The 72,089-nt window shown below is 37.9% G+C and overlaps 1 protein-coding gene and 1 non-coding gene across 2 annotated transcripts; one reads left to right on the plus strand and one right to left on the minus strand.

Moving 5' to 3' along the window:
• Nucleotides 1–3,218: 3,218 nt before the first annotated feature.
• On the minus strand, nt 3,219–46,197 carry LOC121432006. Its single transcript, XM_041629816.1, has 21 exons — nt 45,971–46,197; nt 40,472–40,767; nt 39,489–39,617; nt 39,076–39,239; nt 38,155–38,454; nt 37,244–37,452; nt 34,163–34,502; nt 24,733–24,879; nt 19,521–19,737; nt 18,060–18,427; nt 16,884–17,124; nt 16,044–16,217; nt 14,263–14,564; nt 13,644–13,818; nt 10,733–11,988; nt 9,789–10,295; nt 9,008–9,164; nt 7,295–8,031; nt 5,458–6,319; nt 4,432–4,656; nt 3,219–3,537 (listed from the first exon to the last, which is right to left on the minus strand). The coding sequence occupies exons 2-21, from the start codon at nt 40,737–40,739 to the stop codon at nt 3,401–3,403; spliced, it is 6,915 nt and encodes a 2,304-aa protein (XP_041485750.1). The 5' UTR covers nt 40,740–40,767; nt 45,971–46,197; the 3' UTR covers nt 3,219–3,400.
• A 9,366-nt stretch (nt 46,198–55,563) lies between these two features.
• TRNAK-UUU lies at nt 55,564–55,636 on the plus strand. Its single transcript has one exon. It is a non-coding gene; the product is annotated as a tRNA-Lys (tRNA).
• Nucleotides 55,637–72,089: the final 16,453 nt, after the last annotated feature.

Raw genomic sequence — 72,089 nt, forward strand, 5'->3', positions numbered from 1 at the left:
ATGTAAAAAAAATTACACCAATTATTTCAACTTAGGCTTAGTACTGTTGAATCTCTACACAAAATATGAAAAATACAATATTTTCTTCTATACTGGCACAGTAATACTAAATAATAATAAAAAATAATAAAGATGATGAAAATGACGATGATTATAAAAAATAGACTTCTATTTCAGTAGATACCTATGTAAATCAACACAATATTTTCTTACTGGATTATTAGAAAAAAAATAACCCCATATCACTTCTACAATTAATTTTTTTCCAAACTGAACATAAAAAAAAATAACTTCAAATCTTACATCAATAATAGAATGTACAACACACATTGTTTAGGCCTATTGCTTCTACCAAAGTCTGGAAATATGAATAACACTTTTCAAATTTCCTGGAATTTCTTGAATTAGAAATATAAGGCTGTGGGTGTAGCTAGCCCACTTCTTTCAATATTCACTTATTTCAACAAGAATATGGATATGATGATATACCCTGCTATCTGGGGGTGGGGGTTGGTCACTTCCATTGACAAGTGGATATCATCCGTCCATGCGTGACCATGGGGTTTTGAAAAGCACCCTAAACAAGTATTTTACATGTTCTGAAAATGCACCCCTTGACAAGTATGAGTGTGTGAAACCCATGCAACCCTAACAAGTACATGTACAACAATATCTTAATTACTACATCAAGGACGTCAGCTTTACTTTCACTGGGTTTAGTAACACCCCTCACATCTTGCTCAAATCAAGCCCTATACACGTAGTGTTAGGGCAAGAAGTACATCCTTTATAAAGTATTTTAGTCTTTTTATACCCTCGCAAATTGGACCGTAAACGCTTAGTTACCCCATTTTTAATTATTTTAGTGTTTTTGACACCTTATTACGTTACGTACGTAACATGTCCTATCTTGAAAAAGAGATTGTTTTTACATGTTTTTTGGTCACGCATGGTATCCACTTGTCAATGGACGTTACGAAAATTTCCCGTTTGATTCTCGACCTCACTTTGGACTGCAAATTGTGGTCGTATACCCCGTTTTTGGTTTGGGAAATCTCAAACAACATTTCCAACCCCGATAAACCCATCTTGGCCAGGTAATCCCCTTGTCTCGATTTCACCACCACGGGCCAGCTAAACGAGCGTTGAGCCAAGGACGAAATGATAAACAACAGCTGTGCTATTACGTAAGACTTGTCTGCCTGTAGAAGGATCTTCCGGGAATGAAATTATTGTATTCGATATTAATCACGTTTTCAAAGGCATATTACATTCAGACATCCAATACTAGTCCATTTTCAATTTCGAACGAAGAAAATCGACCTCGAAATAAGGAAAGTATGCGGAATAAAAATTACGGTATGCTTAGCATGCAAGGACCGCGATGCATCCCATCTAGTTTCTGTCCGTACAGCACTCGCGCAACGATACAGTCTTAACGAAAGAAAGGAAGGAAGGAAGGGAGAGAGAAAGAAAGAAAGAAAGAAAGAAAAAGAAAGAAAGGAAGAAAAAAGTTTCTATCAACACGTGTATACATGGAACTCCATGCACTCACCAGAACACACATTGCAATCCATCGTGTGTGGCCCCCTGCTGTGACCGTTGATGCTGGGGTGTATTATCTTCGGACCGAGGTCAAGAAACAGGTGTTTCTATACTTAAATTTCATGCTTGAGGGCAATAGGGTTTTGAGAAGAGATTTGATAAGGGAAACTTGGGGTATACTGCTCTTAAAAGCAAGATTTTCGTCATGAGTGCCCCCCCCCCCGAGTTTGCTATGAAATATTGTACAACAGGAATATACTTATAAACTATATATTACAAGATAAAATGACCCTGAATTTCCATGTAGAATGCCCTAACTGACTTGCTCACTTCTTTCTGACTTGAAATTTGTCAAATAGCACTACAAGGAGCAACGATTAAAGGAGAATGAAACCTTCGGAACAAGACAGCTTGTGTGAAAACAGAAAAATTAAAGAAACAGATCAACGAAAGTTTGATAAAAATCAGACAAATAATGAGAAAGTTATGAGCATTTGAATATTGCAATCACTAATACTATGGACATCCTCAAATTGGCAATGCGACAAAGATGTGTGATGTCACTTGTGAACAACTCTCCCCATTACTTTAGTATATATTTTACTTAAACTGCCTCTTTTATCACATCTATCAGTTGATCACGTGTTCTTTCTATAGGAGGCATGTAATACAGATTTTTAAAGAATACATCATGGATAAAGAGTTTGTATCATAATGAGAAAAACAAAGAGACATTTTGAGGGTATTTTATAGTCCATCAAAGGTAAAGTTGTTCACAGGTGACATCACACATCCTTGTCGCATTGCCAATGGGAGGATCTCCATAGCATTAGTGATTGCAATATTCAAATGACCATAACTTTCTCACTATTTTTCCGATTTTTCTCAAACTTTCTTTGTTCCTGTTCTTTGATTTTTCTGTTTCGACATAAGCCTACTTGTTCCAAAGGTTTCATTCCCCTTTAATAGAAAATAACCAATGTTTATGAAGGTGATGGTACAAACTATCCCTTTTGATGCAATATGGATGGATACATGTACATCTTCCCAAGGTCACCAAAGAAAGATGGCACATAATATTCATATCACCTCTGGGCCCTGTTGCATCAAGTAACCATTATGGTGTCTTTGTCATCCAATGTTGGTAACCTGTATGGAATCCTTTTATTTGATTGGCTGTTGATCATCGTTGCCATGGTTAGTCACCATTGGATTGCAAAGTTACCATAGTAACAGGGCCCTGAAGTGGAGATCAGTACTACTTGTGTGGCGAAGGCAAAACGTGATTATTTGCTTTATATTCCAAATCTGAAAACAAAAAGTGTATATCTGCAAGAAAAAAAGGCTCACTTTCACCTAGCATAAATCTCTCCTTGCATTTACCCTGTGAATAATAAGGAATAATTTTTTTTATCTTAGCTTTTAAGCATGAGTATTGGTACACATTGATACATGGAAAAAATCCATTCTCAAAAGTATTGACAAAAACTTAAATAGTTATGCATATCCAGATAATGTTATACATTTATCAGGATAATAGAAATATACATCTTGATCATTTGTCTTCGATGTTATAATAAAAAAACATCAGAATACATACATTTGAAAAGGAAAGAGAAAGACAGAAGGAAGGAAGAAAGGAAGAAAAAAAAAATAAATAAATAAACAAACAAAGAAAAAGGAAAGAAAGAAACAATGATCAGTGATCAATTGCAAATGTATCTGTTCCCAAAGTCTATAATAACTTTTGCAATTAATTGAATATATAGGATTGATTACTGATCTCATCTATTGTAAAGTTGCAACATATATCTTGTGAATATTTTCATGCATATCACCTCAACCCCCCCCCCCCTCAGAGACGAGCGAGGTCCATGGATTTATCCGGAAGAGTGCTTTCAAACGCTGGGTTGTCATGCATGTTATTAACAGGAACCTCGTATTCATTGTCGGCGCTGGCAGCAGAGGGGTAATTCTCAATCCCATCAAAATCTGCAAAGAAAGCACCAATATATCGAAATCAAAGTTTGAAACATTGAACAGATGTGTGATTTTTTTGTTACTCAATTCACCTTTTTGTACGTCCAACCCCCATTTTTCTCAAGTCATGGTCAATTAGAGAACATTATAGACTGTCGAAAATACAAAAATCAGAGACAAAAATGCAGGTCCCACATATAGGGGGTCGGACGTACATATTTTATGGCATTGCCCAATTGTAATATTGTTCCGGAGTGTTTCATAAAACAAAATGTCTGTGAGATTTGTTGACAAATTTGCTCAGAGCCAATCAGAAGCAAGGATTTCAATAGCTTATAACAACAGACAGTGATAATCATTGCCTATTTGGTTCATGAAATGCTCCCAAGATGAGGCTGAATTATCCTTATTCAAAAAAACATCTACATCAGTGGCTGCACAGCACATTACATATATCTTTTTTTTTCAAATCATATAATTAATCATTCCAAAAGCAGTTTACTGGTTACATATCAATATAACTTATTCTCCACTAAATTTTTACGACAAAACTATAGGCTTTGATATTCATAGAGCAGAATAAACATGAACATGGAATGAGTATGGAGTGCAACAAATTAACAAAATGTGAATCAGTATGTATTATAATAGCCCTAACACAATGAACATTTGAAAATAAGCATCAAGAACAAAAAAAAGATGGATTTTGAACTATTTATGCACTGTCGGAAATTATGCCTTTGCTATGGTCATATCTGGCAACTTGTTAATAGTCCTGGGGGCATTTCACAAAGATCTAAGTATGTAATTGATTTTGTGCAGAAAATGTGTGCGGTCTCAGGAACATGTTTCAGAGGAAATTGGGGTGGTTAACAAGATTTAAAAAATAATAATAATAATAATTACCTCCCGATTGTCTATGATTTCCACCATACTCGCTGGACGTGACACTGGCCGATTCCCAGAACTCGTCGTGTTTCCCCGTACACAGGAGTTTGGCTTTGGGGAGGACCAGGATGAATAGGAGAACGAAGGCCTGGACCATGGCGTTGATGCTGGACACCAGAGAGCCGTAGATGGGATCGACCACGACAGCAGCAATGATCCATGCAACCATCACGCACAGGCAAACTTGATCAAGAACAACAAGCAATTCAGGGTTGATATTGCTGCCTATTGCATATTTTGCAAAAGTATGTTTTCTCAAGAATCACGGACCAAACTGCCGTTTTTATTCACCAAATTTCGACAAAGACCTGTTTGATGTTCTTTGTCATGACAATTATTTGACAATTCATTTTATCCTCCATACGTTGGTGAGCAAAAAGTCTGTGCTACTTGTGCTTTAGTAATTTCCTTCATACTCTGCTTGACTTTGGAGCAATTTACATGACTACGAAGAGGTATGTACATGTTTTGCATGATCTGGGGCCCGTAACACAAAGCTTAGCAATGATCGTAGAACATTTTTCTACGACTGATTGCATAGACTACAATGTACAATCAAGCGTACGATCAATCGCTAACCTTTGTGCTACGGGACCCTGGTCTGACTTGAGCAGAGTATAGTGTAAGAGTGATTACTAATTAGTGGTAACTTTGCCAACAAACCTACTGTACTATATAGTAACAAAATTTTTTAGAGAAGAGACAAAATTTATGACAATTTTTGTGACAAAAGGTATGACATCCACTAGAATACTGATTTTGTCATATCTCTGAGAAAAGATAATATAAGGAGAAAAGACATTCAGAATACCGCCCCAGGGTAATATAGATCCATAAGTGCTTAGATGAATACAATGTATGTCTTAAGTGCCAAATAAATAACCAATTTATTATTGTCTTTTTTTAAGTCTACTCATACTACTACACAATGCTCAAGATTCCTTAACATTTACGCAACAAGACCAGACTGGTACTTATACTCACGTGCAATGGTCGCAATGAAAACAGAAAACTCTTTGGTGAAAATGACCTTGATGGAGCACCATGCCTGTATGGCGATGACCAGGGATATAACCATCAAGAGATAGATATACAGAAGACTCAGAACAGTATCCTTTGACGTGTGTCCACAGTAGGCTGTAACAGTCTCTCCACCTGCCATTGTAGAGTAGACGAACTCCGTAGGCGGTTGCTGAACCAACCACTGCACCAGGAACACCACCTCGATCGAGATGAAAACAAGGAAAATCAACGCCTGGCTCCCGTTGTTTATGAAAGTCGCCCTCTTGCCGGCGATGCGACGCTCTCGGACGCCGATCCGGTAGAGCCTGACGATCAGCAGGAAGATGGAGACGTGGCAGAATCCGAAGGCCAGACCGGTGATGACCCGCTGGAGGGCGCAGATGGAAGCGGATACGGGAGAGGTGTTGATCGGGACCAAGATGAAGAGGAGTAGGATACCAAGAAGGAGTGTGAGATGAAGGAAGGAAGAGATACCGCGAGCCGCAGGGTTCCTCCATCTTGATATCACAACGATGATCATGACAGCAGCAATGAACGCTCCTACGGCTGCAATGGCAACCAGGATGTAGAACTGAACACTACCGATCGTCGAGAAGGGTATAGCATTGCTGCGGTCGGGTGTTGTCGGGGATTGGGTCGGTCGTGAAGGAGGAGGCGGTCCGCGTGTAATTGGGGGCGGTGTGGTGGGTGGAACCGAGCAGGTGTCTTCACAAGACAAACCAGGACTACACTCTGACTGTGCGGTACCTGGAGCTGAGTTGGCGTCAAAGAGCTGCACATCATCCGTGTTCATCATCAATCCAATTCGATTCCAGCTACCAACCTGAAAGATGATTTAGAAGAAGAAGTGTTAGTAATTTAAAAAGATCAAAGTATTCATCATAAAAATAATGATCACAAATTGAGAATATAGTCGATGTTACTGCTACTGGTGAACGTTTAAAATGGTTAAATGATGAAACCATTTTGGCATTCTCACATTCCCTGTATGGAATAAAAAATTATACATGTCATGTGAGGGAGAACTTAACAGTAACTAGAAAGACTGTATATGATGGCCAAGTTCCCTGTTTCTATTTTTTCATTTTAAGCAAATTTATTGCTTAGTCGATCAAAATGTCAACATATTAATGCAGTGAATAAACTTAGGGTACCTCCAGTGTTTCCGGAAAGGCACAAGGTGTACAGAAAACACAGAATATCAAAGATACAAGAATGATACATACAAGAATGATTCCTCAAAGGATTTATTCCAAAAAGGTAAGTACTGGAAGTAAGAGGATAAAACACAGAGAAAAAAAAAACATCCAGGAAAAAATTAGAATGACTGTGACTATCATAAACCTTCTCCCCCATTGAACAACACTCAATGTACTAGATGTAATGCTGGTAAAGGTTTGTAAACAGTAAAGAATCTTTAATTGTGGCAAATTGACAGTGACCATAGAGGAAGCCAAATGAATAAATATTTTTTTTAGAATAAAAAAAATATTGATTACTAAAAGAAAAAAAATAGTCAGCATCATCCAACAAAATTGTCAGGGACTGAATCAGAATTCATATATTCTTTTCCATTAAAATACATCAAAATATGTACATTCATGATATAAACGGCTGAAATATACATGTATGTACAAGAGAAATAAATCAAATACATAAACATTAGCAAATTAAAATCACAAGTAAATTTTTTTTAATAAATTGGAATGAAGCTGCAGATCACTCTAGGCTCATCTGAATCTATTTTTGGTCAAAGAAAGGGGAAAACTTATATGTGATATATACAAATTATACTGACCTTACTGAAACTGGTAATTTGACCATTCTGCTGACCATTCCAGACATCAAACTGACCAGCTCTCACTCCTCCATTCAGAGTGACCACTTGACCATTGACTCCAGTGAAAGACAAATTGGCAATAGCATCCTGCAAGGTGCGAGGATTTGCAATTGCCTCAAGGAAGCTGACACATAAACCATTGTAGTCATCACCGCAGAACTGCCTCAGGAGATTATGTGTCCCTTGCGCTACTGCCCTGACAGCATCAATGACATCCGATGAAGTGCTTCCGTACTCTATGACATCGTCAGGAGACGCGCTGATGGTTCCAGGGCATGGGTTGATGTAATTCCCGTTGTCATCGACATCACACTTGTACTTGTCTTCCAGGTATTCTACAAACCAAGGACTGATGCCCTCATCGCTTGCATCAAGGGAGGTGAAGTACTGCTGGAACGCTGCCGGAGGTGACGGCGTAAACAAGGCCAAGGAACCCGCAAAGCTCTCTGTGATATCCTCAGCCAGGTATTCTTGGGGGAACGCCAGTATGAAGGTGAGCCGTCTTCCACTTAGAGCTTGCTTTCTCTCAAGAAGATCTTTAGCTTGAGGAGCACTTGCAAAGACCACTATAACATTGAGGTTTGCATTAGCTTCAATCTCTTGAAGAATAGACGGTTGGTTGTTAGCAGTCATTGCTGCAGAATGGCCTACGCAGATGTCAACACCATACGACACTTCAAGGAATGTATTAAACACTGCAAGAACAAATGAACAAAACACAAAACAAAAATACACCATGATGCAGTTCTAGTGACACTGGCGATAACTATAATATCCAAATCTTCCACAGAGTGCAAGAACATACCTTTACCAGTAATGCTATATCTATCTGTACTAAGCTGTAACCCCTCTGCTTTTTTTAAGGAGTTTGAACCACCTAAAGCTCTACAACTGCAGTGTTTTGCGGAGCACGAAAAGAGTTAATGTCACCAAATTAAATTCTCAAAGGAGTGCAGCATTTTTGCCTGCTCTCTTTTGGGTCTCTGTATAGTGATCTACATTTTCAACACATATATGATGTACATTTTCATATGCAAATTGGTAACTGAAAGAAATATTCCTTGAAATTCTGAAGAGCCTTATTGCCATTTCAGGCCATGCGACCCGATTTCGGAATAAAATGTAGTAGACTCTGATACTAATACTGGGACATGGAATACCTTACTGTGTTCTGTTCTAACCTCACTGTTCTAATACCTATGTCCAAATCTGTAACCATGCTATCAAACTGATTAGGATAAAAGCTAATTTAATATCTAGAAGTAATGACGCCATAGCAATCGTACCATTGGCTACAATTTGAAATTAATTTGGTCTTTGCTCCAAAATAAAGTTTGCAATCATCCAAAAATTCTTATAGAAGTATTCTTACAATTAATTTGCACCTCAATTAAAAAAGATACTTTCCAGTCCCATTTTCAGAAAATGAGCAAAATGTAATTTGTTCCAAAAAATCGCATTGTAGATCAGTTGTAAGGTGGTCAGTGGCCTTTAGGCATAAGTAGGAATTATAAATTTGTGGAGTGCAAGGAAAGGCCCACCCACTAATATCAAGGTTATTATTACAGTATTTTTTTGTCACAGTGCAATTTTGCATCTAAGTACACACAACATTAAAACAAAGTGTCTTATTGAATGACAACAGTACAGCAGCGAGGCCTGATGACTTACGTGCACGCTGTTGCCTGTCCTGGCCGTCAAAGAGGGCGCCAACATAGCTCCACGAGTGATACGTTAGAAGACTGACAAGAGCATTCGCTTTGTCGCTGTAGCTTGGCGTTATACTAATCTGATTGGAAGATGGGGTGTTCACAGAGGAATAGGATACCTGTAAAATGAAGAGGTGGAAGATTCATTGGACATAAATGTTCCCAGACTCAAAAAGTCTCTTTTGTCATATCTACTATCTGGAAGGTGTAGTACTCCAGCTCTAAGACCCTTCAGGATGAAAGAGTCTCTTTAGTTTATATTTGGTACCTGAAAGACAAAGTTATGGATAGTTTTATTGGATGAGTGTTCGCGGATCAAAAAAGTCTATTGCTTACAGTTGATATCTGAAAAGTTAAATTTAATTTCATTTGATATGCCATACCAACAATTAACCTGTTGACAACTGAATTCTGTGATTCCAATCGGCTTTGGACATGGACCAGTCGATTTCAGTGGAGCAAGGGAAATTATTATTTAGGTCTTTATTGTAATTATCCAGTTATCCATGTACGTTGTGGACGTAAATATTCAAAACATTTTCACTCATGGTTATAATGCCAAGGATATTGTCTTAAAAGTTCATTCTGGAAAAAACGTGGCTGATTAACTCCACAGACCTACATAAAAAAATATTTTTGCCTATCACCTGCACTGCACACATTCATATCATGGTCAAAAGTTGTACATTTGGCTCTTGGAAATGTCCATTTTGGCCATTCTATTTAGCCAAGTTATCTCATACCTGAGTATATCGATATTCCTGCGAGACCATTGCTGTATTGGACACCAGGTCTGGTCTACCTCCACTCACTACTGCAGCAATCTGGAACCATGGCTGATGAGACTCGGTCAACGCACCACTCAAGAATGAGGAGAGTTCACTAACACCACGACTGGCACTTTGGCAGGTGTCAAACGTGGTCGTACCGAGGGTGACACCGGGTAGAATACTGTCATCCAAGTTAATCTCGTTGATGGCATACAGCATAGCTTCGGCATCGACAACACCGTCAATTCGCAGAGAGCCACACTCTGTACTGATATCCTGCGGCTGATTGTGCGCAGCAAACAGAGCTGCGATCTGGAGCTCGCCGCCTCGCTGGATGACCGTTGGTCGAGGAGCCGAGGCTTGGGAGCATTCTGCACAACGACCTGTGCAGTTGCTCTGGACACTGTCAAGTACAGCTGCATCATTGTAGAACTGAACATCCTGCGATATCACTAGGTTACCGGACTCCCAAGTTCCAACCTGGATTTTTAAAAACGAAGTTAACAACTTTATTAAGTCTTTTTTCACTCAAATCACTCTTTTTATTGTAGGATTTCATATGTTTTTAATCCTTTCTTAAACTTTACATGACATTTTGTAGAAACTTCTTAGACATCTTTAATTTGTTGTTGTTGCTAAAAGAAAATAGAAGACCAAAGACAATATGGACAGATTTGGTAAATGCAGAAACATTGGTCTTAATCTGGATGATTCTCAAGACAGAAAGAAGCAGGAGAAAGTGTCAATTTGGTGCATGAGTCAGGAACCATTCACAAAGAGGAAAAAATGCTGACTGAAATAAATGATGACGAAAGACTAAATCAACTTAACAGATACAGTATGGTGAAGAATGAAAGCAGAGATTGGTATGAATGAGGACACTCTAGAGAAATACATATAATATGTAGAATGAATACCTTATTGAAGCTGAGACTGCCATCAAGGTTGATGATATCATACCGAGGTTGACCATCTCCTTGTTCTGTAAACATGAACTGGCTCCCATCTGCACCTATGAAGCTGGCCCTTCTTATGCGATCATAAACGAGCTGAGGATTGCTGAAGATGTCATCGCAAGTTTCATACTCTTCCAAATCAGGACACAGGTTCTTAATGGCCTCATCCAGTCCTACTGCAAAAGCCAAGACAGCGTTGATGATATATTCCACTTCCGGTGCCTGTGTAAACTTGTTGCTGAAATCCAGCTGGACCGGACAGGGGGTATCAAACTGGTATGGTTTCCCACTGATCTGACATTGGAAGGTCTCCATTACATAGTCCTGCCACCAAGGGTTGCGGTGGTTGCTGTAACTGGAGTGAGAATCAAAGTACGTTTCGAATGCCGGTACTGCAGTATCTTGCAGGTCCACAATAAGCGTTCCTCGAGCAACCCTGTTGGCATTTGCAGTGATATCCTGGCGATTGCCCCAGGTGTCACCACCAATCCACTGCAAGTCAAAGGCTTCTGCATCTTCTGCAGCTTCCAAGACACCTTTGGTATGGCCAGCTGAAGTCAAAAGGACAACCACCTTCGACTGAGGATTAGACATCAAGGATGAGACGATGCTGGGGTAGTTTACCACCCCTATTGCAGGAACACCAAGAGCCATAGCGATACAGATTCCTCCATTCCTTGCATGCTCTCTGAATTCTGAATAAATGTCATTCCCATAAGCATTGTCAGAGTACACCACGGACACGTAAAACCAGCCAAACCTTGAAATCAGATCCACCAGGGCACTCGCTAGATAGGTGTCAGAAGCTAGCGTGCGTAGGAAATATGGATATTCTTGATCGTTGCTCAGTTCTGTGGAGGAGGCTCCATAGCTGATCTGGTTGACCATGAGACTATTCAGCACCTCTGCAATCGCCAATGACGTATCGCTAGTCTGCCCACCTACTATCCCGGCAACGCTAGCTTTGGTTGGGAAATAACCATTCCTGTACTCAACGGTTCCGCCCACATAGTTGGACACCTCTCTGCGTGCTTTCTCGTCACTCCCGCAGGTATCGAACCCAACCGCACCCAGCCGGAAGTTCGGGAGAATGGTGTTATCGTCGTTGATCAAATCTACTGTGTACAGGAAAGCCTCAAGAAGTTGCATGTTGTATGTATTTACATGACCTGTGCAAGTATACTGGTCATCGGCAAGCTCAGAAATACCAAAGAAACCTGAAAATAATAAAAATTAGACGATAAATAAACGATAACAAACTTCACTTTCTTAAACATTTCTCACAATGGCCCTTATCCCCTTATTGGCTCAAGATGCAAGACCATAAAAAATATTCTTTGCGCATACAATTTGAGTTCATAATCTCACAAGAATAAAAGATAATCATTTTGATTTAAAAGCAAAACTTGCAATATTTTCAACAAAAGTCAGCAGGTTAACCTATTGCCCCTGGGCGATCCTTGTACATATAGGGACAGTGATTTTCCGTTTCTAAAAATTGCCTTTTCCGTTTCAGAAAATCTCAAATTCCGTTTCAGCATGTCTGGACTTTGTGTACAAGAAAAATTGACAATTCCGTTTACGTAGAAAACCAATGCGCAACGAGTAGCGATGTCAAAATGCTAGCGCTGCTCAAAATTTGCATCTACCAATGTACTAACATCGCTTTAAAATCCATTTTAATCGAAGAGATTCGAGCTAAAAAAGAAATTAGGGAAACATAATCAACATTAATATATTCTCACCTTTCATATTATTAGCATTATTTTATTGTCAAATGGGATTTTATCGCTGATTCGGGGACTTTTCGGACATCATTTTGAGCAGTCGACGACTTCCGAATATCCGCCATTTTGGATTTGATGAATCACCGTGATCATTATATTATGACCGAACGCAGAGGGCAGCAACACACGGTCGGATTCTGCCTTCTATGCGGACGTAAGTGTAAACTAATTTGGATACGATCGAGTGATGGAGAGGCTCGAGTGTAGTTACGATGTGTTGATTGTCATGATTGTTGTTGCAAAGTGAGATCGTGTTTTTTCAGTTGATATTAGTATTTTGTTGAGGATTTGGGATTAATTTCTGTTGCTTTTTTGTGCATTTTGAGAAAAAACGTGTTTTCCGTGATTTTCCGTTTGAAAAGTCACTTTCCGTTTCAAACAGCCGATTCCGTGAATTCCGTCCGTTTTCCGCGGAAAATCACTGTCCCTATACATAGCCTATGGGAAACAAAGAATTCAGCAGTCATCGGATTCTGCCTACTGGAACCTTATATATGAGAATTCAGTTGTCACCCGGTTTATAAACTCATTGCAAATTGGAACTGGATGATCCCTATACAAAGCCTATGAGTGTCACAGAATTCAGTAGTGAACAGGTTAGCCCATGGCCTGCTGAAACTGAATGACTCCTGTACAAAGCATTTGGGAATCACAGAACTCGGCAACATCGGTTTAATAACCTATTGAGAATTGGAACCAGGTGATCCCTACAGAAAGCCTACAGGAATCAGAGAATTCAGAAGTCAACAGCTTAACCCATTGCCCGCCAGAATTGGGTGATCCATGGACAAAGCCTGAATGAATGAATTACAGGGGAGCATTTCATCAATATATTCATCCGACAAGTTGTCAGATCTGACATCTTTCCATGATTTTGATTGGCTGAGAGGCACTGTTCCTATGGTAACTGTCGGATAAAATGGGACTTGTCGGATAAAACATCTGACAAGTCCTTTCATGAAACGCCCCCAGAATTCAGTAGTCACCGGGTTAACCCATTGCCCGCTAGAATTACGTGACCTATGTAGAAAGCCTTTGGAAATCACAGAAATCAGTAGTCAACAGATTAAGTGTGTCTATCTTACCTCCTATCCAGATGTCTCCTTGTATATAAGCCGTCAGACCTCTATCGATCCTGTTACATTCATCACATACCCCTGTGCACTGTGTCGTTGGGTCGGTGATGGGCTGCCCATTCTCATTATACACGATGAAACTCTCTTCTGTACTGATGAAGGCATAAGAAAGATACGTGGCAATCTAAAAGAAGACGGAAAACAAGAGAGTTGATTTAATGGCATACTCAAGAGCAGTTTTCTTCGACTTTGATCCTTTTCAGAAGTGATGTAAAATAATGACAAATTTACAACAAATTGTCAACTAATTTATAACATATTCAATACCAATTTCATACCCTTAATTCCTCCCATAAGTGATTTAAAAGAGTTTGATATATTCATGAACAATTTTCATATCATTAGTTACTTTCTAAAAGTGATTTGAGCTTATGATATATTCAGGACCAATTTTCATATCCTTTATGGCTTCTCAGATGTGATTTGAGCTTATGAAATCTCAAGACAAATTTTCATATCCTTTGTAAAAGTGGTGAGAGTTTATCACATATCAAGACCAATTTTCATATCCCTCTCTAAAAGTGATTGGAGTTTAAAACAGATTCGAAATCAATTTTCATATCCATACTTGAACAGGATCCAGAGTCGACCCGGACACCTGGTAGTTGTAGATATAGAAGTTGGTCACTACGTCTCCGATGGAATTGAAACGGATAAGCTCTTGGCCGAACGAACTCGTAAACGTCTGCTGGGTGATCTTCCCGAACAGCTCGCTGCCCTCACTGGCGACAAGATCCGCACAGATCTGGTCGGAGGAAGGGCACTTCTCTTGCTGGAGATCATGAAGAGATCTGGCCATGGTGTACGTTGCATCCACCACGTCAGCAACGGTCGGATCGTAGAGGTCCTCAATGGAGAGTGCTTCATTACCTAGGATTACAAGAAAGAATTCAAGGGGAAATCATTTTTTACCAAAATTGAATTTGGACTAGAGTCAGGATTAAAGATTCATACTGGACAGGATAAGTGTGGGACGCTGTGGTCTAATGGTTACGACTCTTGTCTTACAATCAGAGGGACGTGGGTTCGAATTCCAGCCTTGGCATATTTTTCTTCAGCGAGAAATTTGCCCACGTTTTTATATGCTGCACTCAACCCAGGTGAGGTGAATGGGTACCCAGCAGGATTAATTCCTTGAATACACTGTGCGCTGGAAGGCAGCTTGAGCTAAAGCCGGGATAACAATAATAATAAAAAAAACAATGTGCCTCGGAATAAGATTTTTTTCTAGATTGATGGCACTATATGAATGCCTATTGTTATTATTATAATCATTTCTATTTTTATTATTATAGGACTCCAGTATCTTTGATTACAAAAACAACATTAAGGGAAGTTTCACAAAGACTTCAGTAAGACTTAAGATACGCTACGTCCTCATAGGATAGGACCTCAATGCCTGTGATTACAATGAGTTTAGTGGATTTTTAACAGTCAAATTGGACTTAAAGTGCCACTTCAGTTTTTTTTCACATCTAGCAGCAGCGGCCTTGTCGACTTAAAATCTTAACCAAGGTTAAGTTTTTGAAATATGATGCAAACTTCTAATGTAAACAAACCTATTCCATGAAACTTGGACATAAGGGTAATCAGCTATCATTGATCATTTGGAATGAGTTTCAGGTCACATGACCAAAGTCAAAGGTCATTTAGGGTCTCTGAACTTTGACAATGTTTAAATATCAACATTAAAAATAGAATTTGAATTGTCATATTTTTTTTTCAAACTCAACCCTGCTCCTAAATTGGTATGTGTAATGCAAGCGAGACTATCAGAGGAATTCCTCTTGTTACCAATCACTAGGTGGTTTCAAACCGCCTCGATCACAAGAATCCCCGTTAAATTACGAGAACTTTTTAAGGCTAAAAAATACCCGTTAATTATTCCTGCATTCACACCGCCCCGAAACACATCCTTCGGGATAAGTTCCCGAAGTTACGAGCATGCGCAGTGTGGTCTGATAAGCAGGCAAGGCGGGAGATTCAAAATCACTAGCCCAGCAGCCACCCACGCCGCCGCGCCCAACGACACGCTGGGATAAAAGTTCCCGTAATTTGCTTTCACATCGCCAAAATACCTGCGACCTTGGAGAAATCCCCACGAAAGTTCTCGTAATTTCGCCAAGTACCTACTATTTAGCGGGTATTTTCTTTCGGGGAAATTACGCGTAGTTTGCTTTCACATTACCAAAATACCTGGTATTTTCTGATCGGGGTAAATTTCCCGATCAGAGAATACCTGGAACTGGCGAACTTCGAGGCGGTCTGAAACCGCCTACTATCGATAACTTGAACACCGTTCCTGATAAGGAGTTTCTCCAAAATGGGAACCCAGCCATGCTCACTGACCTGTACACGCTGTAGGATATGCAGCAGTAGATGAACCGAGTCCACACTGGAAATGCTCCATCCAGAATTCTGCAAACCACGGGTTCCTAGTGTTGGTCTCTGGCCGCAGGTTCATCAGGTAGGTCTCAAAGGCCGGCGGGTACGTCGGCCTTTTCCTTCCAACTTGTGTAAGGCCTATGGAAGTTACAGTACGAATGCAAGCTTCAGTACTCGACTTTATACAGTGAGAATCTACTGATATCATTCCCAATGCTTTGTATTTTATTGGTCTAAAAAGTAAATGGTCTAATTCTCAGATGGTCTAACCCCATCATGTCTAAACTCACTTGGTCTACTACTATTTGGTCCAAAAGTTTGGCCCGACCATCACTTAGACTACATTGTGTAATGCTGTTCAGTGTCCTGCCCGTATGGTATAATTTCTATTTCTTCTGCCCACTTTTGCTGCACTTTGTCAAATGAAAATTTGGCTCATAGACTGTTCGTCTAATCAAGTAAGACTAAATGGTGAGAATCCAAGTGTCTATATAATCCCAGCGCACACTATGCGATCTGATCATGCAACATGATTCTTTAATAAATTGCAATTTGCATTGAATGTGAAAGTTCTAAGAAGTAAGATTATTCTATTTTGAGTTCGGCATAATGTTAGGAATAATAAAATCCTAATTTTGCTTCGTGGCAAGCCCTGTGGTCGGAGTAGAGCCCTAATTGGCTTCAAGTTGCAGCCGATGATGACATCATTATGACTCAAATTTCAATTTGCTTTTATTCTTACAGGGAGACTCGAACTAGACTGAATTTACTTTTAACACTAGTTTAGAAAAAGCTTGAACTCACCCCTTACAATATTAACATCATTCTGCAGATACTCATCCAAGGGAAACATGACGTCACCCACCAGGTAATACTGTCCCACGAGGTTCCTGGATGACAGCTCAGATAGGAAGGTCCGGATCAGAGATGGTTCCGCTAAAAGTACAATGAACTTTGCCTCCGACTTGGCTGCCAGCTTATTGAACGTATCTTCCCAATTGGTGCTGGTGCTAATGGATATGGATTGAGCTACGCAGAGGGAGTTCTAAAGAAAACAATAACAAGGAAGAGATTGTCTTCAACTCAGGGTGTGATAACAAAGTACAAAAAGTGGCAGAAAGAAGCTGCTGAAAACTGCTTATCTAATAAAAGAGAGCCAATGGAGTAAATTAGAGAGTCAAAAGGGGCCTAAGCTTTCGATCCTTGCAGAATCTTCGTCGGAGGCAAAATGACAGTACAAAAAGTGTTAGATTATGACATCACTGGTTCCTGCTACTAAAGAATGTCCTCTCCAAGGGACCTGGGGGGGCGTTTCATAAAAGGACTTGTCGGACATTTATCCGACAAGTACCAGTTTATCCAACAGTTACCATAGGAACAGTGCCTCTCAGCCAATTAGAATCAAGGAAAGATGTCAGATCTGACAACTTGTCCGATGAAAATATTGATGAAATGCTCCCCTGGTAGCAAGGAATAATGCCTTACCAAAGGGCACTAGCACACCAAGTGGGAATCAAACCAGGTCGCCGGAATTGAAAACCCCGCTTTACTGACTGAGCTATCAAGCCTGCTGATTTTCATAGTTTGGTGCTGTGGGAACGAAAAAATTGGCTAGACACGAACAAAAGAGATCAAAATCACCTAATCACAATTGGTAATTCTAGACTGTCATCCTTTAAAATAATGTCTCCTGAATGAAGACTCATTATCCGATAATAATGCAAGTTTGATTCTGTACAACTGGAATTCTGCATGAATTTCCATATGTCTTAATTATGTAGATAGATCAATATGTCGGCTCGGCTCAATAACAGGTAATGTCTTGAATAAAGTAGTAAGAAATCCAAACTAGTGAATACCACTTCACCCCAAAATAGATCAAATTTTTTTTTATGGCATTCCACTCACACCAATTATGATTCTTTAATTCTCTAGATACCCAGCAGACCACATAATCTATTTTTTTTTTAAATCACCTACCTGTCTTCCAACACTGGTGAAGACAGACCTGGCAGAAGAGAAGGCATTGGTGTAAAGCACCTGGACATACTGGACACCTCTCACACCAAGAGCCCTCGCCAACGGCACGGTGCCCGCGTAGGAGTTGGGGGTCATGCGCGCAAAGTTTGGGAAATTCTGGCTATTGGAGAGCTGACTGCTAAAGGAATTGTACGCTATGAGAGGAAGCCCGTAGAAGGACAGGATGCGATTTACTGTTGTGACTTCCTCGTCGCTCTCCGGACCGATGACGCCGTAGACAAGCTCATCATACCCCTCTTGGCTTGTTCTCTTGCCCGACCCGCTGGCGCCAAAATCGGCTTCAATGATGAACTGCTGAGCTGCTTCTCCTGTCACAATCAACAACACACCGACTTGTAGTTTAGCTTTGGAAGGATTGCAATAGCAATTTTTACAGTGTCTGTATAATTCCTTTAGCCTGTACATATATCTTATTTCTGCAATAAAAAAATTCTAAGTTTGCCTAAGATTCAATTTATTAATAATTCATAAAATGCCTATGATGAGAAGAAAACTAAAATATGAGTAGGAATTGCATTTTATTCAAGACTAACATGTAAGGATTCAAACTGTTCTATCAAGCAGTATTTAGATATTTTATATATGAGTGAACCGTGTTTATAAAGACCATTAAAAGTAGGCAAGAAAAGCAAATGGCTTCTATATTTGGAGCTAAAGCAGATTTGATGGTATTTTCTTTTCATTATCATCATTACTACATCAATTTTGTAATGAAATATAATAGCTTAAAGATGAAATGTAGCATGCTATAGAATGTGGACAAATTCTTACTTAATAAGGCCCCGCCATATCATTCCATGCAAGTCATACGGGTGAGTTGCGAGCAATCACCAGCAACAGAGTTTTGAGCATGTTCAAAACTTTTCTGTGGGCAAATCAAACTTGCATGTGCTCCTTCAGTTGACTACTTGTGAGATACTTTAAATCAGTGCTTCCACTCTTCCCAAAATCCAGGAAATTCCGGGAAATTTTCCTATTTTCCAAGAACATTTCGGGAAGTGAGAAATTCCGGGAAGTTGTCATTTCCAGGAATTATATTATTTTCTGAATAATACGTCAAAATTTATCTAAAAATTGGATCTTAGTAATGAAAATGTCAAAATTTTTGCTCGCTCGCAATCCTTTTGCCTGATACGCCGTATTTTTGTTGTCACCCCCTCATAATTTTGGCTGATTATGGCACAGGGACGTTATCATTTTTGTGTATAGAAGAGAAGTATAACATCTTATGGGAGACTAGAAAACATCTGTAAAATACTGGGATATTTTGTAAAATTCCAGGAACTTTCAGAGTAAAGTCCAGGAAATTTTGTATTGAAAAGTGGAAGCACAGTTACCTACAAGGCAAGCATGAAACAATGTGACAGGGCATTAGATGAAAGAACCATCCAACGCACATACCTGCTACTCTGTTATTAGAACAAGTATCAAAGCCATCCATTCCAAGAGAGATGGCAGGCAGAAGATTTCCATCAGCGTTAATTTGATCCAGAGCATACAGCATGGCTTCAAGACGAAGGACGCCCTCGCGACGAATTCTCCCACACGACTGAGTAGCTTCGTTCCAGGAATGGACAGAGAAGAGTCCGCCTAAGATGATATCTCCTCCCACATATACCTGAGTAAGTACAAACGAATATGAAATTAATTCAGGAATATGCCTGCATCACAAAGCTGGGATGGAGAAAATTCACAAGGTATAAAATGCCATGATCAGTTCACTCTGAAAATGACATACCCGGTACTTATTATTCCTCATGAAATGAGGAGGAAATAAAATCTTTTCAATAAAGTTGCGCAAAATAGGGATGCTCATTAGAAACCTTGACCGGGGGGAGGGGGGGGGGGTGGATATGCACCCCTTGCATATGCCCCTCCCCATCCTGTATATCATGTGCATGCAAAGGTTTGCATCCACCTGGGGAACAGCATTTCATAAAACATTTGGAATAACAAATTACAGTTAAAAGCTAGTGAAATCTGATTGGTTATTATAACAGGTCTTCATGAAACCGGACCCTGGTTTGGTCCGGGGGGGGGGGGCACTCACATATATTGGTAGTACAGGGACGTGCTGCTTTGATGAACCCCTTTTTTCAGACCTAATTCATTTTCAAAATTCTTACAAAAAGAGGTGTTAATTCACCCACCCAAACACCTCGTCCCATGGCTCGACTTCCAAGATGATAACTATATTAGGATGAGTCAGATGATTTCCACAAATAAACATAATCGAGGATTTATTCTTCCTTCCTTTCACCTTCCTTCCTTTCTTCCTTCCTCCATGTAATCATTTATCAATCTTGGTATTGCAACAGTTTGCTTGATTGTATTAAATATAAATATGTCTTTCTAAAGTCTACAACACTTTGGAAGCAAATGAAGTAATTCACTCTGTGCTCTGAAAACTCCCTTTAACCCGGTTTAAAAGTATGAAACCTTTACACTTCAGGATAGATGATGTTATTAGGTGGTCTGTCTATGACAGATCACCTATTGATTTCGTCAGAATTTTCTTTATTTCTTTCTTTATTTATTCTTATCACCTTTGTCGCCAACTTTTCTCAGAATTGGCTAAATCAATTTAGCTGATTTTTCTGTCATATATAGAATCTATCATAGAGACGGCATACTAAGCTTTTCAAGGTCATTTGGTCATGATGATGTCATCTACGCGCCATTTTGTAAAATTCTTCATTTGATCATATCTTCATTATCAATTATCAAAAATTAACAATATTTACATGACATTAACTTCAGGTCAAGGGTCAACTGTCAATGTCATCAAAGGTCATGTAAAGGTCATGACGCGCACGTACGCGCGCGTCAAAGGTAAAAAAATCGTCCAAATGGCCTATAAAAATTTTTGGATACGTTTCAGGTCATTTTAAGCATAACGCGTAACGCCTGAACGCAATGCAGAAAAAACGTTTTTTTTAATATCATTCCATGGCTAATGAAATTCTGAGCAATTTGATACCCAATTTAGCTCTCTATGACCAATAGTAACGGAATTAACACCCGTTAAAGTTTGCAGCACGTGTGCGCGCGAGCTCTCACTATAGGCCATATATGGGCAAAAACATGCCTATTGAAAATTCACTGTAGCTCTTTAAATAGTCCATTGACCCCCATTTTTTTTTCATATATCGATAGAGTATTAGTTGTAAATTTGATTTCATGTCACCAATGTCCCTCAATTTTATCATGACGTCATCAAAATGGCGCCTAAACTAAAAATTTCATTTTTTCAAAAATGACGTCATCAAATTTATGCAAATTTGGTTGTAACTTCTCGAATATAAATTATTTTTCGCCCAGATTTTGATATGTTGTAGTTTAGAACGTACTCTTTCTCGTCAGTTAACATGAATTTTCATTTTGAGAAACGCATCATTGCGTAAAACAGCGATGAAAAGAGGCATGTCATTTTTCCTCATTTTGCGTGTAATCTCTATGGGACATGACTTTTTCTCAAAACTGGATTCGACATTCCTCTATTTCGTGAGCCATATCTCCATTTTTTAGTGTCACTTTTCCCTGAGCTTTTAGTATGATGTAGCTGAGATCCTAAGCTTTCGCTAGTGTCTCTCCATTTTTTTATCAGATGCCGGGATCATGCCCGTTTTTCACTTGCAAAATTGGAATTGTAATTCTCAAAATTGCTTACGTGTAATTTTTATGGGGTATATCGTGGCTCAATGGATAACGCATTTGACTTGCTTTCTCGAGGGCGGAGGTTCGAGTCCGGGGGTGAACAAGATGATTTTTTTTTCCCATTTTTTTTTCTTTTTACCACCTCGTACATGATCCTTTATGATAATTTAAAGGTACAAAAGTTAAAATTTAGCAAGATAAAACAGATTATGATTACTTTTTTTAATCACATGTATTGTCATACATCAAAGAGACTCTTTTACAGTGCTTTATCATCTCCCGTCTTTCACAAGTATTCTATCCATAATCAACATTCAGTTGTCATCATGAAGATCACATTGATCTGCATGAACATGGTAATAGTGATCATGATGGCAATAATAAAGACAGACCACCTAATTCGTCTGCATGACGAATTAAAATCTAGTATTTTAATTGTGATTGTCAGCATTTCATTGATTTATTTTTCGCACTTATGTTTGTCGCCAACTTTTCTCTGAATCGGCTGAATCAACTTTGCTTTTTTTTTTGGTCATTTATAGGATAAGTCATGGACACGTCAGAATAAGCTTTTCAAGGTCATCAAATCATGATGACGTCATCTAGGCGCCATTTTGTAAATTCGCATTATCAATCATATCTCCATTATAAATTATCAAAAATTAACAATATTTACATCACATCAATTTCATGTCAAGGGTCATCAGCTCATGTCATCAAGGGTCACTTGGAGGTCACGACGCGCGCGTCAAAATTAAAAAATGCTCAAAATCACTTTCTGACCAAATTAGAGTACGTTTCAGGTCATTTTAAGCATTTCAAAAATTTGCGCGCACACACATATGCGCACACGTTTCCGTGCGTAATGCCTTAACGCAGTGCAAGAACACAGTTTTTTTACATCATTGCACTGATAATGTAATTTTGAACAATGTGATACCCAATTTAGCTCTCTATGACCAATAATAACGAAATTAACACATGTTAAAGTTTGCAGCACGTGTGCGCGCGAGCTCTCACTATAGGCCATATATGGGCAAAAACATGCCTATTGAAAATTCACTGTAGCTCTTTAAATAGTCCATTGACCCCCAATTTTTTTTCATATATCGATAGAGTATAAGTTGAAGATTTGATTTCATGTCACCATTGTCCCTCAATTTGATCCGAACGTCATCAAAATGGCGTCGGAAATCAAAATATCCATTTTCCTTGTTATGACGTCATAATAATTATGCAAATTAGGCTCTAGCTCCTTGAATATTGGTCAATTTTTGCCCAATTTTCGATATGATGTAGCTTAGTTCTTACTCTACATGAATTATTCCTTCATTTTTCATTTTGATTAACGGATCATCCTCAAAAATTTAAAAAAATAACGGCATGTCATTTTTACTCATTTTGGGTGTAATCTCTATGGGACATGACTTTTTCTCAAAACTAGATTCGACATTCCTCTATTTCGTGAGCCATATCTCCATTTTTTCTTGTCAGTTTTCCCTGAGCTTTTAGTATGTTGTAGCTGAGATTCTAAGCTTTTGGATTTTGCCCTCCATTTGTTAATCAGATGCCGGCATCATGCCCGTTTTTCACTTGCAAAATTGGAATTGTAATTCTCAAAATTGCTTACGTGTAATCTCTATGGGGAATATCGTGGCTCAATGGATAACGCACTTGACTTGTGTTCTCAAGGGCGCAGGTTCGAGTCCTGGGGTGAACACGATGATTTTTTTTTTCCAATTTGTTTTTTTATGGCACCTCTTACATGATCCTTTATGATAATTAAAAGGTATAAAAGTTAAAATTTAGCAAGATAAAACATATTACAATTACTTTTTTCATATCACATGTATTGTCATACATCAAAGAGACCCTTTTCACAGTGCTTTATCATCTCCCGTCTTTCACAAGTATTCCATCCATAATGAGCCTTCCGTTGTCATCATAATTCTCAAATTTGCTTACGTGTTATCTCTATGGGGAATATCGTGGCTCAGTGGATAACGCACTTGACTTGCGTTCTCGGGGGGCGCAGGTTCGAGTCCTGGCGTAAAAAGATGATTTTTTTTCCATTTTTTTTCTTTTTACCACCTCAAACATGATCCTTCATGATGATTAAAAGTTGTAAAATTGGAAATTTAGCAAGATAAAACGGATTATAACTACTTTTTCCATATCACATGTATTTTCATATGTCAAAGAGACCCTTTTACAGTGCTTTATCATCTCCCGTCTTTCACAAGACGTATTCCATCAATAATGAACATTCCGTTGTCATGAAGATCATATCGATCTGCATGAACATGGTAATAGTGATCATGATGGCGATAATAAAGACAGACCACCTAATTCGTCCGCATGACGAATTAAATTCTAGTTTTATCTGCATCTCTGTTTAGGTTCGAAGTGCTCACTATAAGTGCCTCTTGATAGTTGAAAATTTTAAAGAAAGAAAAAAGGAGAGAAAGCTAGGGAAGGGGAAAGAAAGAAAGAAAACTGATAGATATAGAAAGATGAATAGAAAGATAGATAGATAGAGAGAGGGGTAGGTAGATAGATAGACAGGCAGGCAGACAGACAGACGGACAGATGGATGGATGGACAGACAGATTAGAAAGATAGATAGATAGACAGAGATAGATAGAGAGAAGTAGGTAGGTAGATAGATAGATAAATAGATAGAAACTGTTTGAATATTAGTGTCAGTCAGTTATTTTTATTTTCCATTTGAAAATTCTATTTCAGTGATTTTTTATCATTCACTTTCATTTGTTCAATTAATTACTTTATTTCTGTCTTCTTTCTTTTTTTTTTTTGGGGGGGGCCGGGTCAAATTTGAATTAAAAAAAAATTAAACTGGGCAGGCAGCAGATTTCTGGCAACTCAGGTTATAGCAACAACGTTGTTTTTTACGGGGGCATAGCTTAAACTAACAGATAATTCTAGTCCTTCATACCTTCATTGTTTCAGTGGATACTGAACTGCAGGCTTCATCTAGGCACGGTACCTCACACGCTGACGTCACAGGAGGGTCAGCAACCCCCGACCACAAGTCCGAAGAGCCTGGCGCATAGGTCAATACACCATCCTCCCATGAACCAACCTGCCATTTTAACAAGAAAATGATATCATTTTTATTCACATACTTTGCTTTTCCTCAAATGGCCCTGATAATAATGATAATAATAATAATAGGCATTTATATAGCACCGTCTATCTAGAAATATTCTATTCCGAGGCGCATTGTTATTATTATTGTTACCCCGGCTTTAGCTCGAGCTGCCTCTCAGCGCTCATGCATTCAAGGAATTAATCCTGCCCGGTACCCATTCACCTCACCTGGGTCGAGTGCAGCACAATGTGAATAAATTTCTTGCTGAAGGAAATTACACCATGGCTGGGATTCAAACCCACGACCCTCTGTTTCAAAGTCAAAAGACTTTAATCCACTGGGCCACAACGCTCCACAAACAACAAGAAAAAGAACAGTCTAATCTGCTCTAGCGACCACCAGGGTCCCGTCTTACGAAGAGTTACCATCGATCCATACATACATTTCAAAAGGACATTTGCACAATCTCCTTAGTAAAAAAAGAGAATCACACTGAATCTTCAAGAAAACAATGAATGCATGAACATACATCACATTTACGTGTATCAAATATTTTGAACAAATTTTCATTTTAGATGTTGATGTTGCTGGCCGTCCATAGTTTTGGTTGATCGAATCAATCGCAACTCTCTGTAAGACGGGGTCCTGGTGTATAGATGTAGCTACTTATCTGTAAAGACCAAAAATTTGGTTTTCAATTGACGGTATCTCATTGGAAATAACGTAATAGATCTGGGCCCGTCTTACAAGGAATTGCGATTGATCTGATCAACCACAACTATGGAAAGCCAGCAATGTCAGCATCTAAAATGCATTTTTATTCATATGTTCTAGATATGTACATAGGCTATTCATACATTCATAATTTTCTTGAAACTCAGTATGCTTCTCTCTGTTTGCAAATGGCATAGTGCAAATATCTTATAGAAAAAAATATGACAATGATGGATTTCCATACCGTTGAGATTGATTGGATCAATTTCAACTATGTAAGACAGGACCCTTAAGTCACAAGCGAATTAATAACAAAATATTAAAATCAGAAGTACAAATACAATAATACAATGCCATTTTAAGACAATTAGAATATTTCACATGTAAATGGCAGTCCATGTGGAAGCTGATATCGTAAAAAAAAGTGATCTCACCAAACTTGTGCATCTTCTATTTTTTGTTGATATCTGTTTACAGGTGTATGGTGGAAGTTTGATGAACTTTGAGAAAATGTTTTGTTTGATATTCATGATTGAATTATGAAAAGTTTCTTAACAAGAAACACCTCCAAAAATAGATATTTGACCAAATCAGAGTACTCTTGACCTCTTCCGTACTTGAGTGATCTTCACAGGGTGACAAGATTTCACAAAATGAAATACGGGACAATCAACAAAAAAGATCAACAAAGAAGACTACACATAGTGTTACACCTGTGAAATTTATAAAGAATTGGGAGGGTGAACAAAAGAATGAAGGAGAGAAAGAAAAGATGAAAGAAAAGAGATGAATTGAGAAGAAAGAAAGAAAAAAATAAGGGGAAAATGAAGGAAAAAAAACAAAAAACAATAAAACTTAGAATAAAAAGGATGAAAAAAAGAATAAAAGAGAGAAAAAAGTTTCCGTCATTCTTTGAATTGATTACAGAAAGAAAGAAAAAGAAAGGAATGGAAGAAGAATACATGTGTGAAAGACAAAATAAGGAGAGAAAGAAAAAAAAGAAAGAAAGAGGAGGAAAGAAAGAATGAAGAAAAATGTTTCCTCCATTCTTTGAAAGAAACAAAGAAAGAAAGAAAACAGTAAGGGATGAGGGAATGGATGAATTAAGGGAGGGAGGGAAAGAATAAGGGAAAGAATTAGAAGGGAAAATAAAAGAATGAAAGAAAGGAGGAAAGAGAGGCAAGTGAGGAGGGAATGAAAACATAATGGGGGAAAGAATTAAAAGAAAAAGGAAAGGGAGGGGGAGAAAAAAGTTTTAAAAAAGAAAGAATGAAGGAAATAAAAAAAGGGAAATTTGATAAAGACGGGTAAGGAAAAGGAGGAAAGAAAGAAAAATGAACAGAGAGAGAGAGAGAGAAAGGATCAGGGAAGTTCTTCAAGCTCGTCAGGGGGCAATAAAGGTCTACAAGCTTATCAGGGGGGAGGGGGGCAAAAAAGGTCTTTCAAGCTCGTCAGGGGGGGGGGGGGCAGGGATACATCCTTTGCATGGGTTGTGGCTCGTCAGGGGGGCAGACTGCCCCCGTAGGTACGCTAGTGGCAAGCAGGAAGGATAGAAAAGAAAGAAAGAGGAAAAAAGTTCAAACTTCAAGCAAAAAATATCCAATCATCGAACAAAACTCATAATGATATTTGGTGTTTTTCAAATATATTTTTAAACCATTCAAAACATATTTTAAAAACGAATTAAAATTTCAAAGTGATTTTTTTACTTGAAAATTAGTCGAAACATCGCGGCATCATACACAAGACTCAAAACGAAAGCTGAAACAACTAAATCTAGATCTAGTTATGAAAACTCAATAACTTGTTCCTCCGATTACCAATCTCCGATCTCCAAATCAGTAATCTGAGAACCTATAATATAATTATACAAATTTCCCGTCAATTTTGTGATTATTTTGGTATGTTTGGTGGAGAGAATCTGCTCCGATCTAGTACATGCCTAGCTCACTAGTAGCCTGTCACACCATAGAGCTATAGCTCCATGGGCACACGATGGCAGGAGGCCAGTTTGTTTGCGATGTATTGCATGGGTTAGCAAGAAAATCACCGCAAAACTTGCAAAAGTTTATTCATCGATTTTATTGTTGTCTTTGTCTCTGCTTCGTCATCTGTTGGCTATTTTGATGAAAATTCGTCACTTTTAAATACATTTTGTTCAATATTCTGAAATACGGGACAAATAGGCGTCCCAGGAAGGGTTTGTCGGGACGCCGGGACAAAGAAGCGAAATACGGGACGTCTGGTCACCCTGGATCTTCATCATATTTTTTACTGCCTTTATTCAATTATTTGGATGTCCTTCACTCCCTGTATCTGAAATCTTCTTTTGTTCGAGCCTGTATATTGTTTTGATTATGAGGACATCCCAGGTTTTATTCCCGGGGGGGGGGGGGGTCACTCAACTTAATTGCTGTACACACTGCAACCACTGGTTTTACAAACCTACGCTACTAGTTTTATCCATTGGTCCAATCTATACCATATCTAAAGTATTTTTGCCTGCATTTTTGACAATTTTGTCCCCTAAAAAAGTATAACCCGTAAAAAATATAAGTGTCTCCCGACTCTTCCCCCACAACTCGTGACCTTTTTGCCCGATTTGGGCCTTTTTGACACATGACACATGTCACGTGAGTGATGTGCCACGATCATGAAAAAGTACCCTTTTTATGTATTGTGTACAGCAAAATAGTTGAGAAGCCCCCCCCCACCTTCATTTGGTCTATTAAAATTTCAAGATCTACATATTTTTTAATGGTTATTCTAATACAGATAAAAGCCTCACTCAGAGGGAACTGGAGAGTGCGGTTCTGTGATCTGTAGGGGAAGGCGGGGTAAGTTGAGCATAGGGGCAAGTTGAGCCACCAGCCCCAGGCCAATAATGAATGAGTCAGACATTGTGGTGGTGTCATGTATTGATGACCCATAGCATAACCCCTAACACCACCACACTGTTTCCAACTTTGAAACAAAAAGTAGTTTTTTAGAGGGAAAAATATGAATTTCAGCCAAAAAAGTAAAAAAAGAGTGTGAAATAAATAAGTGCTTTATAAACACACATGTCTTTAAATATAATAAAGACATGATAACAACATTTTTAGTCCAGGTATGGATCTTCATTCTTGTCATATAGTCTTTTATATGATGGATACATGATAAATGTGTGGATACAAAATTATCGCACTAAGTTCGGACTGGGGTAAGTTGAGCCAAACAGCATGGGGCAAGTTGAGCCATGGTAATTCCTATGGTAATGTATCTTAACAAACAAACAAACCATAAAAATCGATTGAAATGCAGGCTGAAAGAAGCAAATTTACATGACTGCTCTTTTCCTTTTACAGGATGTTACTATTTATAGAGAATTAGCAAGTGAAAAGACTTTAAACAAATAATTGACATGCTGGTTCTCCCCCCATACATTTTGTACATAGTTTTTGTGGCTCAACTTACCCCAGAAGGTGGCTCAAACTTACCCCATATATGGGGCAAGGGGCAAGTTGAACTATTTGACATTGTTTTTTTCAAAGGTCACAATGACTTTCAGTGTGGGGATAGAAAGTTATATATAAATAGAAAATATTTCAGAAGAATTAAATTTGAAGGCAAGGTACTTATTTCAACAAGATTATTAATCATATCAAAATTCTAACATGCAAAAAGCAAGAACTGTCACAACTTACCCCGCCTTCCCCTACGTATTGGAACACCCAATGAACTTGAACAATGCATAAATTTACAATTTTGTCTGCACTTTGTTCCTCTCACTTGCAAACTAATAGAAAAACACCTGTATGTCAATTTCTGTTTGTAGTTGTTCTTTTCATATCATAGAATAAAAGAGAACCAAGCCTTGGAAAAAATTCTTTTGATTTCAATTCAAGGATAGAACGTTAGGGCGCTTGATCACGTGGCATTGTCCGCTTCAGTGAATCCGGGCACCAATTTAACACAAGTTGAAAAACACTATTCAACTTTGCAATAATAGGAAAAATAATACAGTAATAGGTATTCAAATAGCTTCAAAAATCTATATTTTTCTGAGGCACGATATTATCATCATTATTATCATTGTTATTATTATATTCCAGCTTTATCTTGAGCAGTCACTTCCAACACGTGGTGCATATTGAAGGAATTGATCCTGCCAGGTACCCATTCACCTAACCTGGGACAATTGCCCCACCCTATTTTATTTTCCAAGTGATTAAAATTGAAGGTGAAAATAGGCAACAATGGAGGACTGAGAAACAAGGGCATAAGTTTTTTTTTAAAATAAGAATGCAAACCAATATATCTCTGATTAATCCCCCTCCCAATCCCCCCCCCCCAAAAAAAAAGGAGAAAAGAAATTAACACATATTTATCAATATGTTCACAGCTCATGAACATCAGAGGATACTGTTCTTAGAATCTTACATTTTCTTCATCAATCATCAGAAAATGAAATATTTCAGCAAAAAGTTTGGATACAAAGTTTTGAAATTCAATAACTTAATTGTGGGGGTTTTATCAACAATAGTTTTACCATAAACTAATGTAAATAACCAATAGATGACTGAATTTTTTTTGCATCAAGCATTAGTCAAAGTAATATTTCATTAATATTGTTTCTTTATAACATTTCAATTGTTATAACTGTATTTACGATGGATTTTGTCTACTGTTTTGTTGGAAATGAGAAAAAATAAAACTGAAACTGAATAGCAAAATTGGGATAATTTGTAATTCAAATTTTTGGGTCAATAACATTTTTACAGATAGTAAAGAATATCAAAAGATATTTGAAAGTTTAGGGTCTTCTCCATCAGTTAAAGAATGTTTGAAAATAAGTAGGACTTTTGTCACATTCCAAAATATATTTTCTGTTTTCAAATACCTATACCTGTTCCTGAAGTCCACAAAAAACATAACCCCCCCCCCTTAAATCAACTTTATTGAATATGAACCACACACTACTATCAAATAAACAATAGACAATGGGTGCAGGACAACAAGACACAACTAGAAGATATAATTTTTATAAGACAGACTAAGTAGATCAAGTTTGTTTTTACACTTATTTCATATTCAGGTCAAATTACTTTGAGTTCAAAATCATTGACAGATTCTGATTGAAGAAAAAAAAGAAACTAAGTGGGTTCGCCGAAGGTCATAATAAAAGTTATAAATCCTCTTACATATCTAGTAAAAAGAGAACCTATTTGGATGTTAAATGAATTAATGTGAAAAATAGAATATCTGACTCAAAATGCATCTTTTTAATGCCTCAAGTGTCAAATTTTGAATGATAAATTATTTTACAGTTCTATTTGATTCTTTCTGGCAATTTATTCAGACCAGTTTCCAATAAATCTCAGTGTAACCCATCTTTATCATGTTTATATTTCCTTCAGTTCTTTACAGTGCTATGATGGAAATCAGCACATTAAAAATTCTTCATATAAGTGGAGCGTTGTGGCCCAGTGGATTAGTTTCTGGACTTTGAAACAGAGGGTCGTGGGTTCAAATCCCAGTCATGGCGTAATTTCCTTCAGCAAGAAATTCATCCACATTGTGATGCACTCAACCCAGGTGAGGTGAATGGGTACCTGGCAGGAATTTATTCCTTGAAATGCCAGAGCGCTGTATAGGCTGCGAGGCTAAAGCCAGGGTAATAATATCCAAGTCCTTTGAAGCGCATAGAGACGTTATTCATAATGTGTTATGCGCTATACAAGAACTGACTACAGTATTATCATTATTATTCGAATTGGTAACATCATAATTTATAAATTTCTGCAGTTTTTCCCTCTTTTTTGTATTTGAAATATTGAATATTTAAAGATTCACAGAGATTAGAGGATGACTTTACTCTCAAATTTACATATACGAATAATTGGTTTGTCCCAAAGAAACAAAAGTTTATTCTGGAAAGATATTTTGATAAGAAATAATAAGAATTTTTTTTTTCGTATGGATTTCATCGAACAAAACACTGAATTTCAAAATCTTTTTCTTTTCTGAAGTGGAGATATAGAATTTGAGACAAACATGCAAGCAGACATAGAAAATTACTGTTTGTGAAAAGGGAGTGGCAAATCATATTTTATGTAACAGGGGCGGGAAGGGGGGTGGATGGTACATGTACATGTATTATGCCTAAGCTTTAATATGCTGTAGTTATTCTGTTTCTCAACATAGAATAAAAATTATTGAATACCATTAATTTGACAGAACTGCCATTGAATTGATATTTCGTTTCGTCTGACTTATGGCAAATATGACCTCCGTGTTCACTGAACTGCTGAATAGCTGTTCTTTATTGGTATAATGAGGCATACAATTTTTTAAAATTCACAACTACATCAAATCTTCTACTGGCCTTTGTGCTTACTACTCATTACTAATGCGGGGGTCCACTTTCACATCGAGTTGTGATTGATCCAACTGATATCAACTACAAAGCATTCAAAACAATAACCTAAAATCATTCAAAAAGAATATCTTTAGAGTACTCTTAATAATTGAGGAGCAAGAAAATGTCTTTGATTTCATTCAAGATGCAAACAATGCTAATTTTTCTATCATACAGCCTGGGTATTGTTTTATTTTTTTGTTTCAGCTTAATAGCTTTGTTTCTGTTTCTATGAATGCTTCATTTCTTAGCCATGTTTTAATTCAACAAAGTACTTAAGGGATTCTTCGCTTCAAACATACATGTATTTTGTTTTAATATGCTTCATCCTATAATGTACTACAACTGTAACACCATTTATCGTATTCAATGTGAATACTGTTTTGCATGGTGAAAAAAAACACAGCTAAAATATTCATGTTAGCTAACATTTGATGTGCATAGGACATAATATCTACATTAAATAAAACCTCTGTATTAAATATAGAACAGAAAAAGTGCGAGGTCTCTTCTTACAATTAGTTGAGATTGATTTATATCAAGGTCATCGACTACGGAAGGTCAGCGTCGACATCAATAAGTTCACTCACAATGTTACCAAGTAATAAAATACATTCTGCATGCATCCTTGTTTCAATAACCATTATACTTCTTTTTGTTTCCAGACCTCCTTGGCAATTTATGACATTGATGGCTTTCCAAAGTTGTGAAACTATTTGCAGGCTGTATGGCATTTAAACATCCCAGAATGCAACCGCAGGCCCATTCATTTTCATGCAGATTTTTTTAACTGATGACAAATTGACTAGCACCAATGTCTTCACCCATTCCCACTGCACCGTTTCATTTTGTTCCTTATGTTGTCACTTGGCAAGCATATGGTTCATTGAACATTCTTGAATACTTCTAGCTTGTATGTTTTAAATGACATTTCAAATACCACACCCCTTCATACTTGGTCTATTAAAGTTCCAGAAAAAGTAATTCTTTTTATAAAACGGGTTCAAGGATGTAGCCAATGGTGAGTGCGTATTCAAGTCACGTGCTCATGCTTTAATTGTGCGCAACCTTCCAGTCGTGCATTTTTCGTGCAGCACTGTGCATTTTTTGTGCAGCACTGTGCATATTTTGTGCAGCATTAGTTCCAATAGCACGTAAAAACTGATACGCGTTCAGTAAGACTGGCTAGGATTTTGATGCGCTTACTTAGGCGCGCATAGTAGATACGCCTGTGATGTCATAATTGACAGTCTTGTGATCTCTTTGTGCGATCGTACACAAGTTGGAGGGATTTGGACAAGATTTCCATGAAAAATTCATTTTGCCGACCCGTTTTATAAAACAATTAATGCACATTTTAAGATTCGTGATGTTAGTGACGGTGCAAGCAACTCTCGGGCATTCACAATTTCATGCAAAAGCACTCGCCGCAAGCGCCTCTTGCTTTCGCATAATTGTAAATACCCTCGAGTGTGCTGCATCGTCATAACACACTCAGAAATGTGCATTAATTGTATAATATGAAAAAAGAACAGGCCATCCCCAATCACAATCTTAGATGAGCATAGCATGATTTTTCCCCTTATTCTTATTTAAATTTTAATGTTATCGTTTACCTCCCTATAAGCATCCACTTCATTTTATTATTTCCATACTTCTTTATTGTTCTCTCTTTTCAATATTTGCTCTTTCTATTCTCAACTTTCATTCCCCTTCTCTCTATGCCCATTCTCTGAATTTTCTCCTTTAAATTATCCTCTCCTCCCAACCTCCTTCTCCCTTCTTCTCCTCCTCCTCCCTTCTCCTTCTTTTTCTTCTTCCTTCTTTATCTTCTCCTCCTCTTCCTCTTCCCATCCTTTTTGTTCTACCTCTTCTTTCTCTTCTTCTTCTTTGTCTTCTCCTCCTCTTCTTCTTCTTCCTCTTCTCCTCCCTTTTCTTCTTCTTCATCTTTTTTCTCTTTTTTTTCCTTGCCATCTTCTTCCTCTTTTTCTCAGCCTCTTAACCTCCCTCTCCTCTCCTTCTTCCATATTCTCTACCTATTTGTTCCTGTTATTCTCACTCTCTGTTTTTTTTTTGTCTCTACTCATCCAAAGTCTAATTGACTCAGAATTCTCTACAATCTTAACATTCTCCTGTCATGCCATAAAGCCTGATACTTACATTTTGCAGCGAGTACCCGCCACCAGACATTTCCATGTGATAGATATTAATCAAGGTGTTAGCTGTGCCCCCATCCTGTCTGAAAACCTGCTCGCCGCCCACGCTGACCAGTCTCAGCATCTCCAGCCATTCCTGGGGCGTCGCAGCCAAGAGCTGTCCACAGACACCCATCATTCCCGGGCACTTCAACGTCTGCATCTGACGAACCGCCGACATCGCCGCCTCAACGGATTCTTTAACGCCCTGATAGTAGGGGTTTCTGGTGTAGCTGTCAGCAAACTGCTGGGCTTGTGTGGGTCCACACTGCGGTCTGCTGCCACTTGGTGAACCTATGTTACAGCTGGTTGGAAATAAAGACAAACAAAATTATGTTGTTCAATCAGTGTGGAGTTTTCCATTTGCCTACTGGACCCGAGATGTCCCTATTCAAATCCCATGGGAATGACTAGAGGTCAGTTGTCAACAGGTTAACAAGTTCTTTTATTTGGAGATTGCACTAAAATACTAAAATTGTATTGAACATTCATTAATGCACGACTTGAAAACTAATAAAATCTTAAATAGAAATAGAAACATATATTCATAAAAGAATACTAGAAATGAAGTGTGTCTGTCAAGCATACATGACGAAAATCTTGCTTTGAAGAGCAGTATACCCCAGTTTCCCTTATCATCAAATCTCTTCTCCCAGTTCTACAATCCCTATTGCCCTCAAGCATGAAATTTAAGTATAGAAACACCTGTTTCTTGACCTCGGTCCGAAGATAATACACCCCAGCATCAACGATCACAGCAGGGGGCCACACACGATGGATTGCAATTTGTGTAGTTCTGGTGAGTGCATGGAGTTCCATGTATACACGCGTTGATAGAAACTTTTTTCTTCCTTTCTTTCTTTCGTTTTTATTCGCTTACTTTCCATATTTTGAGGTCGATTTTCTTCGTTCAAAATTGAAAATGGACTAGTATTGGATGTCTGAATGTAATATGCCTTTGAAAACGTGATTAATATCGAATACAATAATTTCATTCTGAAGATCCTTCTACAGGCAGACAAGTCTTACGTAATAGCACAGCTGTTTTTTATCATTTCGTCCTTGGCTCAACGCTCGTTTGGCTGGCCCGTGGTGGTGATATTGAGACAAGGGGATTACCTGGCCAAGATGTGTTTATCAGGGTTGGAAATGTTCTTTGAGATTTTCCAAACGAAAAATGGGGTATACGACCGCAGTTTGCAGTCCGAAGTGCAATCGAGAATCAAATGGGAAATTTTTGTAATGGATGATTTTCAGACTCTGCCTTTGATCTTGACCTATACTGTATTTCAGTTAGAAGTACCTCTGCAATAACATTTTGAGAATCTGTCCAACACTGTTCAACCCACTGATGATAAAAGGACGGGGAGGTGCAATGCTTCAAGCCCATTTTAATTTATGCTTTAAATGGCCCAAAACATGCCTGTCTTTAATTCAATCAATTTTAGAATTAAATGTGTATGCCCTGAAACAGGTATGATGTCGAGGATAAAGAATGAAATAATTTTTTTATTGGATAATTTTTGCAATTCCCCCACCAAAAAAAAATCATTTTAGTCAGTTACCCTCTGTATTTTTTAATACAATAATAAAACCATATCTCAAGCATGGAATGGGTTGAAAATTTCAAGATTATACTTTTTCTGTTGCTATGTGATATTGACACGCCTGCCGATTGAAAACTGAAAAAAAAGAGTCTTAATCACAAGGCACAATTTTTTTGCTCGATGTCAGGCGTGTCTCCTTCAATTTTTTTTTAATTCACATGTTTAGCATTCTTATATTTAAACATTGAGAATGATTGTGTTGAAAAACTAAATTACTCTTACACCCATACACACACCCAAACCCCACCACACAAATGGGCTGATAATGACATGTGGGACAGAGTAATATTATTCCTTTGAAAATGACTGGACAATTTGGTGAAATGCTATGCTTCAATATTTTGCTTACTTCTCGGTGATTACACAAGATCTTCCAGGATATATATTTTCTTCATACAGACATTAGAGGTGCATTACGAAAATTTCCCATTTGATTCTCGACCTCACTTCGGACTGCAAACTGCGGTCGCATACCCCGTTTTGCGTTTGCAAATCTCAAACAACTTTTCCAACCCCGATAAACCCATCTTGGCCAGGTAATCCCCTTGTCTCGATTTCACCACCACGGGCCAGCCAAACGAGCGTTGAGCCAAGGACGAAATGATAAACAACAGCTGTGCTATTACGTAAGACTTGTCTGCCTGTAGAAGGATCTTCGGAATGAAATTATTGTATTCGATATTAATCACGTTTTCAAAGGCATATTGCATTCAGACATCCAATACTAGTCCATTTTCAATTTCGAACGAAGAAAATCAACCTCGAAATAAGGAAAGTATGCGGAATAAAAATTACGGTATGCTTAGCATGCAAGGACCGCGATGCATCCCATCTAGTTTCTGTCCGTACAGCAAGAAAATATGGGATGCATGCCGTTCACTCACGCAACGTATGATACAGTCTTAACGAAAGGAAGGAAGGAAGGAAGAGAGAGAGAGAGAGAAAGAAAGAAAGAAAAAGAAAGAAAGGAAGAAATAAGTTTCTATCAACGCGTGTATACATGGAACTCCATGCACTCAACAGAATGCAATCCATCGTGTGTGGCCCCCTGCTGTGACCGTTGATGCTGGGGTGTATTATCTTCGGACCGAGGTCAAGAAACAGGTGTTTCTATACTTAAATTTCATGCTTGAGGGCAATAGGGTTTTGAGAAGAGAATTGATAAGGGAAACTTGGGGTATACTGCTCTTAAACGCAAAATTTTCGTCATGTGTCTCATTTTATTGGATTCTGTGTGAACTCATTTTGAAATCGTTTTCACAACCGTCTTATATTTTTAAGTAGGTTGGACTCTTTCATTGGAACTGTTAAGATTGTCCGAAGCTACATGTACATTTAAATGTTGACATTGATGGCTTTCCATAGTTGTGGTTGATCAGATCGATCGCAAACCTTTGTAAGACTGGGCCCTGCGATCATTTTTAAAATAACATCCTTACCCTAGAGATTCCTGATAAAATTCAGCAAACCAAGGATCTGCTGTAGTGTTGACAGTGTCTGGCGAGAGAGCCCTGAAGTAATTATCAAAGTCCAAGTTGAAGACGGTCGTAGGGGAGTAACTCTCCGGAAGGACACCGAAGGCCCCTCTGGTGACCATCGGGAACTGGTCAAGGCTGGAGGGATCTAGGAGAGCCCTATGTCCAAGAACCTAAAAGGGCATAGGAAACAAATGTTCTTGTTCAGTAGATGAGAGGGAGAGCTGTTTCTTTGGATATTTCTAAATGCTTTGTCAGCTTGAATGCAATGACAGTAGATCCTAATTCTCAAACACATGTGACATTTGTTTGAGCAATGTTTGATTATTAGAAATGGCCAAAATATCATCGAAACTTGGTTTTGATCTTCTGCCATAGGTATACTAACAATCACTTCCTCTTTCCTTCATTCTTATTTCTAAATATTGTTTTTATTATATCTTTCTCTCTCACTCTGATCTCTTCTTCTTTGAGGAGAAATTGTCTTTCCTCTTTTTGTCTTCTTTCTCCCTTGTACGCTTCCCCATTCTTTCACCTTTCCTTCTCACATCCTTCACTGTCTTCCCCTCTCTCTCTCCCTCTCCCTTCTCTTTTCACTCTATATAACGCTGCCATTGTCCGTTTACTTTTTATCCCTCCGATCTCTTCTTTTTCTTGAGGAAAAATTGTCTTTCCTCTTCTTGTATACTTTCTCTCTTGAACGTTTCTGCCTTCTCTCTCTTCAGCCCTCTCTCCTTTTTCTTTCTCTCTATTGGCATTTGTCAATTTTCTTAATTTTCTTATACTTTCTCTGTCTCTTTTCTCTATTCCATCCCCCCCTCTCTTCCTCTCTACAAACCTTGGTTGGAAACTTCATCTTTGAGAAAATAACTCACCCACTGAAACTGTGCCGCATTCGCTCCATCAGCAGCAGCATAGAGTCCTCGCGCAAGGTCCGACGATGTGAACAGAACCACAACCTTGACATTAGGTTTGGCACCTATATCACTCAAGATCTGACTGAATACGTTCGCATCGGTGGTTCCCTCAGGTATCGTGCTCTGAACGGCCACGCAGATACCATTGGATTCTGCCACCTCCAGAAACGTCTCACCGGCTGACCTCTCCCCTGCATTATCCGTCATCACCATGGCAATGTAAGACCAACCCCTTCGCTTTAAAATGTCCACTAATACCTATTGAAAGTTGTTAAAGAGAAATTCCAGTAGTTGCAGTAAACACTGATTTCATGAGAAATTCTGTAAAACCAGGCTTAATTGTCAGTATATCATCGAGGATCTAGATCTGATCAATTTGGGGCTTCAAGGTGCACCATGTATTCATTCTTTTGTACGCATGTTTTTTCAGGACCACCCAAACTCAACATTTCAGCAAATATGTTCTTACTGTTGTCAGGAAAATGTAGGATTAAGAATGAATAAGGAATAAAGATTTTCAAATTGAAAGAAATCTATTCAATGTTAGTCCGCAGAGTAGTAAACTACAGACTTTTTAATACCGTATGGCTCTCAAACATGGAATATTATTTATCAATCCTTGGTAAATATTTTCTTTGTCAATTAAATTTTATACTTTTTTCCTAGCCATGTCAGAGGGGCATTAGTTTATTTTGGGTGCATGAAGAGCATGTGAGCTAATTCTTTTCATTTGTCATGTTCAAGTTAACACCTTTTTGTCCAAAAAATATTCATCAAGTTAAGACAATATTGATTCAGTGCCATTATATTTCAACATCAATAAGATACCATGTATCCGAAGAGCCTAGCTATGGTTTTTAAGAAGAAATTTAGTCATACCCTTGTGATATCATCATCCGAAGGGATGCTACGAGAGAAGAAGGAATACTGAGGATCAGAGGTCAGTGAAGCTTGAGTAGCAGCGTAACTGATGGACGGGACCCTAGCATCAGTCAGCAGAGAGCCAACGGCTGGACCTTCGTTGACCAGATGCCCAATCACGACTGAAAATGAAAATTTTGACAAATATTAACTGATTGACATATTATAATTGAGAGTTTTTTCTTTACAAAAAACCAATCAAAAGCTACTGTGAGCTGGATTAGCAGTCTATGAAAAACCCCTCTTTAAGGTTTCACCTTGAAATGAATGTGGCAAAGAAATGATTCTGTCCGTGGCGGGCAAAGAAATTACCGGGCTACAATAGTGAAAATCATTATCGTATTAGTTTCTGAAGAGATGGGACACCTTACTTGGTTTGAATGCAGCATTATCACATTGTTGCGTGTTTGTTTGTCTGGTCGGTGTTCTATCGCCAAGGTATTCCATCGTTCTCTCCACAGCAACCTGTCCAGAATTGCAGGTATCCCAAGCCTCCAAACCTGTCAATGTAATCATCAAATTTTACTCAAATACCTTACTCATATGTTACCGGTAATGAAAACTTTCCTTAAAAACATTCATTCATCATAGAAAATTGATGTTGATTCAAATTTAAAAAGAATAATGAAATAAAGATGATGAACAGGAATTTAAAAAAGACAATGTCAATGGTGCAAATTACTACATGGTACTAACTTAGTTCATTTTTTTATTTTTCAAACCACCAAGTTTTTTATAAGAGAGAAAGCCATTTGAGTTACATTTGTAAGTATACAGAAATATCGTAAGATATGATTACAATAATTTGAAGAGATAAAAAAACAAAAATAAAAAGAATGATTAAATTTACCCCCCCTCAAAAAAAATGGTAGATACACAAAATTGGAGTTGCCGTTATACATGCAGTAGTGAGAGAAGTAAGACTTGCAAACGGACAGCAGAAACAATTATGGGTCACTAAAATTGAAGCACAACAAATGAAGAATCCGATTGGACCTAGCTAAATTTTCCTCAATTATTTTTTTTAGTTTTAATAGGCCTAAACATAACACTACAAATTAATTAAAACAAAAGGTTTGAAATTATATTTATAATATCATCATGTGAAAGTTTTAATGAAATATAGATCCAAGCGAGTCTGAGTGACTGTCTGAAAATGATTTTCTGGCACTGGGTTTCTCATGCATTTCTTAATTCTTTATTTCACGCAACTCGGCAATGGCTTTGTTTGGCTCAAAAGGCAGAACTTTCAGCAAATCACGATGACTGGATAGACCACGCCCCTTCCCAACCTCCAATCCCCACAAATAGCAGACACAAAACACATTACATGGGACTGTAGCAGACATTTTACCAATTTTGATTCCATTTGTGGCTGATGAAGCATCATTGTTGATTGTATGAATGGCAGCTTCCAGTAACTGAATATTTTGATAGTCTGAGATGCCAGTTCCACATGAAAATCCGTCTGCACTCGCAGAATAGAATGGAAAGAGAAATCCTAGCGTAATATCTCCAGGAATGAGGCCCCTGCGGTCTGTTTCACACTGCGGATGGGCGAAAGGGAGCGATGCAGCAAATATCAAAAGAACCGCCCCTTCGAATTTTCGTCGAGTGACCATGCTGCCAGCGACGAGCTACGTCAATTACCTGCAAATAAAGAAGACAGATTATTTGAGAGAAAATTAAAGTGCAGAATTGATATTATTGTATCCTTCTAACTTCAAATAGCAATATGACTTTTTTTAATGAAACGGACACCACCCGGGGGGGGGGGGCGTTTCATGAAAGGATTTGTCGGACGTTTAATGTGGGAATTGCAAGATTTAGTAGTCAGGAACAAAACATTGTGACTTGGCTTCATTCCCAGAGATGAGTTTTGTACCATTCAATTTGTAAAGAGACATTTTTGGAATATAAAAATACGAAGTTTTTTAAATTAAAAGAATCTATCTCGAAGAAATAGCATATAATAATAATAATCCGCTTTTATATAGCGCTTAATCCATCGGAACGACGTTTCTCAGCGCTTTACAGATATATTATTACCCCGGTCATCGGGTTCAATCAGTCATTCCCGCACACAATGTGTGCACATCCTCCACTCCCTGGGGAGTATTCCAGTCAGTCGCTTGTGAGGCGCACACAATACTGGACAAGCTACAATGACTTTCACATCCTACCGGGTACCCATTTAGCACCTGGGTCGAGAGTGGCAAAGTGTGGATTAACGCCTTGCCAAAGGACGCCAGACCGCGGTGGGATTCGAACACACGACCCTCTAATACACCATATACAATGAGTGCTATCGCTAATGATTCCACATTCATGTTTCATGTTGAGACAAACCATGTTTACATCATGAGAGACTTCTGTTCCATATAATAAATACCGAATAGGCCCTACTGATTCTGTGACTCCCTTGGTTCCCGACCTCCCATATCTTGTATGCCTATAAAAATACAATTCATCGAAACTTCAAAATGTGATGACTAGACTCAAACCATTTTACATCCGAAGTTTGATGACTTTTTCAATGATATAATTCTGTGATTATGTTACATATTTACGAAATCAATGTGTGGTTTGATATAATTAACTTTCAAACTTCAAGCCTACTGGTTCCCTCTTGATGTACATATCACTGGTATTTGAAAATTACAGAATCTTTAAAATCTTAAAACTTTCCTTATCTTATCCCGAAATTATCAGAATTGTCCTTGTTTGATTAGATTCGATTTATTGTTTTCTTCGACATTCATAACATTCATATACAATACAATTTTCATTAGGCTACGTGACAAACATAATATATTTGGTAATTGATTTTGGTATGAATCATGAAGAATAATGAAAATAAAATAAAACAGTCATTCTAAACAAATATGATCTAGCCTACTACCAACAAAGAAAAATTAACATTTACAGTTTGAAGGAGAAGGATTGTCATTATAAGCAGATTGGTTGAAAAAAGGACAACCCCAATGTTTGATTAACAATTTTTGATTAACCAGCTACAAATCAACTACTTCTTGGGCATGTTAGGGCTGCCCTTGACATTAAAAGTTTAAATATACTCGGGTCAATATTTTAAAGCCGGGGTCAATATCAATTGTCTCACATCATTCAATGCACACTATTTTAGCACAAATGTAAATGAACTTGTTAAAAAAAAAATTGAGCCACCATGGTCATTCTTTGTCCGAAAACACGCTCAGGAGGAACAATGGACTCTCGATGGGGTCTTAAAGTGCCGAATATAATATAAAACGGTTTACTTTGTTTTCAAGAAATTGTTCTACTTGTCTGATAATGTAATACCACCACATGGGTTAAAAACGATGGTCCGTATTCTGAAGTCGGGTTTGGTTTAAACTCTGGTTTCAAGTTGTGGTTTAAGTATGGATAGGCATTCGTGCCACAAATCTCTAATGGTACAGGGTCCATTTATAATCTCATTTGGCACTCACATTATTCAGAACTATCTGGAAGCAGTAAGTAAAACAGTTTTCTTAATCATTAAGGCATAGCGAATGAACACATCAAAAATTATAAATATACAATGTAAACAACCTTTTAACACTTTGGCTCACCATAATTTTAGCAAAAAGTTAGACCATTGCCTAATTAAGTTAAACCAGACTTCGGAATTAACGGGCCATTGTGATTAACCCATGTTCTACTGTTAATTTGGTCTGATTGCCGTTAGCCTATACACTTCACTTGGTCTTTATTGGTCGAATACCAGCTTATAGTTTATGCTCAGTCTAATTTCCTTATCTTCTACTTATGTCACTTTGTAAAATTAAAATTTGGTCCATAAAGAGTCCATCGGTCCACAGACCGTTGGATATTGAATATTTCAGACGAAATGGGTATAGCCTTCCTGAAAATCAGACAAAATTGTAAATGAGATATATACACGGCGATTAGAACAATATACTGTTTATCAAACGAACTGGTTATACACTAACTATATAATTTAAATCATGTGGGACGAGATGAAATGGAGCCTAGACCAAGTGGATGTAGACCAATCGGCAATTCCCCCATAAAATTATGAGCCACTCCTTCATTTCATCATTGATTTATTTATTTTGTTCTTGTTTTGGGTCATTCGAATCTTGTAAATATGCAATTTTTTAGCTGTATATTAGAATTATTACCAATATTCATTTTGATGTGCTTTAATGAGATGTACAAAGAAAAACGAATGAGTGTGGAGCTATGTGGCCCAGTGGATTAGTCTTCAGACTTTCAAACAGAGGGTCGTGGGTTCGAATCCCAGCCATGGCGTAATTTCCTTCTGCAAGAAATTTATCCACATTGTGCCGCACTCGACCCAGGTGATGTGAATGGGTACCCGGTAGGATTTATTCCTTGAACGCTTTAGCGCCTATTAATATGGCGGCTCAGCTACAGCCGGGGTAATTATGATACCAAGTATCAAGGCGCAGTTGAGTATATATGCATATAAAAACTGCGCTATATAAATGGACATATTATTATTAGTATTATTATATCTAATCTAACTGGATCACACTGATACAGTCGGCCCATAACGTACGTGGGGGTTCCCTCCGAACTCATGCAGGGGCCCGTATCATAAAGGACTTACAACGGTTGTGACTTTGCCATTTATGGTAACTACCATGGTAACAGGGCTCAGCAGCCAATCAGAATCAAGGTTGCCATAATGGCAAAATTACAACAGTAGTAACTCTTTATGAAACGGGCTCCAGATGAATTGTTACACTCCGTGACAGCTATTGTTTGGTCTGAGGGACAGGGTGGATATTCATGGAGAATTCGAGGAGGTTGGGTTACTATTCAGTCTGTGTTTATGTTAGAGGTGAAGGTGCTGTTCCCAAAAGAAGTTGAAGAGCATGGGCACGAAAACGTTCCCATGGATGAGATCTTATCCCCATTTAGCGCCCCACCCCCTCCTCAACTTCATTTTGCGAAATATTTTTTTTTAATAGCTGCGATTTGCAAAAGCGCATAATCATCATTTGTCTTATAAAATACTGTTTATGAATTGGACCTGTTAAGACTGCATTATCGATGAAAACGAAACACATCGATATTTACTATTATTAACAATCACAACAAATCATTCTTCACTTGTTCTTTCCAAAGGTTCAATTTAAAATAGAATACAATTAAAATAAGCAAAAGGTAAACTCTTCATTCAAATAAATATTGAAAGGAAAGATGGAAAAAGTAAATAAGATTAAAGTTTACTTTGTCTTATCGGTAAACGAAGCGCTGGCCCAATGCATTATAACAAAGGTCGACTTTTCTATTGTATTTTATAACATGATAAATTCAACATTCTGCTGAATTGGTATCGGAGGCACTTTTTTTTTTATCTCCGTGGAAATTCTTTTTTTCATTCATTGCACATCATGCAAATTGTTTTGATAACAAACAAAAACCATAAATACTGTTCCAAGATTCATTGAAATACTGAAGAAAAAGTGCTCACAATTGATTGCTTATCACTGTTTTACTCAATATTAAAAAAAGTAATATTCAAGTTTTATTTTCTAAATGTTGGATTATTTTTTCCCAGCTTCGCTTGATTATCTTTTCTTTTATCCATTCACAATTCAGCTGAAATAAAGAGAAGTAGGCCTATATCCAATTAGCAGAATTCCTGAAACTTCCAACTGTTCTGGTCTCTCTCTCTATCTATCTATCCATCCATCTATCCATCCATCCTTCCTTCCATCCATCTATCTATCTATCATTATCTCTCCATCACTCCTTCATCTTTCTCCCTCTTTCCCTTTCTATTTCGTTAATACTTTCACTCCTTTCCAATTATCCTCTCTCATTGATACTTGTTCACCTTTTCCTTCCGCGTGTTCCTATATGTGCCGGTATAAGCCGAAAAGAGTAGGCCTATAATTAAAATATAAGAGGTTTGTTGTTTTCGCTTCAATCTGCAGTTACAACACGTTAATGTTCAATGCAAAGCTCGCACAGACATGAATCAAAATAAAGTTTAGACCTACATCATAAAGACAAATAGAGCCAGAGTATTACATGTAATTAAAATTTATCTTTCTTTCAGCATAATCTTATGTCCAAACCCAAATCTTTCAAGATGTTGTTATGGTAGTCACTACAATAACTGGATTATCTATAATACATTCAACTGGATTCATGCTCAAATTTTTACCATGTTGTATTTGCGTTTTGTTTACATTGTTCATACGAATAGGAGGCTGCATTCTACAAGCTTCGCTTTTTAGCAGCTTCCTCCGTTTCCGACCTGATACATGGTTACTGTATCTTGATTATTGTACACATAAAGTTTCCTTGTTTTATTGATTATATATCAAGATGTATGTAACAAAACTTATTGTAAATGATTGTTGGAAATGGAATATAAATGAAATGAAATTAAATAATTGTTTAGAAATGTTTATGTATGCATGATGAAGGCATTGGTCACCTCTATCAAATCGTCATTTGATTATTTTTTTTCGGTCGGCGTGTATTGCGCTTTGAATAGTAAAAGCTATTTAACATTGTTTTGTTAAGAAATCAACAAAACTAAATGTTAGGAAATTGTTCACGTGCCCCTACACATCTCTTTGATCCGTGCATGCATAACTTATTATCACACTTTTAACAGTATTCATTTTTCCCTTCTGGACAACCAGGGAATTGTTAGTCTCACCAGCACCGGCATTCCCAGGAATCACTGCACAATCAGTCGATTCAATTTTGAATCCTTAATTACAAAAATAATTTGGAATTTTACTTTACAATCAACTACTTCCATTCTTTTATTAACCCAATGCAAGGTCTGCAAAAACTAAGAGAGAGAAATTTGACTTACCGACTTTACGAGAAATGGTATAGGTCTACACAGCCAGCCCCATATACAGTATCACGAGCAACAATGTGTGAGCAAATAGAAAGCGAGCGGTGATATGAATTCACAGAAATTAGTTCATAACCTTCGGCAGCGGACGAAGAAATGAACTCTCAAAAAGTATTGTTCATGAGAACGAGCCTATATAATGAGCAAGTTCAGATAGAAGCGCACCTCCCATGCAATAAGGGGTATCAAACTTACTCAGCCAAACAAAGTGCAAATAGCATTGAAGCTATACGATTGCATTATTAATAATTATGAAGAAACGCAACTTTTTTTTCTCAAGAATACAAACTTCCAAATTTAGGCATTGTATTTATATGACCCATTTAGCAAGACATTTCAAAATCAACACCTCTTATTACTCATCGATCGATTGTTCATCTCCATTGAAATTTTATCGCTGTTATCATCATTCGATAGAGCTCGAAGAGATGCTCTATTGTTACAGCAATATTCATGTATTCATTTCAAAATGTTTCTTTCCTCTTTTGAATGCTTCTTCCGCAGACCTTGGGGGAAACAATTGGCGATCAAAATAGAAAATTCTTCGGGTGACTCTACTCCGTGGCAACGCCAGGTACAAACCGTGACAATGGGAATCGTCATTATGTTGAGAACAATAAAGATGCCAATACAATACATTTTTTTTGTGCGTGATGGATGTCCCCCTCTGCTTTCTTATGTGTAAAAAACAACAATTGTTCATACGTTACAAGGCCATTCTTATAGAAGTCGTTTTATGTCACTTGTGTATATTAAATTGGAGGTGCATGACTGACGCCAAGCACTATTTCCATTTCTTGACCTAATATTACATGACCTGTAATAGTCATGTTATCATATCAATACAAGTTGAAAAGCGAGAGAAAAAAGATGCCCCAAGTCTGCCTCCATCAGCAGTGGCGTAATGAGCCAACAATTTTGAGGGAACTAGATATGGCGTATCGCTAAACATTTGTGAAAAGCTGCGAGCGAGCAAATATTTCATTACAAAAATCAAATTTTGTGATGAGTTTGACATAACATTCATAAATTAATATCGTTTTTCTCCCTATTCCTTTTCCTTTCCGTTCCTTTTTCTCTTGGTCCTGATTTTTTTTTTTTTTGGGGGGGGCAAGAGCACTATGCGCTGTCAACAACATAATTTCAAAGAGATAAAAATAATTACTTACCCATCACCCCTTTTACCCATCTTTTCGTCTCCCTCTCCCCCTATTTAATGTAATAATTCCCACATTCCACCTTCTCATACTCGCCCGCTTGCCCCTTTCCCTTTCTTTCCGCCCCCTCTCTCTCCCACACACTCACATGGGCGGAAATCCCAAGAGGACAGGGGGGGGGGGGACGCGTCCCCCGTAACCAATATAGCAGGGGGCACAATATCAAATGTCCCCTAGTATTTAAAAACAAATCTTTTATGATGGAAAGAAATGCATCATTCAAAATCGAAATAAAGCATGTATTTTGATCGGAATGACGTTACATTTCGGGTGATAACCTTTTTTTTTCTTGTCAAATTTTCCAGCCCCTGGTCTCCCCTACCTTTTGGGAGAGATTTCCGCCCTTGCACATTCATTTACCATTTCACCACACACCTTTTTTTCTTTATCGACTGCTCATTGAACAATGCGTTTCGTCTTTACCAAGCCAGAAGGAAACGGAAGGGAACAGTACATTCCCGATTTACACAATGTTTTACAATGACGGTAACCTCATGATGTCCTCATCGGAGCATGATTCCGTAAAATAACGAAACAGAAAGTTTTTTTACACTATTTTTTCCTCTCAATGTTTTCATTTCTTTTCTTCGGGGCAGGGTTGAGAAGGGGCACAAGCGTACCTATTTTTTGGGGGGGGGGGGGGCAGTGGCCCCTTCCATTGAAGTTGAAGACCTTTTTTTGCTTGTCTTTTTTTTTCTGGTACGAAATCCTTTATTTGTGGTTGAAGACCTTTTGTACATTTTGGCGGACGATTTTGCCCCCCCCCTGTGGAAAATCCTAGGTACGCCACTAAAAGGGGAGACGTGGAAAGTATGACATACAACTAGTGAGTGAAAGAAACTAAAAACCATGGTGTCAAAGCATTATTGTGTTTAATGAGACGTTTTCTTCCCCTCAAATCAGTTTTCACTTAACAGTAATCGAAATTTTAAAAGGCATCAAGGTTGTTTCAGCGTTTGCCTACACCCTGCATGTAAAACAAGCTCATTAGCTCTTGTATTCTGAGTATAAAGAGAAACATCAAGAGAGTGTTTCATCAATACTCCTTGATTTTGATTGAACGAGAAGCACAGATGACTAAATGGCGTATGGACCATGATGAACCATGGCGTAATTTCCTTCAGCAAATGTCTACATCTTGTGGGAGAGATGATGAGATGGCAAGATCTTGGGTCTCGTCATGTCTACATCTTGTGGGAGAGATGATACAGTGACAAGATCTCGGATCTCGTCATGTCTACATCTTGTGGGAGAGATGATGAGATGACAAGATCTCGGATCTCGTCATGTCTACATCTTGTGGGAAAGATGATGAGATGGCAAGATCTTGGATCTCGTCATGTCTACATCTTGTGGGAGAGATGATGAGATGACAAGATCTTGGGTCTCGTCATGTCCACATCCTGTGGGAGAGATGATGGGATGACAAGATCTCGGATCTCGTCATGTCTACATCTTGTGGGAGAGATGATGAGATGGCAAGATCTTGGGTCTCGTCATGTCTACATCTTGTGGGAGAGATGATGAGATGGCAAGATCTTGGGTCTCGTCATGTCTACATCTTGTGGGAGAGATGATGAGATGGCAAGATCTTTGATCCAAGATCTTATCATCTCTTCTACTGAATGTAGACATGACGAGATCCAAGATCTCGTCATCTCGTCTTTTTTCCCTAAGAGATGTAGACATGACGAGATGATTATCTGAACACCTGGGTGGCACTTTTAAGCTTCCATAGGCTTTCATTGTTTGCTTGTTAGTCGTCAGTTGGCGATTGGCATACCCCTTTTTCACTTTCACCTGTCATTTTTTCTTCTGCACGGTTGATTTTCCAGAACCCTCGTAATATTTAAAAAAAAAAATCTTTATTCTTTCGGAGATTCTTTCTTCACGCGGAGGAAGATACAAACCCACTCAATTCTCCGTCACTCTGGAGCAGACATAAAAAAAACGTTTCCCCAATCAAATTCCTTCATCATGAAAATAGAATTTTTGAATATATCAAGCTTCGATGAAGTTCCTGTGATAAACACCAAACACCAAAATTTGTTACGAAACATGACGTTACCGTCACCGACCAAGTTGGGAGAAAGTTTCGTTGGCATGTTTATGGTCCGATAACGAAAGATGGCGCTCTTCATTTACATTTTACATATCATTTGAGCACAGAACACTATTGTGGTCATGGTGGTGTATGACTCTGTGACCTGCAATATGAAATATAAAAAATGCCTTGCTTAATAATTATTGGTGTTTTCATTTTCTTTATTTTTGTAATATTAGTCAAAATAGAAATGAAAGTGAAAAAAAAAATAATTAGGCTTTAATTTAATAAAAGGGTTTAGCCAAATCTATACTCTGATATTTTGAATCAATGCAATATATTGCCTTTGTGCCGGCGTTTGTGTGATAAGTGTTGATTAGTAGCGGCTAGGCATAGAACACCAACGAAATTTTCAGCATCTTGTTCTTTGAATTGTACTTTTTTTTCTAGATATAAATATTTTCAGCCCGGAGTACCCCTTTGACATCTACAGCAGCATCAAATCGAAAGAATAACAAAAAGGGGGAAAGCAATCACGGTCCCGTAACACGAAGATTGGAGATCGATCTGACAGTTCCTATGGTAGCTGTAAATAGTACAATGAGCTCCCCAAAAATTGAGGAGGCAAGACGAGGCTTTGGAGCAAAATTGACAAATGCAAACTGTAGCCATATTGATTGTGAAAGCAAATGTACATGTAAACTGATGGTTTATTGAATAAACACCCTACTGTGGGTGAAAAAGAAATTGGAAAAAAAATTGACCTTTCCGATTAATCAATCGATATAAATTTATGGTTAATTTTTGACATTCATAATTTATGGCAAAAAGAAGCTGCTGTAAACTGCTTATCTAAAAAAAGAGCCAATGGAGTAAATAAGATAGTCAAAAGGGGCCTAAGCTTTCGATCCTAGCAGAATCTTCTTCGGAGGCAAAATGACAAACATATAAGGTGAAGGGGATGAACCTGATTGGTCATCTCTTCTCACTAATGCCCCTTTTGTCTCCTTGTTCCAGTGTTGCTGTTGAATGTTGTTCCACCTTATACATGTATGTTTTGTCATTTTGCCTCCGAAGAAGATTCTGCTAGGATCAAAAGCTTAGGCCCCTTTTGACTCTCTTATTCATAATTGATATAAAAATAATATCATATTTCACCCCTTTTCTTTTCATTTTCTTTCCCTCACTTCCTTTAAACTTGGTTGTGATTTTTGAAAGTCATGACCCCCTATCCCCATTTGTTCGTCAGTGGTATAAATTTGGGGGTACAGTCACTCATCTGTGATATTTAGATCAGTGGGTTAAACAGACTGTTTTGTTTGGATAAAACATCCGACAAATCCTTCGTGAAAAGGGTCCCTGATGTTGTTCTGTCTGTAATCAAAGAGGGCGCTATACTACTTCAGAGTAAGGATCTTGTCGAGTTCGTTGCTTTCTGAACCATTTGATTTTTTATGTCCATAGTTCGTATAATAAAGCGAACTAGAATAACCAGGTACATCTTATGCGTAGCAGCATAGAGGGGGGGGGGGTGCAGGGGCGACCGCCATCATGATTCTTAGGTAATAAAAAAGAGGGGAAAGAATAAAAGGAAAGTGACGAGAGGCACCGACCCTTGGTTTTCGCAATTCCCAAAGTGCATATCAATGCAGAGTCTGAAGTAGTGAGACTAGATTCACTATAGTCTTTACTCTAGACATGTTATTTTTTTAAAAAACAAGTGCACACCTAGTTACCAATTATGCATATAGCATTTCCATTTATTTGAAAGCAGGATAAAAGAGCATTGTCGATTAAATGCCTTGCTCAAGGGCATAGGTGCCGCGGCCGGGGATCGAACTCTGGACTTTCCATGTATAGCCAGGCGCCTTAGACCACTCGGCCACGGCACCTCCACTAGACATGTTATTAGTTAAAGTGTCAAATATGAGTCTGTGCATGTAGACTCCCTCAATGTAATCCTGTACACACCATAAAAGAAAGATGCTATTTATTATTTTTTTCCTCCTTCTTTTTGGTTAAAAAATGGTTACATTGATGCAATAGTTTAGACCTTGTAGACCCTAATATTTACCCCAGTATACAACACAGATGAAAGAAGAGATAAGATCATTGTGATGTCAAGAGACTCGGGGTACCTCTACAGCCAAACAACTAGTCATCTTTATTATCTAAGCCAATTTCGAATGGCCAGAATAAAGGAGGATAAATTATTTATCATGTCGCGTAAGAAAGAGACGTTGTCCCCTCCCGGCACAATTCATGGCGCTTGGCATTTGATTACGAATGCAAGGGTAATTTGAACGTAAAGAAATTAATTTCCCCGTAATCTGCTGTGGTATCACAAAATACATAACAAATTATTAAGCAGAGTTTCGTACATGCGCACACATCACGGCTTACCCAGGCACGTCAAGGACGCACTCTACCCCTCCCGCCTTCACCCTTTCCTCGTCTTTGTTTACATGCCACGCCCCCTTCATGGGAATATCCAAGGGGACTTTCCCCGGCGAGTGTCAACACGTAATGGCGATTAATAAGCACCTTGACTGATCATCGCAACTATCAGAATCATAACGTGTTTTGTTTACAGAGCTGAATGGCTCAAAATGTCCAGGAAAGCAATACTGGACATTGAACACACACACCATTCGCTCATATTCATTTCGTAATTGGGGCTTTGGAGTGTATGCTACTAATGCATGCATAGTTAGTTGCGGGTGGCGGGAAAGAGAGGGAGAGAGAGCGGGAGAGAGGGAAATAGGAGAAAGCGTGCGTTTGTCAGTGGAGAACGATGTATTTCTGTACTAGATTTCGTTTGATCCCACGTTTTGCTCTCATCCACCGCGTTTCTGTGAGTGTCACATCTCCTGTCTATACCGCGTAATATACAGGTCCAGTGAATTGAAGATTTCCACCGACCGAGAAAGCACTTGTCGACAACATAGACGGCACAGCATTAGGATAGCGTGTGGCATGGTACTGAAAGATGTGCTGATTATCGGTCTATTTTCGCCTTGGAAAATAACGGGTTTATTTTTCAGCACCGAGGGGAGTCCATGGTAGACGCCTCCCCGTTTACTCTGGGGAGTGAATCATTGAAGGATTCGCTGGCGATCCGAGAGTGTTTTGATTCGTGATAGCGACTCGGTGTTTTGGGAGTCAGGAGAGAGCGAATGCTCATCACTCCAGTGTTTCTTCGCGCACAACCTGTGGATTTGCCGCTGTTTTGAGTTTGCAACATTATAAGCCGGGTTATTAGCACTGCCTGCTTTATTTACTGGGATGCTTGGTTAGGAGGGTCTGTGCTTATACATCAGCTGTAGTAGTTTACCGTACCAGATGTGCTATGGGAATATGTTAATCCGTGATCATTTCTAATCCGTGTTTTAAGTGCATTGCGAGTGTTAGCGGGAGATCGCATCTGCATCTCCCCCTAGCAGACATTTTGCATCATCATCGTCGTCGTCGTGATCGTCCAACATGGGAAGTTTAATAGAGATGCAGAAGGTGCTTCGTCAGAAGGAGGAGAGGATAGCGGAATTGGAGGAACTTCTGAAGTTCAGGGATGAGGAGCTGGCGGAGATGAGGACCAAGCTCGACAAGTTCATGTCGGTCTTGCCCACCTCGCCATCCCTGGTCAACATATGCCGCCAGCCCAGGCTGAAGAGGGCCCTTGGAATATCCGCCGAGCCCCAGGTCCAGAAGTCGGTCCAGGAGCTCTCCGAGCAGGTCTTCAACAAGTACCCCAAATCAAAAAGGTAAGGGAGAAAGAGAGAGATAAATGGAGCGAGGGGGAGGGAGAGACAGGGACGGGCAGACAGACCAGGGACGTGAGGTGTTAAACTGGTGTTGGTTCAACACCCATGAGTGTTCTTGTAACGCCTTTGGTTGTTTCTTTAACACCCTTTGGTGCTATTCTCTAGCGTGTATTATAGAACCACAAGATGTACGGTCCTCTGGTGTTGGTATTGACACCCGTTTTAACAGTTAACATGGAGAGAATGCATAAGTGTTGCTAACTTGAATTCAATAATAATAGTGACATGATACGGCTACTTGACCAAGAGTGCATTCTTTGTTGAAATGATATAGAGATGACCGGTGTGTATGGTGATTGTGTAATAAACTTGTGCATTGTCGTACGATTAATAATTGATATTTTCATCAAATTGACAATATCATAGTGATGGGTTAGCATTATGGTATATTTTCTCTTGCCACTATGACGTCAAAATATTTTCTTCAAAATATTTTATGTCTCTGCATTGATAAGCATGTATGGATATAATCATGATCTGAATTAGTCTTTTTATTTTCAACTTCATCAAAATTTACAATGAAAAAAGGATATGGAAATGAGAGTTTAAATCGTATTAACCAAGGACTGTGCATTGGTTATTAAGATATTAATTTCGATTTAGCCTTTCTTTCTGTTTCAAAGCAAACATTACACAATGATGATAATTATGAAAGCTACATGCACAGACGTTTCATGAGAAATGCTTTTCATAATTCAGTTATACCATGCTTTTTTTTTAAATATATGAATGTATGTTTATATTTCATTTCTTTAATTCTCTTAAATTAAACCTGCAAGTAATTCCATTTGCATAAACCCAACTTTATAATAATCACCAACTTTATATTATGTCAATACATCCGAGGTCCGGTATAAGCCTGGGGAAAGAAAATGTCAATCGTGTGAATATTTGTACTTTAGACCTTCAAACGATCGTCCAAATTCACGGTGGAAAAAACAAACAAATGGACTGTTTACGATTTGAGTTCATAACCTGTAATGAAAATGCCCATTTATTAAATCTGCGGTAGCTGACAAATTATCCATGCCGTATTGTGGTTTGAATATTGTTTTCAGGTGTTTTTAACTTTTTTTTTCAATCCATTGACAAATTCCTGCGGTTTTATTTAGAGTAGATGTTGATATGGATTATTCAATTGAGCTGGAAATAGAATATGTGGAAATGTGAGATTCTAGAAGTTTACCCTGTTATGTGGTAAAAGATTATATAAACTTGGTTGCTCATGTGAAGATGAATACCGAACGAATGTTAAGTTAATTTGATTTTTTAAACACGAATACGAGCATGGGATAGGAAGTTCACCTGACGAAATCTTTGTTGTGTCATGGACCTACATGTTTAATATTGGTGAAGGTTTGAGGAAAATCCATAAAAGATTTAGAAAGTAATTAGAATTTCAAGTTCTTGATTTATGACGTCATAAACGAGCAGCTGCCCCATATGCTATGTGATATAAAATGAATAGATTTAATTTGTTTTAATTGTTCGTGATGACTTATTTTTCATTTTCCTTTTAGCAGCGGGTGTAAAATCATTTGTGTATTGATATATACTACAGGTACAATAAAACCATTTTCAATTTTCCGATAAAATGACATTTCATTGATTTTTTACCATACGGTATGTAGGAAAGCTGCTCGCATATGACGTCACATATCAAATGATTAAAATTCTTATTACTTTTTTATTCTTTGATTGAATTCCCTCAAACCTTCGCCAATATGTGTTAATGATTTTTTTCTGCTACTTTCACGATAAAAATTTTGTCAGGGTGAATTTCCCCTTTAATCTCATGTGTGGATTGAGCTCTCTCTCCATTCTGTGCATAAATCTTTTTTTTGATCACCTCCGTTCCAAAGTAGCACATTATACCAACACTCTTTGAATTAAAATATTTAAATCAACATTAGGGATAAGTGGCATGTGCGTAAAGACCTGTGTTTTAGTGATACAAACTTTGAGCATCACATTTTCGTAGGATCATAACATGGGATGTATATCTTCTGGAAACGGTGAAAACATTAAATGATCATGAAGCAATACAATGATGCAGAACAATCTCGAACCTAAGGCGGATCCTGGGGGACACCATTATCAGTAGATTGTATGGAGTTAACTAAGACTATGCTTGTATTCTTAAGTCTGCCTCTGCAAAATAAATGTTTTGAATTTACTTTTTATGTCACTACAGTCATCAGAATACAAATAGAAATGTTTGGCCGAATGAAATAGCTTAAAAAGGCAAATTCTTACAATAGGCCTACTTGAATTTACATAAATAGTTTGATAATGATTATGACATTTTGACTGTTGAAATTATACACGCGGCTCTTATACCGCGACTTTTAATTTATTATTGCAAATTTAGTTGTAATATTAACTTTATAATACTCTGTTGATAAAATACACAGCATTTGTACTTCGTAGTATTTAAGTGTTAAGTACCCTCGATGGCTCGCCCAAGCCCGGTTAGCTCAGTCGGTAGAGCATCAGACTTTTAATCTGAGGGTCGCGGGTTCAAGTCCCTCATCGGGCGGAGCAATTTTTTTTTTTTTTTTTTTTTGGGGGGAATTGTGGACCAGTGATTCTGACTCTCTTGCCTTTTAATCAAAGGGACGTCCACTCATGTTATTAATTTCATTCAGTACGGGCTCACACTGCACAGGTAAGGTAAAATTAATGATCACCAACAGCCGGACAATGACCGGGATGTCATAGTAGCGATATGCGCTACTTACAAAGACAGTATTTTTTTTTTCTTTACTGATGAAAATATGTCACATTATATACAGTGTATATGTAATATTGATGCATCAACAACAAACGCATAAAGTCTTTCAACAGTAAGCATAAAACTCTTTCAAAGCTTAAATTAAAGTAAGCATAAACTCATTCAATATGATATGCCTGAAAAGTGAATGCTAATGTGATTATATTACTTTCGTCCTATTTTTTCGTGGCGTATTATATGGGCTATTCATTATGGTATATTTTTTTCAATTTTCAATTCATTTTTTTTCCAATTTATGATATTCATGCGGAAGGATGTCTATTTGTGTGAACTTTGGTTAAGCACGAAACCCACATGCATTATGGTAATGAGAATTGGGTAGAACTCATTTCTTTAGCATAAATGAATAACACTCGGCTTGAATTTATCACTAATTCCCCCCCCAAAAAAAGGTAAATGGTGATGATTAAAGGTCAAGTCCACCTCAGAAATTTTTTTATTTGAATCAATAGAGAAAAATCAGACAAGCACAATGCTGAAAATTTCATCAAAATCGCATGTAAAATAAGAAAGTTATGACATTTCAAAGTTTCGCTTATTTTCAACAAAATAGTTATACGAACGAGCCAGTTACATCCAATTGAGAGCGTCGATGATGTCACTCACTCACTATTTCTTTTGTTTTCTATTGTTTGAATTATACAATATTTCAATTTTTACGAATTTGACGACTAGGACTTCCTTGCCTGAAGCACAAAATGTTAAAATAATGGAATTCCATGTGTTCAGGGAGGAATGAAACTTCATTTCACATGACAATGACGAGAAAATAAAAATATTTCATATAATAAAATACAAAAGAAAAAGTGAGTGAGTGATGTCATCAACTCTCTCATTTGGATGTAACTGGCTCGTTCATATAACTATTTTGTTGAAAATAAGCGAAACTTTAAAATGCTCTAACTTTCTTATTTTACATCCGATTTTGATGAAATTTTCAGTGTTATGCTTGTTGAATTTTTCTCTTTTTATTCAAATCAAGTTTTTGTTGGGGTGGACTTGTCCTTTAAGAATGGCGAAAGCTTGGGAGAGTACGCTAGCTTGAGAATGTGCTCATTAGGCACATTGGCTCATTACACGGCTTGTAGACAAGCAGGGATCGTGGGTCGTCTGATTAGCATCAGGATAAACAATATGGCTCCTTAGAGTAAAATGGGCTTCGCGAGAGAAGAAGAGCATCAAGAAGATAGATAAACAGGAACCGCGGCTCGTTTTACACGAACACATTTAAGAAAGAGCGCTTCGCGTCACAAGATCCGCATTTGTATTCCTCACACTGCTGCATGAGAGTTCCATTAATCCTTGGGCGCATTCACGAATAGTCCCTCCGTTATTTAGATGTTTTACAGTTTAAACAAGTATTTAAGATCTTAAACAACAAAGTTAATTTACATTCAATAATGATGATGATGATGATGATAATAATATATAGAGTATTTCTAAGGCGCCAAACCCACTTGATTTTGTGCTCAAGGCGCTGCGGAAAGGAAATAAGAGAAAAATTACATGGAGCAGGAAGGGACATGGATAAAAGAAGCACAGTCATGACAATGAAAATAAACTACTGGAAGGCAATTTTAAACAAGTGGGGTTTTACAGCAATTTTGAATTCAATAAAAAGCGTGGTTGTTTGTTTTAACTGTTAAACAACTAAAAAATAACTAAAAAAATAAATGTAGGGCCTATAGTTCATAACATCGTAAACAGCCAGCGTTGTATACAATTTTATCGTTTTTACCCAAGCGGGAAGAAACATGTTCGAACGATACGTTGGCCTCATTCCGTAAAGTTCAAGTGTGTGTCAGGAATTGAATGGTAATTACACGGATGGCGGAGTGTGAATAAAAACTCTTTCATAGGCAACAGTGAATGTCACCAGCATATCGACTTATTTGAGCATGAAATCGGATAGATCGTGAATGAACCTTATTTTACAAGAAAAATTATCAAACTCGATCAAATGGATAATAGTCGAAACAGAGTTTTGGATGAATCAATAAATATAACGAAGTTTAATCCCCATCACACCTTTTCCGAATCAAGCAGAATCAGTCGGAAATAAATGACTATTGTTCGATAACAAACTGGTCAAGTTTTAGAAGTAATGTAATGCAATAAGAATGTACATTGTACACCGATCGATATTCTTTCCACTTCGAACGCACCTCAACAATTTGAATGAATGAATGAATTTGGAACATGACCTAAACGTTTTGAGCGCCTACATGAACTGGCCCGAATACTCCGAATGCAAATATAAAACAGTCAGAATTTTTAGAATGCCCCTCGAATATCCAAGAACGCTGCTCAAATTTTAGTGTGACTTTAGTGTGACTAGTGTATGATGAGTCGCCTGGTAAATTTACCATATTGGAACTCCAGTTGGGTGAATTCGGACCCCCTCCCATAATTTTTCTAGATTTGTTTTTTTTATCTTTATTCATTCCAGCTGATTCTGCTTGATTCCTGCTTATTACTAATAAGTGTGATGGGGGCTTTAGGTGGTAATAATTGGCCCGAACTTTTTCCCTTCATGTAGCTTGAAATATTGAAATGTTACAAGCCTAAGATGAACAAAATTACGATACCGACTGCAATTTTAAAAATGAAGTTGGCGAGTTCATAATTTCAGATTCACCGTTTTAAATTGTAAATATATAGTGTGTTGGTCGTATTCATTGATTTGTAAATGTTTACACATGGTTATGTCACATGCATGCTGGTTTTATGTACTTAAAGCAAACATTTTATTTGCGAATGTGCACGACGAATTACATTGTACTTGATTTGATGTGATTGAATGCAAGGGCGGATTCAGGATTTTCCAAGTGGGGGGGGGGCACATTTTCCCAAAGAAAATTTGACAAGCCCCTCCTACCCCCCAAAAAAGAAAGAGAAAAGGGGTTTTAACAAAAAATAAAGGTAATTTTGTCCCGCGTTTAACACGCAAAAAAGAAAAAAGATAAATGACTCATAATTATTCCCCAGAAAAATATTTGAATATTTGGTGTGACTCTTAAAAGGGGACACACCTGTGTATGAACAACATATTATTTACATAAAAAATATTGACTTTGACTCCAAAAAGGGGGAGGGGCACGGGCCGGAAATGCCCCCCTCTTGGATCCGCCACTGAATTGATGGATTCCACTTTGATAAAGGTAGGAAGAAGAACCAAAATATATTCGAGGAGAGCAAAAGGGATAAATCAATTTTTTTTAAATAACCTATCCTTTTCTCAATTAATGATTGATACATTTTAAGGATGGATGGGCATGATGATTTATTTTGAAAAAAAAGCATGCGCATGAAAAAAAAACATCACACGACGTTTTGGTATATCGACGTTTACATAATAAATAAGAATGGTACGAAAAGGCTTCCCTGTTTAACTCCACAGTTGTTGAAGAGGCAAAGCCAGTAACTTAACATGTTCATGTGGTCATAATTAATGTAACTGAATTTTTTAAAAATGAAGTGTGATATTATGCAGAAAACTTTAAAAAGGGAGAGAAAGAATGGGATGGAAAGAGAGAGAGAGAGAAGGAGAGATGGGGAGAGAAGAAGGAAAGGATGTGCGGAACTATGTGACAGTAAGTGGTTGACTTTGAGTTTTAAATCTCTCAGTGCGTGTGATAACCATCGGCTTTGTTTTAAAAGAAAAGGGCAAGACCCTTAATTCTGGTCTTGAATTTAGACAAAGTTAAACCATTTTCAGATTGAACATTCAAACTAGTTTATATAAAATGTTAATTCGAGTACACAACTGTCTGCTTGAAGACAGGATTTGAAGTGAATTTGTTTTGATTCACTTTCAGATTTTCTGGTGTTTTTTTTACCTCGATATCTTTCATATAGTCTTCAGTCTTTCTTGTTTCATTCTTAGCGCTTTGAAAATCGCTTTATGAGATTTGTATTAAGGTTGTATCATTATTATTAGAGCTTTAGACTATTTTGCTTCATGGTAAGAATAAATGGAGCTACAATTTTCATTGTCTAACACCCCTTAAGAGAAGCAACTTTTTTGTGAAGGGGGTGTTGCCCAGGGGTGTTGTTTGCTGGAAATATGTTTGTCAAGGGGCACAGTCGCCGAATGCAGCTTCAGATTCAGGAATTCATGTAGAGGATGATTTTATAGGCAGAACGTTGTCAAAGAGACATCTTTTAATCCCAGACCTCCCGTCGAGTACAAGCCCATGACTGGAGGATGCAAACTACTTCATGACAGAGACATCCATCTTTGCTCCATCCTCGTGCGGGACGACGTTTCTTACTCACTTCAGGAGTTTCGTCGAGGGCTTTCTATAATCATAAAGGAGGATGCACTGGATGCACGTTTCAGTATGAAATTAATTTTCCATTCTCGGTTGATTCAAGCCCCCTTAATTTCAATGCCAATTAATTTCCATTGGAAGGTCGTATCGTATATGGCATCCCGTGCATATAATCGTGTATGGCTTGTTCTTTCCTTTATGCTAACGCTCAGTTACACCGACCGTATACAGACTTAATCAACCGATGGTACGTCATTGGTAAGTACGTAAAGGCGTTGGTCGGTCTGGAGTCGGCCTCACCGGTGTAACTGTGACACATTAGAGGACGTGGGCTGCTTTCAAGTTAGCAATACAATACGAGAAATTTTTGATGTAAGCGGCAGAACAAAAGCAGATTGGAGGATGTCGCTGTTAGGCTTTTTTAATTGAACCGAATCATGTGAAGTTTGTTATTGAAGCAATTATTATTTAGCATTTTCCGCATTACACGCAGACATTAAAAGAATTATATAGATAAGATTACATACGGACAGGGTTTCCCTTTTCACTGAAGAAATTAGGAATCATATTGCAAAAATATGTTTTTATATTAGGGGTTTCCAAAAGTTTGCTTGGGAATTCCCCATTTTCCTGACACTCATGAGTATATTCTAAAGTGTTTGCGAAAAAACAAAATTCGTCACCTAGTCACGAAAGTCTCAAGTGATCATATCATTCATGCAAACAATGTTATCGTTCATCGAAACCAGATTTAAGATGTAGGTATGTGTACCATGTCGGTATGTGTGTGTGTATATATGTATATTGTATACATGCATTACTGTTTACAAAAGTGCATGCGTGGCGTCAATAAGAGAGACTCTTTACCAATGCAAATATAATTAAGAAAAATCTTTATCATTGTGTCAATATAAACTTAACAAATTTAGAATCTTGGTCATATTGAGGACAGTTACTGATCTTTATAGTAGACATAGGAGGGTGGGGGAGAAAGAGAGAAAGTAAGATAGACGGAGAGAGAGAGAGAGAGAGAAGGGGGTATTCTGTTTTGGTAATCGTGCCTGTACACTCATCAGGTTTTTACATGAAGAATATCCTATTCCTTCATGTTATATCATGGTAATTGATAACTAAGTAAGACGATTAATTTGCTAAAGTATCGTTTTCATGTGGAATAGTGTGTGGTAGTATTTTTTTCAAAAATGTTTTTCTTTATGCAATATTCCTCAGGCTCATTACCATAGTCACGTTTTCAGTTACTATTTGCCGGAACCACAGTTCCATGTACGTTTTCAGACGCCAAATCATCTCCTGGGTCGGGTGCGATAAGCTCAGAAAAAATGACATGGCTTTCAGCAATGCACCAGTGATTGGAACCGCGGACCTTAAAAACTCTTGACATGTCCGTCATTATTATCTCTTTACCTCCGAAGATAGGCACATCACGTGATTAATGAGATGGATCCGCGAAGGAGGGCACTTCAATACCCCCCTAAAGGTCACTCTTAACCTTTCGACCACTAAGTGTGTCAGTAGTGACAGAGAATGGTCCGTTGTGCGTGATCTGGAATAGGTCTTTACTTAAGATGGCTGCCAGGACTCTCGTCGGCATTGATTTCCACTGCCCATCCAAGCCCCCTGACGCTTCCACCCCTCACACCTCCACCCCTCCAGACCATAATCGAAAGGTATATTATTGTAGTTTATTTCATGATGCAGTCACACCAACGATACTGATTCCAAACCGATCGAAGGTATGCCATTGGAAATAACGTAATATATGTGATCGGTCTAAGGTTGGTTCGCCGATGTGAACGTTTACATAAAGAGAAACGGTCGTGCTTCAGTTACACTAACGAAACCGACTCCAAACCGACCAATGGTATGTCATTGAAAATAACATAAATGATGTAATCGCTTTGATCGATCTTGGGTCTGTTTACGCTGGTGCGACTGTACTGTAGCATCAGGGCTCCGTAACACAAAATTAGCGATCAATCGCTAAATGAACTGACCAACCAAGATCTACATTACACGCACTGACCAAGAACCAATCAGAAGTGTTGTCTCATATTGCTATTCATCGCCAATCTTTGTGTTACGGAGCCCTGGTTGCTTTTGAGAGAATATGAGTATAAAATAGCTGGATGATAGTAATTATTATCAAAGAGTAATTATCTGAATTATCTAAATGAAAGTTAACACTAGTAGACGTCTCATTTTTTTGTTATGAATTCCCATAACGCAGGTTAGATACAATCAAATTGGTGATGGATACAAAATTGAGTTTCTACTTTCTAATATTTTGTTAGCTTGAGAAGTGATCGATCGGAATGATCGAGGAGAGACGCACTGAACATAATTTTCGGCAAATCTGTGTTTGGAAAATAAGCAGGATTACGATAGCGCTATATGAACAGCTCGCAGCTTAGAGGAGGAGGAGGAGGAGGGGGAAGAGGAGGAGTAAAGAAAGAGATGCATGTTCAGTGGATGTGTTTCTTCATCTTGTCTTAAAAGTGTTGTTTTCCGTTTCGAGGTTAACCCAACATTTCCCGATCAATACACCATGATGGTTATGTATTCTTAGCTATATGGAGAGCACGTAGGGAAGGTAAAGGTTGTTCATCGTCTTGTCTCAACCCTCCAGACCCCAGTTTAGCGGTTCATGAGATCGAAGAGTCTAAAAATATCTTTGTATTGATGGATTACAATTTAGAAATTTGGGATTTTGATAGATGTTGCTCGTGTCCGCAAAATTGGCAAAAGGCAGGGGCGGATCCAGGAATTGTTAAAGGGGGCGGGGGGGGGATGGCAAAGGCTCCATAACTAGCACTGAAGATGCGTCCTGACCGGGGGGGGGGGGGGGGGTGTCTGCGTATACATGTGAACAAACAAAAAGGGGTACCATTCTAGTACTATTATATATATACGGTTGCTGTTGCTACTACTACAACTACACCACCACGAGGGGTGGATCTAGTATTAAGATATTCTGCCAAATAGATAAATAAAATAAAGAAAAACATGCAACAGCAAAAGAGAGCAAAGGTCGCTACCATTTAATATAAAATGATAAGAAAATGACAATGAAAGCACAAAAACATGAAAAAAAAGAAATACATTAGATCTGGGGCAGGGACTAGGCCCACTTACCCTCTGGATCCATCCCTGACTGCTAGACCAATATTATACTTCTGCTTCTACTGGTACTATAATAATACAACCACTGGCACCACCACCACCACCACTGCCACTAGCTGTTAATGCTACTACTACACCAATAACATACTTATCTACCATACAGCCTAGAACTATATTCTGGTAGAATATTCCAGATCTGACCTGCTTTTGGTCTACCGAAATAAGGTCAAGTGATGTATTCCCGCATCCTATCAGATTCCACCACTTCTGTTTTTAGTCTGGTAAATGATCCACAGTAGATCCTTAGTCTGAAATGTGATATATCCCCGTAATAATCTCTTCTTCATGCTGGTATGCCAAAGTATGTCGAACGCCATTGTGGAAACACACTCTTGGTTAAATAGGTCTGAACACGTAAAAATACGTTTTTGTTATCGACTTGTATTTGTATATCATATATCGTGACATGCCTGTTTTCCGCGTTTAGAACTTTACATTGGCTTTGAAAAATTATTTGATTTATTCAATATATATATTTTTTCATGGTATCTTCTACTTATTTCAATAAACGTATATGTATATACATGGTATAAGGAAGCATATGTAGACTTATCAGTCGTTGCTTTCCAATTCACATTTTGCAATATGTAAATGTTGCTGAATCAGTTGATTTTTGTCTCAATATTATGTTTGTTGATTTTGTTATTAACCCGCCACAGAAACTTCAACTCTTGGTGAATTTTACTTAAACTCTATAGGCTTATGGAAATATAAGAGTGGATACAATAATTAATATACGAAATAGCTAGACTAGATTAACAATAAACTCATGAATTGATGAGTTAATTAATCAATTGACCCCTAAATGAATGAACAAAATATATAGAACAATAGGGAGAGAAATGAAAATAAAAGGTAGATGAATATGATAAAGGAATAAAGCAATGAACAAGGAAATTGATTTCTATTTTTTTAAATGACTGAATGCATTAAGTTCATTTTCTCAATTTTCAAACTATATTTCCGTCACTGATCTGGTTGTGTCATTTTACTCGATTCTCGCCAGATTAAGAATTTTAAGGCTGATATCTCCCTCTAAAATGAGAGGCGCGAAACCTCATAAAGAAGCGGTCTCACATCCGGGTTCCTTAGGTTGTAAACGAATATAGCTATGCACGGCACACCCCTGGATTCGGTTCTTGATTCATCTCCATTCCCAAATTTATCGGAAAGGGTTTGAAGCTGTCCGTCCCTTGCTGCCTATTCTCTTTATAATATAAGGAATAAATCCAAAGGCTTGTTGTTTCGGGAAAGTTATTTTTTTTAAAGAAAGGTAGTCTATTTTTTTGGTTTAGCGATTTTGACAATCTTTTTCAGAATATAATCACTGGTAAAAGCAGGATGCTGATGGTCCCAATTTTGATCAGCGGGGGAGGGGGGGGGGGGGGGGGGTCACTGGCATAAATTTTCGGCCAAGAAAAGAAAGGCTCAAGAGGAGGAAGGGTCAGGCCCCTTAAAATAGCCCCATGGAATCCTTCCTGCTTGTGTACACTGATAGGCGTATAATAGCTCCATGATAGAACCATAGAGCTTTAGAACAGTATGGCCTACATACGAATCGGCCAAGATAATCATAATTTGCTCTACATGTATACTGCAATGCATACATTCAAATATAAGGAAGTACAAAACATATAATTCAAGGATATGTTTTAAGATTATATTACCCAATATAGTATATATTTTATCTCTGAATATAATTATGCCTATTTGATAAACAAACATCTGTCTGCATATATATCTTCGCCATTATCGTTTAATTGTAAAATTTGATACTAACCATGACCAGACGGAGAAACGAAAGAAATATTGAGGCTGATATATTAACATGATTAATGAACAATATACATCAGTCATTACACAATGAGTCATGTTCAGTTCACAATGATGGTTGCAAAGTAGTAAGCCTGTTTTATCGCGAATTCAGTACCGTATATGCTTCACAGTGTGGAAGGAAGGAAATAAGACATGTATTGCAAATATGTTAATGCAGAAATAAAAGGAAAGTATAAATCCATCCTGTGTCCAGTGGTTGAGGAAATGTTGATATCCCGTTACACCGGATCTAGTGCTCCATATACAGCTAACTATCAAATTAAGGGGGAAATGGTAGATGTAAGATGAAATTATATATACATGTAGAAGAATATTCATGTCCTTATGAACTCCATATAGCTGTAAATTTTACAATAAGGTCTCTCAATATAAATAGCAGGGCCCGCTGGGAGAACAGTTTCCGGAACTGAAGTGGCTACACTGGGTTAAATAGGTTTATTTCCAATTCGTCCAATTGCCAACTCGTCTAATATCATCATGATCATTTGGTCTACCATCATGTCGTCCACTCACCACATGGTCTACTTTCATTTAGTCTAAAGCCATTCCGTTTAATAACCAGTTGGTCCAGTAGCCATTTAGTCCATATACCATGTGGTCTAATAAAACTAAAGTGTAAATTGTGCAAAATGAATGTACCAACGAAAAAAATGGTATTAGACGAACTGGTTATTAGACGAAATGGTAATATACGAACTGGTGATTAGACGAAGTAATGATTGGACAAAATGGTTATTGGACCAAATGGTTGTTAGACGAAACGTTGATGGACGGAATGGCATTATATAGACTAAATTCATGAAAATAGACCATCTGGTGAGTGGACGAGTTGGCAGTAGACGAATTGGCAATTTACCGGTTAGAATGTAGTAGTATTATCATTACTTTTTTGTTGCATATAACAATATTCCGTAGTTAACACTTATGGATATGTAGCACATACATGATTTTTTTTGGCGGGGGGTTATAAAAGATCCAAATTCTGTTGTGTGTACATCATGCGTGTGGTTGATTTTTCTACACGCGTATCAGACATGATTATTTAAGCCTGGGACCGACCTTAAACGTCACCACCCAAAAGATGTGACAAAGGCTCGAACCTCGAACCTCTGCATCAATTCGTAAAATTCCCCAAATAGAGCTTGGATTACAGGTACACGCCACAACGCCCAGTTTGATTATAAACGATGTCCAATTTAAAGGCTGACTATCTTGTGTTAACTACAGGCCCATTACAAAGGGGCCTGCTGGAGCATTAGTCTGAGTGGTTTTGGTTCATATAGGCCTACCTATTGCTAAGACAAGAGAAATATAGAAATTATAGATTTATTTCTTTCGACAAGTGCACACCTAGTTACCAAGAATTCGTTTAGAATTTTCATTAATTTTGAATGCAGGAAAAAGGAGCATTGTCGATCAAATGCCATGCTCACGGGCAGTAGGTGCCGCGGCCGGGGATCGAACCCCGGACTCTCCATGAATAGTCAGGGGCCATAGACCGCTCGGCCACGGCACCTAATTTGGTAGAATAACTTCAATGGCAATTTAGTGATCGGAAAACACGTTTGGAAGTGTGCAGTCACACTCTTTTCTTTGGCAATTATATTTGTGGTGTAAAATTAATGGGAGTACGAATTTTTATCATAAATCCTTATATGTATGGGGCATATTACAAGACTTCATGTTCATATTAAAAAAAGGCATTCAGTATGTTCTGGGTATTGTCTGTTTTGGGGAGAGTGCACCCAGTGCGAGAACGGAATCGATGTTATACTTTGTTCGAGATTGTTTGCCCCTTTTAGGTGTGGTAGGGTCCATGGTTTAAGCAATTCTAGATGTTGACAAAGTTCCCTGTCATAAAATTTAAATTTATTTTGCCCAATTGAGTCATTACCAAAATCGATTTGTGTGTGTGATAGATGACTCGTTAATCATGATTAGGATTGTGCGATTAAGTCTGTGATTGAAATCCCGTTTCCAATGTTTTTAAATTTGGGTTTTAAGGAACCTTTGTTGCGTCATCGGGCAGTGGATATCAATCTTGATAAACCTATCGACATCCATAGTCAGTGTTCTATGTTGATAATCAACGAAAGACGGGCTCGAGTAACAGGTTCGCCAACGAAAAATGGTTCCCAAAGGATTGAGATCGTCTCCGACATGGATCCATTAATGGCTCCAATTTGCCATCACCATCCTCTCTCGTGGTAATTTATCTTCCTGGACTTGGATGTTGCCATTTTCCATTTCAGCCCCCACAGTTTATAATGTATGGGACTATTGCAGGAGAAAGATGTAATACCCTATTACTGTGGCGTCGGGTTAGATTCTGCTGAAAACATGACGAGATGCTTGGGATTTCCTGCCTCAGTCAAACTTTCCTCTTCCTAAAAAAAGATAAAGTGCTAAATTAAGCACTTTTAGGAGCTTGAATGTGTACTCCTCTTCAGGTGCAGCACTTCGGGTGCTAGAAGCAGTAATGTAGCACGTGTGACATGATCATCATGTGCTATTATAGCGCTCGAATTCAAGTGTTTAAAAAATCAACACCAGAAATGCAGTCCATATGCATTACACGTCACAAGCTTTAATGCTGAATTTAGCACTTATTATCAAGGGTGCACATGGCCACCCATAACCAGCAAGTTGAAAGTTTAAATCGACTCTAAACTGACTTCTAACGTACTGAAGGCAATCTGCATTCTGAATCAATTCCTCTCCTTTTTTTTGCAGTCATGACAAATAGTTAATTTATATTGAAAATGATATTTTGTGAAATTGGAAGAAAAAAAATGTAAATTTGAATTAAAAAACAAACCCGACCATATTTAAAACGTCATTTCCGATGGCGTGTCGATGGGTTATGCTTCATGCAAGGGCCTGTAACGCAAAGCTTATAAATTGATGATAATTTTTTATTGATAATTGTAAAACATATATCATTGCAAATGAGAATCAGTCCTACCTGCGATCATTCGTTAGTTTATATGTGTAAATAGGACCCATCCTTTTCCCACTCTCCCAGAACGGAACATTCCCTAAAAATCGCTCGCAATATATTATTGTATAGCATATTTTTTTATCGTGGAACTTATTTATCTTGTAACATTTCCGCCGGGGAATATTTATTTGTAATAAAGCGAACACGATGTGAATATTACGTGAGAATGTTCACATTCTCCAAATGGATTATAATCTATCACTATCATAAATGTAGTTTGACAGTGCCTTTGTTGCGTTTAGTTTCCCCATGCCATTCAAGAAATATTTTTCAAACACGCATACATATGCTAGCAGACAGACAGGCACAATCAGTAATAAAGCATCCCTTTTTGTTGTATTTTGTCAATGTCATGATTGAATACAGGAAATCGTCCAATTCAAACATCATTTTGACATGCATCTGTGATTTACTTGAATCAGTTCATATAAACTTAGATTCTTGAAGTTTTCAAACGTGTGGAGCGTCAGACCTATTGATCTACATACTTTCATGAAGATGTTTATAAATATATGTGTGCATCTGTGATGTTAAAGGGATGTACAGTATTGGAATCTTTCACTTAAAATTACCTGTGAACAGTTGAGTGGAATTCGATTAATTAGCTCGCAAAACGAATTTTATAGAGCAGAAATGATAAATGATGAAAGAGATGTTATTGATGATATAAAGGTTAGGATGATGGTGGTGGAGATGATGGTTATGATGATGAAGTAGGAGGAGGAGGAGAAGAAGACAATTGAGAAGAATATGAAGAAGAAAAGAAAGTGGAGGAGGAAGAAGAAGAAGATGATGGTGATGATGATGATGAGGATAATGAAGAAGAAGGAGAATAAGGTAAAGACGGCGATGACGATGGTGATGATGATGAAGAAGAAGAAATCGATGATGAAGAAGAATATAGAAGAATGAGAAGAAGAAGAAGATTCAGACGATGATGATGATGACGAAGAATATGATAGTGGTGATGAATGAGAGATGTTTCAGGACAGTGTTGGTGATGACGATAAAGAACAGGAGGGGAGGAATAAAGGTGGAAATAGTATACACAAGAAGGATAATAGTGGTGATGGTGATGATGACACAGCGACGAAGGTGATGGTGACGATAATGGTAATGATGATGATGACGATAATGGTATAGTAGTGATGATGATGATGGTGGTAATGAGCGATTCCATACGTGTCGTACAGGACATCTTGGCTTAATGTTTGAGCAGTAAACATTTTTTTGGTCAGTGATAAAGCTGAGCGGCTAGTGATGTGAAAAACTGATAACCAAAAATAAATGTTTGAGTACGGGTGAATAATAGGTGAAAACTTGTGTCATACGTGATACGGGACTCAGAAATGTCCCGTACGACACGCAACATTTTTGCCCCTAATTCATCAATGGAAAACATATATTTGTTGGTTGTCGTTTATTTTTTACATGACTACCCAGTAGTATTTTCATAAAACCACAAAACAAAACAAAGTTCCTCGTTTGTTTGGACGGCAGGTTGAAAAGTGTTAGGAAAAATGGCTGATTTTTCTAGCATGATGATGATGATGTTGCTTAAAATGAATCAATCAAACAATCATGAATGCTTGAACAATGCTCTGTTTGAATCATGAATCACCTAACATGGCAGTAAGGGACAAAAAAGTCACGAAAATCCAAACCTAAACCTCAATCTATAGATGAGAAAGTGTTCCTCGCATGAAAAACCGAGCTGCCGAAGTGAGACAAAATAACCTTGTCTACAGCTGAGTGGTCTCCCCTCTCTCTCTCATATCAATCACTAACAGACAATTAATCATCAAACATCAAAACATTTTCCAATCAACCGTCAAACTCTATTTTCAATTAACGCCCAAGGCTGTATCGTGCACATTCATGTACGGTTCATTATTTCTCCCTATAAAAATAGGTATACTAACGTGATGCTTGAAGCGTATGAAATAATAATTTTAATATACGAATATTTCATTAAGGAATAAACAGCCCCATTTAGAAGTCGTGTTGGGTGGATTAACGCTGTTCGTTTACATATTTAAGAGCAATGTTATTTAACCACAATTATATTGAATTAGACATCTGGGGCCCCGGGGAAGGGGAGGGTGGGGCTATTTCGGCCACTTTTCTGTCACGTCTGTAGGGCAAATTCTGAAGGCACAAATTTAACCAATGGTCGTACCTAATTTCTAAAAGCTATACTTTATCTATCAATCTGAATTATGAGTAGGACTAGGACCTATATATGCCAAAAGCATTCATAATTTTCTTTTCAAGCTCCTCACTATTACCCATTTAGGATATGGAATAAACATTTATGTTTGTTCTGATATATGATACATCTAAAATATCCGAAATCTCATTTAGCATTATGAATGGTGTATCGTTGGCTGCATACATTTGTCGAATATGCGATCAATGTTTTGTCATGCCTTTGAAGTGTAAAAGAAGAAAGATTGAAAAGGAAAAGTAAGGGGTCTGCATGTACCTCTCGAATCCCTTTTGTCTTGACGATCGACATTTAACAACTTTACACCAAAATACGGGACCATATCTGGGGCTTGGATCTAGGATTTTTAGCAACTTTGGCTATGCCCAAATACTGCCAGATTTCAAATTTTAACGGCGGTTAAAAGACTCCTTTCACTGGGCATTTTGTTATTATATTCTTAAAAAATGATTTAAAAGATTGTGATAGTTCAAAATTATTTTCTTCGAAACTATAGCCCACGATACCCTCTTCGAACATCATGCACATAGCACCGATTATTATAGAGGGGTAAAATGATTGTTTGAACAAGAAGTTGATGTAAATTTAAGCAAACTGTACCCTATCTGTCTGTCTGTTTGCTTAAACCTTTTAATGTTAATATTTGCTCAGCCCGTTGGATTAAGCAGGTATAGCGTGCAAATAACAAGATCTGACATGACTTTTTTCTATTGAAATTAGCATGCCTCAATTCAGTCTATTATTGTTAACATTTTTCTGACACCAAACAGGTAGTTCCCAAACAGGAAACGACAACTAAGCATTTTTAATATTTCGTCCAAATATGTTTTGTATGAAGATGTTGAGTGTGTATATCTTGATGAACCAGGAACGATAACGAGAAACGAATACGTGAAGGATTTTTTGCCAAAATGTGTTTCTATTTTAATGTGTACGAGTGTGTTTCATCCTGATATTAGCAGATTTTTGTGAACAAACACATCAATATTACCAACAACAAGAACAACACCACCACCACCACCACCACCAACACCACCAACAACAACAACAATAACAACAACAACTACTACTACTACTACTGCTGCTGCTGCTGCTACTACTACTACTACTACTACTACTACTACTACTACTACTACTACTACTACTACTACTACTACTTCTACTACTACTACTACTACTACTACTTCTACTACTACTACAACAACAACAAAGTTGTAGTTAACGACAGTAATAGTAATGAAGATGTGAATCTAAGTGTTTTGGTAATTAAAAAAGCTTAAAGTATAGATGTTTGTGGCAAATAAGGAAAGAATCGCATTTCCTCTGGTATATATATATTATTCGAGGCAATGATTCAGAAGGCTTTGTTAAATCATGGACCTACCAGCAAATAGGTCCATGGTTAAATGAAGCTGCTATTAGCTGCACAATAGGGTTAAAATAGCAGGAGTCTGATCTTAGGGATAAAGCAGCTATAGGACAAAAAAATAAACTCGAGGTCCAAATGCCTGGTCATCCATGAGATAGCTTTTATTGTATATGGTTATTTGGGTACAAAGAAAGGTCAAGAAAAACAGGAAATACAAAGAAATGTGGTTGAAACGGGAATTCGTATATGTTATAATAGACCCCTGCAGATAAAGCCTCAATACTGCTCAG

Source organism: Lytechinus variegatus, chromosome 18 (assembly GCF_018143015.1).
Source record: "Lytechinus variegatus isolate NC3 chromosome 18, Lvar_3.0, whole genome shotgun sequence".
Classification (NCBI taxonomy): Eukaryota; Metazoa; Echinodermata; class Echinoidea; order Temnopleuroida; family Toxopneustidae; genus Lytechinus; species Lytechinus variegatus.

Bases quoted from the DNA above. Each gene is read 5' to 3' on its own strand.
- LOC121432006 (XM_041629816.1), bottom strand. From the start codon at position 40,739: ATGGTCACTCGACGAAAATTCGAAGGGGCGGTTCTTTTGATATTTGCT. The intron at 39,618-40,471 runs GTAAAATGTCTG...TTACATTGACAG, and splicing joins CACAAATGGAATCAAAATTG to GTTTGGAGGCTTGGGATACC. The intron at 34,503-37,243 runs GTAAGGATGTTA...ATTTCCAACCAG, and splicing joins TTTTATCAGGAATCTCTAGG to CTGTAACATAGGTTCACCAA.